Genomic DNA, 72,089 nt, shown 5'->3' on the forward strand with positions numbered 1-72,089 from the left:
CACTTGGAATGTAATTTCTTCGGACCTGTAATTCTCTGGAGTGCCGAATACCACATCAAGTGTGATTTTCCCAGCGCAACGTGCCTCCCGACTAGGGATGATTCCTCGGAAGGTCGTACTGCTTTGTTCAATATGGTTGCTGTCTATGTCCATTTTTTGGAGAGTTTCCTCATAGATGAGGTTTAATCCGCTGCCGCCATCCTTAAGCACCTTAGTGAGCCGAAAGTCGTCCACAATTGGGCTAAGGACCAAAGCAGCTGGTGCTCAGGCTGTTCGGAATTTAGGTGCGTCACTGGCGTTGATGGTGATAGCCGTGTCGCTCCATGGATTTATTGCTGCCACGTGGCAGACTTCGGCAAGGCCGCAGAGTGCTCGCTTACGCCTATTATTTGAGGCAAAGGTCTCGAAGACCGTTAATACTGTGTTGTTATCCTTGGGGAGGTGCTCTAAGGTATTTTGGGTGAGAAGATCCTCACCGCTTTTGGCCACCTGCCGGAGTACCCAACATGCTCTAAGGATGTGTGTTGATATGGTATCCGTTGTACTATGGATTTTGCAGGGCCCGTTGAGACATCCCTCCAATACGGTTCCATGCCCTGTAGTGGGCTTTTGCTTCTTTGTAATTGAGTCGGGCGACTTATAAGAGTGCGCCCTTTTAGTTCGGACTGGGGGTTTTGTCAGAGCCGGATTGTCCCAAAATTGCGTTTGGGTTTTCAGGCACTTTCCATCGCACAGTATTTCCGTACTATGTCCGCCAAGTCAGAGAAGTGTGCTACTCACGGCGACTTATGGCGTTGAGGACTCCCTTGTCCGTGCAATTATTGCAAAAGAACAAAATTGCATCTTCCTCGCGACAGTCCTTGACCTTGTTATTACAAGGAGGAATCTGGCCCAATAGTGATGTACTGTCTCTTGGGGCGCTTTCCTAATGTGGGAAAGATAGTTCGTATCTAGGTGGGTGGGTGGATTTGATTCCAGACCCAATCTGTGATCCCGGGGCAGGAGAGTTTCCGATCTTGGAAGTTCAGGCTCCGGGATATTGCCCTACGGGTTCGGTATGCGGCCTGATTCTGGATTCAGGGTTAGGGCGGTGTCCTCCTGCGAGCGCGTATCCTGTTCGGAGAGCTCAGGAATCCGGACATAGTTCGTCCCCAGGATAGAGGGAGAATCGCCGCATTGATCCTCCACCACCGCTATTTGATGGGTGACCGGCGGAGTGTTAATCTCCCTTTGGTCGGGTTTAAGCCCGATCCGATCATAGTCCGTAGTGACTCCCAGAGCGGCAATGCGATCCAAGAGCTTGTTCAAAGAGGAGAGCTCCATTCGATCCATCTGCTCGGCAAATTTTGAGCCGATGTGGAGGCTATTTTCGATGACCCGAGAGGTCATCGTCCGCGCAGCGGCCGAGCGGGCGGTCATGACGAAGCCGCCTAGTCGAAGAGTTTGGCCTACAGCCAGGGCTCCCCCAGAGGTGATGTTGTCCTTGACAATGAGACGAGCCATTTTCCTCATGATGACGACACAGTGGAACTCTCAATGAAGGCACCAATGTCGGTGTCAAAACCGGCGGATCTCGGGTAGGGGGTCCCGACCTGTGCGTCTAAGGCGGATGGTAACAGGAGGCAGGGGACACGATGTTTTACCCAGGTTCGGGCCCTCTTGATAGAGGTAAAACCCTACGTCCTGGTTGATTGTTCTTGATGATATGAGTATTACAAGAGTAGATCTACCACGAGATCAGAGAGGCTAAACCCTAGAAGCTAGCCTATGGTATGATTGTATGTCGTCCTACGGACTAAAACCCTCCAGTTTATATAGACACCGCGGGGGGCTAGGGTTACACAAAGTCGGTTACAAAGGAGGAGATATACATATCCGTATTGCCTAGCTTGCCTTTCATGCCAAGTAAAGTCCCATCCGGACACGATATGAAGTCTTCAATCTTGTATCTTCATGGTCCAACAGTCCGGCAAAAGGATATAGTCCGGCTGTCCGGAGACCCCCTAATCCAGGACTCCCTCAATTGCTATTGTTTCTTTCCGCATCCTTGCATATGCTAGTTTTTGCTTGCTATGATAATTTGTTTGCCTATAAGATGCCTATGCATAGGAAGTATGTTAGACTTAGATGTGTTTGTCACGTGTTTCATGATGCTCTCTTTCTGCTTCAATTCTTGTCTTTCATGTGAGCATTTGATGCCTAGCTAGGGGCGTTAAATGATAGCGCTTGTTGGGAGGCAACCCAATTTTATTTTTGTTTATTGCTTTTTGGTTCTGTTTAGTAATAAATAATTCATCTAGCCTCTGTTTAGATGTGGTTTTATGCTTTTAATTAGTGTTTGTGCCAAGTAGAACCTTTGGGAAGACTTGGGGGAAGTTTTTGCGATCTTGCTGTAAAAAAAACAGAAACTTTAGCGCTCACGAGATTTGCTGCCACTTTTTACTGGAGAGTGCGATTAGGTTGATTATTTTTGCATATGATTAATAGACAAGTTACTCACTACCACAAATTTATTTCAGAATTTTTGGGGTTACAGAAGTATTCGAAACCTACAGATCACTACAGATTGTTCTGTTTTTGACAGATTCTGTTTTTCGTGTGTTGTTTGCTTATTTTGATGAATCTATGGCTTGTATCGGAGGGTATGAACCATAAAGAAGTTGGAATACAGTAAGTTTAACACCAATATAAATAAAGAATGAGTTCATTACAGTACCTTAAGTGGTGGTTTGTTTTCTTATACTAATGGAGCTCATGAGATTTTCTGTTGAGTTTTGTGTTGTGAAGTTTTGAAGTTTTGGGTAAAGATTTGATGGATTATGGAATAAGGAGTGGCAAGAGCCTAAGCTTGGGGATGACCAAGGCAACCCAAGGTAAAATTCAAGGAAAACCAAAAACCTAAGCTTGGGGATGCCCCGGAAAGCACCCCCTCTTTCGTCTTTGTCCATCGGTAACTTTACTTGAGGCTATATTTTTATTCACCACATGATATGTGTTTTTCTTGGGGCGTCTTGTATGATTTGAGTATTTGCTTTTTAGTTTACCACAATCATCCTTGCTGTACACACCTTTTGGGTGAGACACACATGAATCGGAATTTATTAGAATACTCTATGTGCTTCACTTATATCTTTTGAGCTAGACAATTTTGCTCTAGTGCTTCACTTATATCTTTTAGAGCACGGTGGTGGTTTTATTTTATAGAAATTATTGATCTCTCATGCTTCACTTATATTTTTTGAGAGTCCTTTAGAACAACATGTTAATTTGCTTTGGCTATAAAATTGGTCCTAATATGATAGGCATCCAAAATTGGTATAATTAAAACTTTCATAAAAAGGTGCATTGAATACTATGAGAAGTTTGATACTTGATAATTGTTTTGAGATATAAAGATGGTGATATTAGAGTTGTGCTAGTTGAGTAGTTGTGAATTTGAGAAATACTTGTGTTGAAGATTGCAAGTCTCGTAGCATGCACGTATGGTAACCGTTGTGTAACAAATTTGAAACATGAGGTGTTCTTTGATTGTCTTCCTTATGAGTGGCGGTCGGGGACGAGTGATGGTCATTTCCTACCAATCTATCCCCCTAGAAGCATGCGCGTAATGCTTGGTTTTTGATGACTTGTAGATTTTTGCAATAAGTATGTGAGTTCTTTATGACTAATGTTGAGTCCATGGACTATACACACTCTCACCTTTCCATCATTGCTAGCCTCTTCGGTACCGTGCATTGCCCTTTCTCACCTTGAGAGTTGGTGCAAACTTCGCCGGTGCATCTAAACCCCGTGATATGATACGCTCTATCACACATAAACCTCCTTATATCTTCCTCAAAACAGCCACCATACCTACCTATTATGGCATTTCCATAGCCATTCCGAGATATATTGCCATGCAACTTTCCACCGTTTCATTTATGACATGCTTCATCATTGTCATATTGCCTTGCATGATCCTGTAGTTGACATCGTATTTGTGGCAAAGCCACCATGCATAATTTATCATACATTTCACTCTTGATTCATTGCCCTTCCCGGTACACCGCCAGAGGCATTCATATAGAGTCATATTTTGTTCTAGTATCGAGTTGTAAATAAATAGAAGTGTGATGATCATAATTAATAGAGCATTGTGCCAAATAACAAAAAGAAAGGGGAAGTCCAAAAAAAGAAAGAAAGGCCCAAAAAAGATAAATAAAAAGGGACAATGCTACTATTCTTTTTTCCACACTTGTGCTTCAAAGTAGCACCATGATCTTTATGATAGAGAGTCTCTTGTTTTGTCACTTGCATATACTAGTGGGAATTTTTCATTATAGAACTTGGCTTGTATATTCCAACAATGGGCTTCCTCAAATGCCCTAGGTCTTCGTGAGGAAGCAAGTTGGATGGACACACACATAGTTTCTTTTGTTGAGCTTTCATACATTTATAGCTCTAGTGCATCCGTTGCATGGCAATCCCTACTCCTTGCATTGACATCAATTGATGGGCATCTCCCTAGCCCGTTGATTAGCCGCGTCGATGTGAGACTTTCTCCCTTTTTGTCTTCTCCACATAACCCCCATCATTATATTCTATTCAACCCATAGTGCTATATCCATGGCTCACGCTCATGTATTGCGTGAAGATTGAAAAAAGTTTGAGATTACTAAAGTATGAAACAATTGCTTGGCTTGTCATCGGGGTTGTGCATGATGAGAGCATTCTTGTGTGTCAAAAATGGAGCATGACCAAAATATATGATTTTGTAGGGATGAACTTTCTTTGGCCATGTTATTTTGAGAAGACATGATTGCTTAGTTAGTATGCTTGAAGTATTTTATTTTTATATCAATATTAAACTTTTGTCTTGAATCTCTCGGATCTGAATATTCATGCCACAATAAAGAAAATTACATTGAGAATTATGCTAGGTAGCATTCCACATCAAAAATTCTGTTTTTATCATTTACCTACTTGAGGACGAGCATGAATTAAGCTTGGGGATGCTTGATATGTCTCCAACGTATCTATAATTTTTGATTGTTCCATGCTATTATATTATCTGTTTTGGATGTTTAATGGGCTTTACTAAACACTTTTATATTATTTTGGGGACTAACCTACTAACCCAAGGGCCAGTGCAAATTGCTGTTTTTTTTTGCCTATTTCAGTGTTTCGCAGAAAAGGAATATCAAACGGAATCCAAATGGAATGAAACCTTCGGGAGAGTTATTTTTGGAACAAACATGATCCAGGGGACTTGGAGTAGATGTCAAGAAAGGAGCGAGGAGGCCACGCGGCAGGGAGGCGCGCCTGCCCCCTGGGCGCGCCCCCCGCCCTCATGGGCCCCTCGTAGCTCCATTGACCTACTTCTTCCTCCTATATATATGTATATCCATACACCCCCAAAACATCCAGGAGCACCACGAAACCCTATTTCCACCGCCACAACCTTCTGTACCCAAGAGATCCCATCTTGGGGCCTTTTCCGAAGCTCCGCCCGAGGGGGAATCAATCACGAATGGCTTCTACATCAACACCATAGCCTCTCCGATGATGTGTGAGTAGTTTACCTCAGACCTTCGGGTCCATAGTTATTAGCTATATGTCTTCTTCTCTCTCTTTGGATCTCAATACAAAGTTCTCGGTCTTCTTGGAGATTTATTCGATGTAATTCTTTTTGCGGTGTGTTTGTCGAGATCCGATGAATTGTGGGTTTATGACCAAGATTATCTATGAACAATATTTGATTCTTCTCTGAAATCTTTTATGTATGATTTGTTATCTTTGCAAGTCTCTTCAAATTATCAGTTTGGTTTGGCCTGCTAGATTGATCTTTCTTGCAATGGGAGAAGTGCTTAGCTTTGGGTTCAATCTTGCGGTGTCCTTTCCCAGTGATAGTAGGGGCAGCAAGGCACGTATTGTATTGTTACCATCGAGGATAAAAATATGGGGTTTATATCATATTGCTTGAGTTTATCCCTCTACATCATGTCATCTTGCCTAATGCGTTACTCTGTTCTTATGAACTTAATACTCTAGATGCATGCTGGATAGCGGTCGATGTGTGGAGTAATAGTAGTAGATGCAGAATCGTTTCGGACTAATTGTCGCGGACGTGATGCCTATATACATGATCATGCCTAGATATTCTCATAATTATGCACTTTTCTATCAATTGCTCGATAGTAATTTGTTTACCCACCGTAATACTTATGCTATCTTGAGAGAAGCCACTAGTGAAACCTATGGCCCCCGGGTCTATTTTCCATCATATAAGTTTCCAATCTATTTTATTTTGCAATCTATATAATAAAAATACCAAAAAAATTATCTTATTATCTCTATCAGATCTCACTCTCGTAAGTGACCGTGAAGGGATTGACAACCCCTTTATTGCGTTGGTTGCGAGGTAGTTATTTGTTTGTGTAGGTGCGAGGTGACTTGCATGTAGTCTCCTACTGGATTGATACCTTGGTTCTCAAAAACTGAGGGAAGTACTTACGCTACTTTGCTGCATCACCATTTCCTCTTCAAGGGAAAACCAACACAGTGCTCAAGAGGTAGCAGGACTCCTCGCCCTTCCCTGACATCTTTGTTGTACTTCCCCTTTGATAGATCCTCAAAGTTTATGGGTTCTTCAAGAATATCCTCATTGTATGTCGGCGAGCATATCTCAACTCGAGTATTTTCAAGAAGCCATCATATGTAGTTATCAAAAGCAAGTGAGTCATGCTCACGAAGCTGGGCACGTGCACTGTTACGAGCTTGCTCCACACAAAGATGGAAGCGGGTAACATACGAAGCATGATGCTTGTCCCAGTCCTTTATCTTCCGTTGCTTTCTCCTGTCCAACCTGCATGGTATAAAACCAAACATTAGCACAATCAAGAAGGAGTGGCGATGCTTAGTCAATACGGTTCATGCTCTCTTACCTATGAAGTGCTTTGTCCGTGTCCACCCAAACCGGCAGGTGAGGCTGGAACAGACCAAACTGACGATATACGCGATGTGGCAAGTGAAGCTCAACCGCCCAGTTGCATATCAGTGGGCACTGCATGAGCCAAAGATCCTTGTACCGCAAGCACATCGGATTGATGGCAAACTCTGGAGTGTACCCTACTGTGTCATTGGCGCCATATGGCTGCCATTCCACCTATGAAATAGGACAACAATGCAACATTGATGACAATTATTCAGGCAAACATGGGAAATAACTGAAATAATGTCCTCGTTACCTGCTCAGGCGTAATCGTGTCCAACTCGGCAATGTACTTTTGGTACATGAGATTGACATTGTTCGTCATCTCGGAAACCACATCCCACTTGTAAGCCCAAGTAGGGTGCCCTAATTCGTCATCTTCATCTTCATCCCAAGGATTAAACCTGACGCTCTTCGAGCGTCCAATAGGCAGACGCTCCCAGCTCCATACATAAAGTAGAAGCAGATTACCACCAATGCCTACCCTATCTGTGATCCTGCAACACGCATCGTCCAACTACATATGAAAGAAAACAATGTTAACTTGACAGCAAGGTTCCATTGCTAATGAAGAAATGAGTTGATAACAAAACAAACCAACTACCTGTCGGTACTGGTAGGCAAGAGTCGCTGAACCCCAGCTCCATTTGCTATCGAAGACGGTCAACACCTTCAGCCACATCCATGGAGCGTTCTTGCCCGTGGAGTCAGGAAACAAAGTCCTCGAGACAACGTACCACATATAGACACGAGCATGTGTCTGGATCACATCATCAGTGGCATCCGCAGGGCAATTGCAAAGTGTTCCTGAATCCACATGAAAGCAGCTCCGGCTACTTTCCTTTCCTTCTTCTTATTCTCTTCTCCCTCCTCTACATCAGCCTCAACCTCGGTAGGAGCCATACCAATAAGAGCAGTCATCTGTTGGCGCCACCCATCAGATTCGGTGATCATACAAAGAGGCCTCCCTAAAATTGCAACTATCCCCGGGTGGTTTTGGTAATTCCTAACAACATATAGCTCATTGAGCTAATGATATCTCAAGATAAATATTTTAGGAAAGCTCAATGATTGGCATGGCATGGATTAGAAATGTGGACCCCTCAGAATGCTAAGGACAAAAGATTGGCTCAAGCTCTAAAGCTCAAGACTCTACATTTTACTTTTAGTGATCCAAGATCACATTGAGTCCATAGGAAAAGCCAATACTCATATCCACATATGTCCCAAACCAAAAGTCAAACTCGGCCCCACCGAAATTTTCTATCCGGCGCCACCGAGTTCTGACATAGCCATTGCCACAAACCCTAGTCACTTCGGTCTTATCGATAGGGATCTCGGTCTCACCGAGATGGGATTCAAACTCTTTGTTTCCCTTCGTAACATTTCGGTCCAACCGAGATGAGCGATCGGTCCCACCGAGTTCGCAATGCAAACTCTCTGTTTCCCTTTTGTAACGTTTCGGTCTCACCGAGATGAGCGAATTGGTCCCGCCAAGTTTGCCTGACCAACTCTCTGGTTAGCTTATTACCAAAATCGGTCCCACCGAGTTTGTGTAATCGGTCTCACCGAGATTACATTATGCCCTAACCCTAATGAAATCGGTCACACCGAGTTGACATGTCGGTCCCACCGAAAAGCCTAACATTCACATTTTGAACTAAATTGGTCTGACCGAGTTTCATTATTCGGTCCCACCGAGTTCAGTGATTTGTGTGTAACGGTTAGATTTTGTGTGGAGGCTATATATACCCCTCCACCCACTCTTCATTCATGGAGAGAGCCATCAAAACATGCCTACACTTACAACATTCAGTTTCTGAGAGAGAACCACCTACTCATGTGTTGAGACCAAGATATTTCATTCCAACCATATGAATCTTGATCTCTAGCCTTCTCCAAGTTGCTTTCCACTCAAATCTACATTCCACCAAATCCAAATCAGTGAGAGAGAGTTGAGTGTTGTGGAGACTATCATTTGAAGCACAAGTGCAAGGAGTTCATCATCAACACACCATCTATTACCTTTTGGAGAGTGGTGTCTCCTAGATTGGTTAGGTGTCACTTGGGAGCCTCCGACAAGATTGTGGAGTTGAACCAAGGAGTTTGTACTGGCAAGGAGATCGCCTACTTCGTGAAGATCTACCCTAGTGAGGCAAGTCCTTCGTGGGCGATGGCCATGGTGGGATAGACAAGGTTGCTTCTTCATGGACCCTTCGTGGGTGGAGCCCTCCATGGACTCGCGCAACCGTTACCCTTCGTGGGTTGAAGTCTCCATCAACGTGGATGTACGATAGCACCACCTATCAGAACCACGCCAAAAATCTCCGTGTCTACATTGCGTTTGCTCCCTCCAAACTCCTCTCTTTACCTTCATGTGCAATGTTTATATTCCGCTGCTATACTCTTAGACTTGCATGTGTAGGTTGATTGCTTGACTAGTGCTAAGTTGTTAAAATCTGCCAAGACTTAAAATTGGGAAAAGGCTAGATTTTTATTTGGTCAAGTAGTCTAATCACCCCCCCTATAGACATACTTTCGATCCTACAAGTGGTATTAGAGCTTTGGTCTCCATTTGCCTTGATTTCCGTAGCTTTTGGTGATCACAGCCTTGGTTTCACAACCTAGGAGAGTATGGCGTCTAGTGAGGGAAATTACCACCATAGAGGTCCTTAATTTGATGGTACTAATTTTGCTAGATGGAAGCATAAGATGAAAATGCATATTCTTGGACATAACCCCGCTATTTGGGCTATTGTGTATTGGCTTGCAAGGTGAATTCTTTGATCGGAGAGAACCAAACCATGAAGCTACCGTGGAAGAGTTGAAGATGTTGCAATACAATGCTCAAGCTTGTGATATCCTCTTCAACGGATTATGCCCCGAAGAATTCAACAAAATCATCCATCTTGAGAATGCAAAGGAAATTTGGGATACTTTGATTGATATGCACGAAGGTACCAACTCCGTCAAGGAATCCAAATTGGATGTGCTTCAAAGTCAACTTGGCAAGTTCAAAATGAAGGATGGTGAAGGTGTCGCTGAAATGTACTCTAGGCTCGCTCTCATCACAAATGAGATTGCCGGCTTAGGAAGTGAAGAGATGACCGATAGATTCATCATCAAGAAGATCCTAAGAGCCTTGGATGGAAAATATGATACCGTGTGTACATTGATTCAAATGATGCCCAATTACAAAGATCTCAAGCCAATGGAAGTCATTGGAAGAATTGTTGCTCATGATATGTTACTCAAGGATAAGGAAGAGCTTAACAACAAGTCAAGTGGTGCTTACAAAGCCTCATGTGACGCTCCTACATCATCAAGTGAGAAACAAGCCTTCAATGAAGAATTGAGCCTAATGGTGAAGAACTTCAACAAGTTCTACAAGAGTAGAAGCAAGGAAAGAAGTTCCAAGTCAAGGTCCTACAATGACAAAAGATCTTCTAGTCGTGAACGTAATTGCTATAATTGTGGAAGACCCAGACACTACTCCAATGAGTGTACGGCTCCCTGCAAAAGAAGAGAAGATTCACCCAAAAGGAGAAGTAGAAAAGAAGAATCACCACCAAGAGAGAGAGAGAAGGAGTAGAGATGGCCGTTATGAACGAAGAACATCACGGAGAAGCAAGGATTCGGTAAGGAAGGACAAATCATCAAGGAGCTACACAAAACGAAGACATCAAGCTCATGTTTGTGAATGGGTATCCGGCTCCGACTCCGACAATCACTCCGAGAGAAGTTATCACTCCGACTCTGAATATACTCAAGATGAAGGTGTTGTCGGTCTAGCACTTGTGTCAACCAACTCCTACGACATATTTGACTCACCAAATGAAAGAATTGGAAGATGCTTCATGGCTAAAGGCCCAAAGGTATCACACGCCGAATATGTTGATTTCAGTAGTGATGAAGATGATTTGCTAGGAGATGATGATTTACTTGTTGACAACTCTAGTTATGAAAACTATGATATTAATCATGCTAATCAATATAAAACGAATGACGATGATAAGAAGGAGATTGAGCGTCTAACTAAAGAACTAAACACTCTTAAGTTAGCTCATGAAACTACCTTAGAAGATCATCGAGAACTTTTAAAGACTCATGAGAAATTACGCTTTGAAAAGCTCAACCTTGAGCAAGAGCATGAGTTCTTAAAGGCAATCAATGGTGATCTTCGCAAGAAAAGTTCTTCTTACATTGCCAAGCGTTTACTCTTGTCTACTTACATGCCACAAGTTAAAACTAGCAATAAGAATAAGAAAGATTCTTCTTCTAGTAGTAACAATAATCATGTTAAATCCAATGTTGTTGCTTCTAGTAGTTCTCTTGATTCCACTAATGATTCTCTTAACCAATTTACACTTGAGCAAGAAAATAGCTTATTGAAGGGAATTATAGAGAAAGGTGTTTACAAGAGCCTTGCCGGAAGTAAGCAATTTGAGGAAATTGTACGCAAGCAAGGAAGGCACCTGAAGAATCAAGGTGTTTGTTTTGAACGAAAGTTCAATGCCAATGGAGTTGAGTGGGAAGAAGATCAATATCCCAAGACGAAGTTTGTTCCTCAACAAGAGAAGTATGATCCTACTTATTTCCAAGGGACACAAGCTCAAGATGATCTTCCACCACAAGACCACAAGCTAAAAGGTAAGGACAAGCTTCAAGAGGAGATTGATGCATTTGAAGAAGCTCCCAAGGCCTTGGTCAAGTGGGTTCCCAAGACTACATCAAGTTCTACTACATCAAGTACGACTACAACTCCAAGGATTCCCATCAAGATGGTGTGGATCCCGAAGAAGAAGAACTAGAGAGTTCTTGAGGGTGACTCCGCCAACATACTTCACTCATATCTTTTGGGAAGGACATGTGCAAACAACTTCCACATATTGCACTAGTTCTAGGAGTCACAAACCCTCTTGTTGGTAAGACAGGGGATAATGTAACTGAAAGTGCAACTATCCCTGGGTGGTTTTGGTAATCCCTAACAACATATAGCTCATTGAGCTAACATTATTCCAAGATTAATATTTCAGGAAAAGCTCAATGAATGTCATGGCATGGATGAGGAAAGTGGATCCCTCAAAATTCTAAGGACAAAAATTTTGGCTCAAGCTTGAAGCTCAAGACTCTACATTTTATATTTTAGTGATCCAAGATCACATTGAGTCTATAGGAAAAGCCAATACTATCAAGGAGGGATGAGGTGTTGTTTAATGGCTTGCTTGCTCAAAATGCTTAGTGATATGCTCCAAAACCCTCAACTACCTTCCCACATCCACATATGACCTAAACCAAAAGTCAAACTCGGCCCCACCGATTCTTTCTATCCGGCGCCACCGAGTTTCAAATGTCATAGCCACTGCCACAAACCCTAGGCAAATCGGTCTCACCGATGGGGATCTCGGTCTCACCGAGATGGGATTGTAATCTCTCTGTTTCCCTTCGTAACGTTTCGGTCTTACCGAGATGAGCGATCGGTCCCACCGAGATTGTAATGTAAACTCTCTGTTTCCCTTTTGTAACATTTCGGTCTCACCGAGATGAGCGAATCGGTCCCACCGAGTTTACCTGACCAACTCTCTGGTTAGCTTATCACCAAAATCGGTCCCACCGAGTTTGTGTAATCGGTCACACTGAGATTATGTTATGCCCTAACCCTAACCATATCGGTCCTACCGAGTTGCATCTCAGTCCCACCGAAAATCCTAACGGTCACTAGGTTTGCTGAATCAGTCCGACCGAGTTTAACCATTCGGTCCCACCGAGTTTGGCAAATTGTGTGTAACGGTTAGATTTTGTGTGGAGGCTATATATACCCCTCCACCCACTCTTCATTTGTGGAGAAAGCCATCAGAACATACCTACACTTCCAATACACATTTTCTGAGAGAGAACCACCTACACTTGTGTTGAGGTCAATATATTCCATTCCAACCATATGAATCTTGATCTCTAGCCTTCCCCAAGTTGCTTTCCACTCAAATCTTCTTTCCACCAAATCCAAATCCTGTGAGAGAGAGTTGAGTGTTGGGGAGACTATCATTTGAAGCACAAGAGCAAGGAGTTCATCATCAACACACCATTTGTTACTTCTTGCAGAGTGGTGTCTCCTAGATTGGCTAGGTGTCACTTGGGAGCTTCCGACAAGATTGTGGAGTTGAACCAAGGAGTTTGTAAGGGCAAGTAGATCGCCTACTTCGTGAAGATCTACCGCTAGTGAGGTAAGTCCTTCGTGGGCGACGGTCGTGATGGAATAGACAAGGTTGCTTCTTCATGGACCCTTCGTGGGTGGAGCCCTCCGTGGACTCGCGCAACCGTTACCCTCCGTGGGTTGAAGTCTCCATCAACGTGGATGTACGATAGCACCACCTATCGGAACCACGACAAAAACATATGTGTCTCCAATTGCGTTTGAATCCTCCAAACCCTTCCCTTTACATTCTTGCAAGTTGCATGCTTTACTTTTCGCTGCTCATATACTCTTTTGCATGCTTGCTTGAATTGTGTGGAGATTGCTTGACTTGTGCTAAGATAGCTAAAATCTGCCAAGAACTAAAATTGAGAAAAGGCTAGATTTTTATTTGGTCAAGTAGTCTAATCACCCCCCCCCCTCTAGACATACTTTTGATCCTACAAGTGGTATCAGAGCTTTGGTCTCCATTTGCTTTGATTTCCATAGCTTTTGGCGGTCATAGCCTTGGTTTCACAACCTAGGAGAGTATGGCGTCTAGCGAGGGAAATTATCACCGTAGAGGTCCTTACTTTGATGGTACTAATTTTGCTAGTTGGAAGCATAAGATGAAAATGCATATTCTTGGACATAACCCCGCCGTTTGGGCTATTGTGTGTATTGGCTTGTAAGGTGAATTCTTTGACGGGAAAGAACCGAACCGTGAAGCCACCGCGGAAGAGTTGAAAATGCTGCAATACAACGCTCAAGCTTGTGATATCCTCTTCAACGGATTGTGCCCCGAAGAATTCAACAAAATCAGCCGTCTTGAGAATGCAAAGGAAATTTGGGATACTTTGATTGATATGCACGAAGGTACCGACTCCGTCAAGGAATCCAAATTGGATGTGCTTCAAAGTCAACTTGACAAGTTCAAAATGAAGGATGGTGAAGGTGTTGCTGAAATGTACTCTAGGCTTGCTCTTATCACAAATGAGATTGCCGGCTTAGGGAGTGAAGAGATGACCGATAGATTCATCATCAAGAAGATCCTAAGAGCCTTGGATGGAAAATAGGATACCGTGTGCACATTGATCCAAATGATGCCCAATTACAAAGATCTCAAGCCAACGGAAGTCATCGGAAGAATTGTTGCTCATGAGATGTCACTCAAGGATAAAGAGGAACTTCACAACAAATCAAGTGGTCCTTACAAAGCCTCATGTGAAGCCCCCACATCATCAAGTGAGAAACAAACCTTCAATGAAGAATTGAGCTTAATGGTGAAGAACTTCAACAAGTTCTACAAGAGTAGAAGCAAAGAGAGAAGCTCCAAGTCAAGGTCCTACAATGACAAAAGATCTTCTAGTCGAGAGCGAAACTGCTACAATTGTGGAAGGCCCGGACACTATTCCAATGAGTGTACGGCCCCCTACAAGAGAAGAGAAGATTCTCCCAAGAGAAGAAGTAGAAGAGAAGAACCACCATCTAGAGAAAGAAGGAGTAGAGATGATCGTTATGAACGAAGACCCTCATGGAGAAGCAAGGATTCGGAAAGAAAGGACAAGTCATCAAGGAGCTACACAAAACGAAGACATCAAGCTCATGTTGGTGAATGGGTATCCGGCTCCGACTCCGACAACCACTCCGAGAGAAGCTATCACTCCGACTCCGAATATACTCAAGATGAAGGTGTTGCCGGTCTAGCACTTGTGACAACCAACTCCTACGACATATTTGACTCACCAAATGAAGGAGTTGGAACATGCTTCATGGCTAAAGGCCCAAAGGTATCACACCCAGAGTATGTTGATTTCAATAGTGATGAAGATGACTTGTTAGGTGATGATGATTTACTTGTTGACAACTCTAGTGATGAATACTGTGATGAAACGTCAATTAATCATGCTAATCAAGATAAAACGAATGGCAATTATAAGGAGAATATTGAGTCTCTAACTAAAGAACTAAACACTCTTAAGTTAGCTCATGAAACTATCTTAGGAGATCATCGAGAACTTTTAAGGACTCATGAGAAATTACGCTTTGAAAAGCTCAACCTTGAGCAAGAGCGTGAGTTCTTAAAAGCAATCAATGATGATCTTTGTAAGAGAAGTTCTTCTTACATTGCCAAGCGTTTACTCTTATCCACTTACATGCCTCAAGTCAAGTCTAGTAACAAGAACAAGAAAGATTCTTCCTCTAGTAGTAACAATAATCATGCTAAAACCAATATTGTTGCTTCTAGTAGTTCTCTTGATTCCACTAATGATTCTCTTAGCCAAGTTACACTTGAGCAAGAAAATAGCATATTGAAGGGAATTATAGAGAAAGGTGTTTACAAGAGCCTTGCCGGAAGTAAGCAATTCGAGAAAATTGTACGCAAGCAAGGAAGGCACCAGAAGAATCAAGGTGTTGGTTTTGAACGAAAGTTCAATGCCAATGGAGTTGAGTGGGAAGAAGATCAATACCCCAAGACGAAGTTTGTTCCTCAACAAGAGAAGTATAATCCTACTTCTTTCAAAGGGACACAAGCTCAAGATGATCTTCCACCACAAGACCACAAGCAAAAAGGCAAGGACAAGCTTCAAGAGGAAATTGATGCATTTGAAGAAGCTCCTAAGGCCTTGGTCAAGTGGGTTCCCAAGACTACTTCAAGTTCCACTTCATCAAGTACAACTACAACACTGATGATTCCCATCAAGATGGTGTGGATCCCGAAGAAGAACTAGAGAGTTCTTGAGGGTGACTCCGCCAACATACTTCACTCTTATCATCTTGGCAAGAACAAGTGCAATCAACTTCCACATCTTGCACTAGTTCAAGGAGTCACAAACCCTCTTGTTGGTAAGACAAGGGACAAGGTAATCTAAAAGCTTTCATAGACATCATCTTGTGTGTGCATCACTCTATGTCTATGGATATCCTTGTTTGTTCCTTGTGGGACTAACCCGTGTAGGTATTGAAAGTGCAACTCACTCCAATGGATAGCTCCAAATGATCTACATCAACATTGAGCATCCACATCTTCAACATCTACATGAAGTCATCATCGACAAAACCCAAGGTTAGTTCATCCCTCTTAGGGGGATCTCACATCTAGGGGGAGTTTTACTCTAAGAATTGAGCTAAAGCAACTCTAATGGTGTGAACACAACAATGCTTTATGTAAAAGTGGTAACCCCACTTGTGCTTAAACGATGTGTATGACCTATGATCAAATGTTCTCATTTGACTCCTAAGTCAATATACTCATATATAGATGACCTAGTCATCGCAAATTGTTTGATAGATGCTAGAATTGGTTGTGCATGCTTTGCCACATATTTCAATTGCCATTTTATTGTGTGAGCATGTTGATTGCATATTTTACTCATTCGAGGACATCCACTTGTTGTTTTGATTGATTGGTTTTCTTTTCTTTTGCCAAGTGGATGGACAAGAATGCCTAATAACCCTCTCTAGCTATCTATGCTTTTCTCGTCTCAAACTCTATTCATGCTACACCACAAAATTTGATCAAGTCAGATTCGAACCACTCTGTGTGAGGAGCACTCGGAGTCCCCGATTCGTCATAGACTTAAACTTCCAAAACTTCTTTGTGCGTTTCGGTCTGACCGATTCATCCATTTCGGTCATACCGAGATCACTAAGTCGATCTAGGTTTTCAATCTCGGTGCAACCGATTTGACCCTTTCGGTCACACCGAGTTTCAGTAACTGCTTGCAGTTATGAATCTTGGTGCCACCGAGTTGTTCCACTCGGTCACACCGACAGGGTCGGGCTATATATACTCACGGGCAAAATTTTGGAAATTTCTCCGAAACCCCTTCGCCCGTGCATAGCTCGCTCTACCTCCTGGGTCTCCGGATCGTCTTCCTTGTCGCCAGCCGCCTCCTGCCGCTGGTCTCCGCCGCCGTCAACGGGAATCATCCCCGCTGTTGCCGCCGTAGCAAGTTCATCGCCGAACCAGGGTATGAACTCGATCACTGTGCTATCCCTATCTGATTCCTAGCACATTATGTTCGCCATGTATCTTGCCATGATTGAGATCATTCTTATCCAGTCAAAACACTCTGTAGTTTAGTCGTGAATTGAAAATTTAGGGTTAGGTTTCCGCCGAAACCATCTCGGACCCACCGAGTTGTGGAACTCGGTACCATCGATTTGGCTCAGGCCATTGCACATGTAATTTTTGGTCTGACCGAGAATTGCAAATCGGTGTGACCGAGTTCGGGACTTTGTGAAACCCTAGCAGTCTCGGTGCCACCGAACTGTGACTCGGTCTGACCGAGTTCACTAGTTTAGGTTCCAACAGCTGCTTCGGTATCACCGAGTTTACAAATCGGTTGATCCAAAATGCTTTCTGTGGAAAACTAAAAGTAAGTTTTTGACCCATTCTTTTGCAAAAACCTCTGCATTTTGTGATGCTCATCCACTCTATCTCATCTATATCTATTCACAGGGTCTGCTGTCAGTGTTTGCAATATGTCTGATCAGAGTGACAGCCAGAACAGGTCAGAGGAGCAGGTTCACCTGAGTGAGGGCACTAGTCCCTCTAGCAGTTCAGATGATGGTAGCAGGAGCACTCCCAGCAACTTGCCCAAAGCTGCCACCAGAACAAGGAAGAAGAAAACTTCAGAGTCTGAGGATGAAGACTATGTGGCAGTTGAGGATGATGCCACTTCCAAGAAGAAAGTGGTTAAGAAGGAATATAGCACTGCTGCTGCCACCAAGCCAGGCATGAAGCAAAAGGTTCCTGCAAAGAGAATTCCAATGTCTAAGGCCAGAGCATCTACTCAAGTCCCTTTGGGATCTGAACCCAAAGAGGCTGCTGCAGAAGGGAAGAAGAGGAAGGAGAGGATCAAAAAGACCACTGCTAGAGTGCTTGGGAGATCCTCAATCATCAGAGATTCTGAAGAGGAAGAGGAAGAAGAGGTTGCTGCACCAGCACCTAAGGCCCAGAAGCTTATGGGTGATGCTATCAGGACAGGGGCTGCTTCATCAAAGCCCAAAGAAGCACCCAAAGCAGCCTCCAAGCCCAAGAGTGCACCTAAGAGGAATACCAGGAGTATACCAGCTGCTGAGAAGAACAAGGCCCCAGTGCCTGAAGTTGCTGCTAATGAAGATGATGAAGGACAAGTCCTGAGGAAGCTCAACCCAAGATTCCAGACCATAATGATGCTCATCCTGTGGCTGAGAACATGAAGATCAGGAGAGACTCGGGGTTGAGGCTATGGAGAGAGTTAGATCCATATGCCACCAGGAGAAGGACTGTTGTTGATTACAGGTTCCACACAAAGGAACAACAAGATTTCTATGAGACAGTGCTGCTGGACAAGAAGCCTATAGTGTGTGAAATGAGGTGGGTCGACTGGAAGTATATCAAGGAAAATGAGAAACACTATCCTGGTGTGTTTGACAGCTTCAGTGCTTGTGGAGTTGCAGACTTTGTTGGGTAGAAGCTCACAAAGTGGAATGAGGAGCTCATAATGCAATTCTACTCCACAGCACACTTCTATCTAGATGGCAGGATAGTATGGATATCTGAAGGTACAAGGTACCACTCAACTATTGAGGAATAGGAAAATCTGATCAATGCTCCTAAGGAAGAAGAAGATGACTTGGATGTCTATGCCAAGAAGAAGATGGATCACAACTCTATGGCAAACATGTACAAGGAGATTCCTGAAGATGATCTTGAGACTCACTAGTTTGGGTCAGTAAAACACTTGTTGTCAGGACTGCCTAAAATCAATTGGATCCTCGGGCACACTCTCTTGCCCAAGTCTGGTGATCACAGAATGATCAGAGGCCATGCAATTAACTTGCTACATATATTTGATGTGCCACAGAAGTTCAAGGTCATGAGCCTTATAGTTGAGACTATCAAGAGGACTGCAGCAGACCAGAAAAGAAGTTGTGGATATGCCCCACAAATCCAGGAGTTGATAAACTCAAAGATGGGCACATGCACATACCTGTTGGATAAGGAACACTTGCCTATCTACCCAGACTTCGAGGACAATCAAGTTGTGATGAATGAGAATGAACCATCATCAGTACAAGCTCAAGAGAAGAAGGAGAAAGCAAAGAAAGAGAAGGCTGCCAAGATGCCAACTCAAGAGGAGGCGTCTGAGTACTTTTTGAAAAGCAAGCAAGACCAGCTTGGTTATTTGATAGCATCAACTCTGAGGATTGAGAAGGGGTTGGCCACCCTAACTCAAAACCAGGAGAGCCTGGAAAGAATCATGGAACAAAAATTCTATGATTTAGATGTCAAAGTAACTGAGATTCAATCAATTGTGGAGCAGTTACAGGATGACATGCATGAGAGGAAGGGCAGAACAACCACTGATGCATTTGCCAGAGTGCCTAGAGCTCAGAGGTCAACTGCAGTACCAGTACCAGACACCAGAGCCACTCTGCACCAGCTACAGCTTCAGTGCCACCAGCTCCAGCACCTACCCCAGCAGCTCCATCTACTTCGACTGAAGCCTTCGTTCTTGGAGTTCTCCGGACACCACCACCTGAAGACCAAGCCTGAGAGACGTTTTAGTGCTATGCATTTTCTATGAACTTTTTGGTAACTTGTTGCCAACGGGGGAGAAAAATGTATAGATCATAGGCTGAGAGAGAGAGAGAGTTTGCTTTTGTTCTCTCTTGTCTTCTTGGTTGAACTTTGTTTGTCTTTTGATTGCTTGAGATACTATGCTATTATCTGTGAGACATTGATGATCATGTGGTTGATCATAAGCTACACTTATGCTTGTTAGATGATATTATCTTACTTATCCTTATATGATCGTTCACTTTGCTTGGTGATGAGTGCATGTATTTAATTCTTATCATTTTGAGCGCTCCACCAAGATGTATGTGACATGGAAGAGTAACCCATGATCCTAACTCATTGTGCATTTGCAGTCCAAAGCAAATCTTAAGATATGCACAAATTTAGGGGGAGCTCTTACTTTTCACATACTTCCCAAAGCGACAATATCTTTCACTCTTATTATCATTTGTCGAAGCTTTGATCTATATGTTGTCATCAATTACCAAAAAGGGGGAGATTGAAAGTGCAACTATCCCTGGGTGGTTTTGGTAATCCCTAACAACATATAGCTCATTGAGCTAACATTATTCCAAGATTAATATTTCAGGAAAAGCTCAATGAATGGCATGGCATGGATGAGGAAAGTGGACCCCTCAAAATTCTAAGGACAAAAAGTTTGGCTCAAGCTTGAAGCTCAAGACTCTACATTTTATATTTTAGTGATCCAAGATCACATTGAGTCTATAGGAAAAGCCAATACTATCAAGGAGGGATGAGGTGTTGCTTAATGGCTTGCTTGCTCAAAATGCTTAGTGATATGCTCCAAAACCCTCAACTACCTTCCCACATTCACATATGACCTAAACCAAAAGTCAAACTCGGCCCCACCGATTCTTTCTATCCGGCGCCACCGAGTTTCAAATGTCATAGCCACTGCCACAAACCCTAGGCAAATCGGTCTCACCGATAGCACTACAACAGGACCCCACCTATAGCAACGCATTTTTCCATATCTAAAAGTCCATATATGCGTTGCCAGGGACTTTACCAACGGTTTGGGATGTGTTGCCTTATCCAGTGTTGCTAGCGCATAATGCAACGCTTATACTTCCGTTGGTAAAAGGAACCGTTGCAGGAGTGCAACACATAAAACAGACTTCTACAACACTCATATACGTTGGTAGTTAATGTACAGGAATCAAAATCTCATTGCTTCGCAACAAAGAATTTGCAACGCTTCAGGTGTTTTACGTATAAAATGTGAATAATATTTTATATATTGCCAACAATTAAATTAATGCTTCACATAATGGTACTAAGTATGTATATCAAGTCAGAAGACAAAATATACGCACGAGAGGAAGAAATCATATATTGAGAAAAATTGTGGGATTGCAATAGTTGATATTACAGGAGGAATAACATCCAAATGTGATGCATAATCTAAACATTCTCTTGACAACGAAAGTTAAACTGACAGGATCCATCAACAACCCTACAACTTAACTAAAACCTAACCAAGGAACATCATCCAACAGGAATAGCATCCCTACAACTTAACTAAAACTGAAAACAACCATCATAACTAAAACTGAAAACAGACATCATCTTCATCATCGTGAACCGGAACATCATCATCATCATCATCATCATTGTAGTATACTTGCCACGCACCCATATAATCATCCATGTATATCTACAAAGAAAATAACCAAATGAACCGTTAATACACAATGCATTGACATGATGCAAATAGTGATGGGTTGCCCTACAAATAAGAAACATTACTTCTTACAAAGGGTCATTATTGCCGATACATTGGTTGCCCAGCTAGATTACGACTAATACAAAGAAAAGTTCTGACCTGAAAGTATTCCCTTAGAACTCAATATACTACTTCAGGTCACATAACAAACATAAACAGACTCAGAGAAAAATAAACAGATGTGGTTGTGGCCTAAAAGCAAGCCGCTAATAACATAGTACCTACTTAGTTGACGGGTTAAAAACACAATAGACATTGCTCATATGGAACAGTGCAAGCGACATAATGAGAAATTCAGCAATTTACGGACTGTGACAGCAAGAGTTCATGTGGGTAATTCAGCAATTTATGAATACAAGTAGTGAGAGCTCAGTTGTCAGTTTAGCAATTTACGAATCAAAAGGGCAAGAGCATCTAAGAAGAATATTACTTGCATTTCCGTCTTCACAAATAGTTAAGATATGGAGATCATAGACAGTTACCAGAACCATGACTACGAACACTGCCATATCTTGGACAAATATACTCGCAGCTCCAGCCGTCCATGGTGTTGGCCTCCATCTCGATATTGCCGGAACGGATGAGTGCGGTGCCTCACATTAAATTACATACAACAATAGGTAAATCATTGGCAAGATAGGAGTACATAAATAATTAAATAAGAGCAGAAAAGGAGACTGGCACATTGAAAACAACCGAATGGCATTGAGTATTTATTTCTTTGGAAACCTGCGCACAAACAAACAGTGAGCCTCTACTTAATGAATGACTAACATGATGATTAACAGTGAGCCGCTGCTGGTGTATATGTGTGTGTGCTTGCTGCAAGCTTTAGTATATGCATAGTTTGCACATGAACATGCATAAAGCTCAGGTGTAGGTTGCATTTAAGTGGGGTATTGGGATTCAGTTTTATTTTCACTATGATGTACATCGGTAGTAGACAAGTACCTTTTTTTAGTTTTGTAGATAAGTACTTGATATAGACGAATCCTCTGCATTGACCTGACCCAAGTCCATATATAATAACTGCATGTTATGATAGGACAATCACATAACCAAAATGACAAAGAAAATGTGTACAGTAACATAGAATATTCGGTGTATATGTGGTGTGTTTTAGAGGAACAGGCTAGCAAGACATAGGAATTTAACTGGGGAGTTGCATACTAGCTTTTCAAACCGAAGGAAGAGAAGGACGTCAGTGTATGGAAATACAATTGGAAAGTAACAGTCAGTGGCGGTGCTACAAAGGAAAACCTGGACAGGCAAAATTTAAAGAAACACAAATATTTCAACTCAAGCGATGGATGAAGAGCTACTGCTGATAAATCTTTCTCAACATTATATCTCTTTTTTCTCTTGAAAACCAAATCAATTCCGCGTTGATTAGCCCTGCTGTCCATGACAAATATCTAGTACCAAATTAAGATATTTATTATCAATTGATTGAATTTCAGAGTGTTATAACCTACATTTTATACGAAAATTAGTACTGTCCGAGAGACAGTTTTGGGGCTGCACATGTGCTTGTGCACCAGCGCTCGTCGTCTAGGTTGCTACTCGCCCGGCTGGCCACCGCTGCATGGGTCGCCCTTGGGCCTCCGCACTGCACGGCGCTGCTACTTGCTGCGGCGGTGCGACCGGCGACGCGACGGCGGCTCCGCGCCACGTCTCTCTGGCCCTCCATGCGGCTGTACGCGTTGCTCGTGCCCATACTACTCTGCTGGATAGGAAGAGGAATCGAGCAATAGAGCCCAGAGGCCAAGAAAGAACCATGAAGAGGCGACACTACAGGCAAGCAAGGCAGCTATGAGCTGGGCTACTCCTATATCTGTACTACTACATGTATTTTTACCCCACGGGCTGGGCAGGCCATGGCATGTGTTTGCCCTCACGAAGCACCACCGGTGGTAACAATGTATCACATACTACAAAAAACAGTATCACATTTGACATGTTCATGAAATTTAATGTTTGTTATCCCATAGCAACACACGGGTATTTAGCTAGTAGTCCAAATTTTTTAGAATAATAAGAGCATACAACAATCAGTACATTAACAGGCGTAGAGAGAAGTATTTATCAGTGTTCTGAATCATATCAATAATGTCAAAGAAACATCATATAGAAGAAACAATGTGGATTGTTAATTCACCTGCTCACTAAAACAAAGGAGTACGTGCTTCCCCCAACAGGTCCACGTTCTCTAGTATTTGAGATGGACGTGAAAGCCACCATTAGCAAGCTACACCGCCACCTAAATAGCCTGACCATCAGACTCCAGAAGACTGAAATTTCAACAAAAACTTCGATTAGTAACTCATCAAAACTGTCATACAGAGACCTATTAAGACTGCATCCCTCCTTAAATATTATACTCTTGCAATAGACTATTTAAGATGGGGTCCGCATATATGAAGTAGTTCTTATCTACATAAATAAAATTTGAAAGGATTACCGACTTATGTATCAAGGATTGATGACTAATAAGATTTTTTTAAAATTTGATGCTCCATTGATATCTAATAATTACTAATTTAATAGAATAGCAATCAGTGCATGAATGTAAATAAACGGAGATCGGAACTCAGTCTGCAGGCTTGTCAAGTGTTCATCGCACAAGGGCCAAACTTTTTTGACAGCGATTTGCTCCAATAGAATCGGGGGTGCAAACCTAGACGTCTACAGGAGAAGAGAAGAGAAGAACAGAGGTTAGAGAAAGGGGAAGAGAGAGAGGACAAAGCCAGGGGAGGGGATTCACTCACCGGACGAGAAGGACGTCATGGCCACCGGCGGCGGAGCCGACTCCCGAAACCCTAGCCATCGAGGGAAGGTCGCGGCTGGGCTTTCATAGCCGCGAGCGCCGGATCTAGCCATATGGAAGGGCACCGTGGTGTGAGGGGACCTCGGGTTGTGCTTCGTGATGGCGGGATTCGCCGGACGTCGCCTGAATCAGCCCGCCGCAGGTGGCGCAATGAGGACCTGCATCCAGAGAGAGAGGTGGGATGTCAGAGGGATGGGTGGGTGGGGGATGAGGCGGATCTGGTAGCCTCCATAGCCGCGATGTGGGAGGAGCGGAGGGGAGGGCCGGCGGCGAGGTGGGAGGAAGGTGGCGAGGCGATTGGTGGCGGCGATTTGGGAGAGATGAGGGGCATCGGGGACTCTGTTTCTGGCGCATCCCTCTCTCCTTTTTTGTTTTCTTTTTTTTCTTTTTTTTCATATATGTCCCACGGTAGGATCAAGAGCTATAATTCTGCAACGCATATCTGCAACCTATAATATGCGTATCTATTATGAATTTTACAACGTTTAGCCAAAATGTTGTAGAAGATGTGTTGCTTTATAAGGGGTATCCTTGTAGTGTAGGGATCTCGGTCTCACTGAGATGGGATTGTAATCTCTCTATTTCCCTTCATAATGTTTCGGTCTTACCGAGATGAGCGATCGGTCCCACCGAGATTGCAATGTAAACTCTTTGTTTCCCTTTTGTAACATTTCGGTCTCACCGAGATGAGCGAATCGGTCCCACCGAGTTTACCTGACCAACTCTCTGGTTAGCTTATTACCAAAATCGGTCCCACCGAGTTTGTGTAATCGGTCACACCGAGATTACGTTATGCCCTAACCCTAACCATATCGGTCCTACCGAGTTGCATCTCAGTCCCACCGAAAATCCTAACGGTCACTAGGTTTGCTGAATCGGTCCGACCGAGTTTAACCATTCGGTCCCACCGAGTTTGGCAAATTGTGTGTAACGGTTAGATTTTGTGTGGAGGCTATATATACCCCTCCACCCACTCTTCATTCATGGAGAAAGCCATCAGAACATACCTACACTTCCAATACACATTTTCTGAGAGAGAACCACCTACACTTGTGTTGAGGTCAATATATTCCATTCCAACCATATGAATCTTGATCTCTAGCCTTCCCCAAGTTGCTTTCCACTTAAATCTTCTTTCCACCAAATCCAAATCCTGTGAGAGAGAGTTGAGTGTTGGGGAGACTATCATTTGAAGCACAAGAGCAAGGAGTTCATCATAAACATACCATTTGTTACTTCTTGGAGAGTGGTGTCTCCTAGATTGGCTAGGTGTCACTTGGGAGCCTCCGACAAGATTGTGGAGTTGAACCAAGGAGTTTGTAAGGGCAAGGAGATCGCCTACTTCGTGAAGATCTACCGCTAGTGAGGTAAGTCCTTCGTGGGCGACGGTCGTGATGGAATAGACAAGGTTGCTTCTTCGTGGACCCTTCGTGGGTGGAGCCCTCCGTGGACTCGCGCAACCGTTACCCTCCGTGGGTTGAAGTCTCCATCAACGAGATGTACGATAGCACCACCTATCGGAACCACGACAAAAACATCTGTGTCTCCAATTGTGTTTGAATCCTCCAAACCCTTCCCTTTACATTCTTGCAAGTTGCATGCTTTACTTTCCGCTGCTCATATACTCTTTTGCATGCTTGCTTGAATTGTGTGGAGATTGCTTGACTTGTGCTAAGATAGCTAAAATCTGCCAAGAACTAAAATTGGGAAAAGGCTAGATTTTTATTTGGTCAAGTAGTCTAATCACCCCCCCTCTAGACATACTTTCGACCCTACAGTAACCTAATACTTTCATGGACATCATCTTATGTGAACATCACTCTATGTCTATGGATATCCTTGTTTGTTCCTTGTGGGACTAACCCGTGTAGGTATTGAAAGTGCAACTCACTCCAAAGGATTGCTCCAAAGTATCTACATCAACATTGAGCATCTACATCTTCAACGCCTACATGAAGTCATCATCGACAAAACCCAATGTTAGTTCACCCCTCTTAGGGGGAATATCACATCTAGGGGGGGCTTTACTCTAATCAATTGAGCTAAAGCAACTCCAAAGGTGTGAGCACAACAATGCTTTATGTAAAAGTGGCAACCCCACTTGTGCTTAAACGATGAGTATGACCTACGATCAAATGTTCTCATTTGACTCCTCAGTCAATATACTCATATATAGATGACCTAGTCATCGCCAATTGCTTGATAGATGCTAGAGTGTTTGTGCATGCTTTTCACATATTTCATTTGCCATTTTATTGTGTGAGCATGTTGATTGCATATTTTACTCATTCGAAGACATCCACTTGTTGTTTTGATTGTTTGGCGTTTTCTCTTTTGCCAAGTGGATGGACAAGAATGCCTAAGAACCTCCTCTAGCTATCTATGCTTTTCTCGTCTCAAACCCTATTCATGCTACATCACAAAGTTTGATCAAGTCAGATTCGAACACTCTATGTGAGGAGCACTCGGAGTCCCCGATTCGTCATAGACTTAAACTTCCAAAACCTCTTTGTGCATTTCGGTATGACCGAGTCATCCACTTCGGTCACACCAAGTTCACTAAGTTGATCTAGGTTTTCCATCTTGGTGCAACCAATTTGAACTTTTTGGTCACACCGAGTTGCAGTAACCGCTTGCGATTCTGCATCTCGGTGCCACCAAGTTGTTCTACTCGGTCACACCGACAGGGTCGGGATATATAAACCCATGGGTGAGATTTTGGAAATTTCTTCAAACTCCTCAGCCCGCGCGTGTGTCCTGCTCTGCCTCCTCGGGTCTCCGGATCATCTCCTCGCCGTCAGCGACCTCCCGCCACTGGTTTCCGTCGCCGTCAATGGAATTTTGCTCCGCCGTTGTCGCCATAGTGAACTCCCGTTGAACTAGGGTATGGGTTCGACTATTTGTGCTATTTCCTTACTCCGATTCATAGCACATTGCTTTTCCATGATCTTTACCACGTATGAAAACAATCTATCCACATAAAACATCCTTTAGGTTAGGTTTGATTCGAAAATTTAGGGTTAGGTTTTCGCCGAACTCATCTCGGACCGACCGAGTTGTAGAAATCGGTCTCACCGATTTGGCTTAGGCCATTGCACATGCGTTTTCGGTCTGACCGAAAATTGCAAATCGGTGTGACCGAATTCGATTCTCTGTGAAACCCTAGCAGTCTCGGTGCCACCGAACTGTGATTCGGTCTGACCGAGTTCACTAGTTTAGGTTCCAAAAATTGCTTCGGTATCACTGAGTTTAACAAATCAGTAGCTCCGAAATGATTTTTGTGGAGAACTAAAACTAAGTTTTTGAGTCATCAGTTTTGCAAAAACTCTGCACTTTGTGATGCTCATCCATTCTACCTCATCTATATCTATTCACAGGTTTGCTGTCAGTTTGCTTGCCAGAATGTCAGACCAGAGTGATAGGCAGAACAAGTCAGAAGAGCAAGTGCAAATGAGCGAGGGCACTAGTCCCTCAAGTACCTCAGATGATGGCAGCCGGATCACTCCCAGTAATTTGCCAAAGGCAGCCACCAGGTCAAGGAAGAAGAAAACCTCAGATTCTGAAGATGAGGACTATGTGGCTACCGAGGAGGAAGTCAGCTCCAAGAAGTAGGTGCTAAAGAAATAGTATGGCATAGCTGCAACAACTAAGCCAGGGTTGAACAAGAAGGCACCCGCAAAAAGGATTCCTATGTCTAAGGCCAGAGCCTCCACTCAAGAAACTATGGAGTTCACTCTTGAACCCAAAGAGGCTGGAGATGGCAAGAAGAGAAAGGAGAGGGTCAAGAAGACTACCGCCAGAGTTCTTGGTACATCCTCCATCATGAGAGAGCCAGAAGAAGAGGAAGAGTAAGAGGATGCTGCTCCAGCTCCCAAGTCTCAGAAGCTCATGGGAGATGCTATCAAGTTAGGGGCTACCACATCAAAGCCCAAAAGTGCTCCCAAAGCTGCTGCTTAAACCACCAAGTCTAAGCCCAAGAGAAGCACCAGAAACATTCCTGCAGAAGAAAAGAACAAGGCCCCAGTGCTTGAAGTTGAAGAAGAGGATGATGAAGCCCTTGTGCTAAGAAAACTGAAACCCAAGATTCCAGACCACAATGATGCTCATCCCGTGGCTGAGGACATGAATATCAGGAAGGATTCAGGACTGAGATTGTGGAGACAGTCTGATCCCTATGCTATGAGGAGGAGAACCGCTGTTGACTATAGGTTCCACACAAAAGAACAACAAGACTTCTATGAGACTATTCTGCTTGACAAGAAGCCAATTGTTTGTGACATGAGATGGGTTGACTGGGAATACATCAAAGAAAATGAAGATCACTTCCCAGGTGTACAAGATAGCTTCAAAGCTTGTGGAGTTGATGAGTTTGTGGGTCAGAAGCTCACCAAATGGAATGATGAGCTAATCATGCAATTTTACTCCACTGCTCATTTCTATCCAGATGGAAGGATAGTATGAATGTCTGAAGGTACGAGGTACCAATCAACTATTGAAGAGTGGGCCAAGCTGATTAATGCCCCAGAAGAGCATGAGGATGACTTAGATGTGTATGCCAAGAAGAAGAAAGACCACAACTCTACGGTAAACATGTACAGAGAGATCCCTGATAAAGCTTTGGAGACACACAAGTTTGGATCTGTACACTATTTGTTGTTTGGTCTACCTACTACCAACACCATCTTAAGGCATACTTTGCTACCCAAGTCTGGAGATCACAAGATGATTAGAGGACATTCCATCAACTTGTTGCAAATATTTGATGTGCCTAAAAAATTCAAGGTTATGAGTCTGATTGTAGAGACAATCAAGAGGACAGGTGCTCACCAGAAGAGATCATGTGGGTATGTCCCACATATTCAGGTGCTCATCAACTCCAAGATGGGCACATGCACTTACTTGTTGGACAAGGAGCATCTAACTCTATATCTTGAATTTGAAGACAACACAGTTGTGATGAATGAGGATGAACCTTCATCAGCACAAGCACAAGAGAAGAGAACTAAAGCAAAAACGGAGAAAGCTGCAAGGATGCCAAGTGTAGAGGAAGCATCTCAGGTGTTCCTGGAGAGCAAGCAAGATCAGCTAGCATATCTGATCCAATCTACTTTTAGGATTGAGAAGGGCTTGGCCACCCTGACTCAGAATCAGGAGAGCTTGGAAAGGATTGTTGAGACAAAATTTTATGATCTTGACCTCAAGGTAACTGAGATACAGACTGCAGTTGAGCAGCTCTAGGAGGAAGCTGAGGAGAGGAGAGGGAAGACAACTACAGATGCTTTTCAGTGAGTGCCACGAGGTCATAGGTCTTCTGCAGTGCCAGTACCAGATTCTAGAGCTACATCGTCAGCACCAGCAGCTACAGCTTCAGTGCCACCTCCAGCACCCACTCCACCAGCTCCAACTACATCAACAGATGCCTTCGTCCTTGGAGTTCTCTCTACACCACCTCCCGAAGACCAAGCCTGAGAGACGCATATCACTATGCATTTTCAATCTTTTTGGTAACTTGTTGCCAAAGGAGGAGAAATGTATAGATCATAGGCTTCGAGAGAGAGTGTGTTTTGCTTCTTTGTCTCTCTTGCTTTTGGTTGAACTTTATTGTGTGCTTGGTTCATACTTTATATTTGTGTGAGATACTTGTTTGATCATGTGTTTGATCATATGCTACTTTAATGCTTGCCTAAATGATATTATCTCTTATATCCCATATATGGTCATTCACTTTGCTTGGTGATGAGTGCATGCTTTTAATTTCCATTATTTTGAGCACTCCACCAAGATATATGTGACATGGAAGAGTAACCCATGATCCTAATTGATTGTGCATTTGCATTCAAAAGCAAATTTTTAAGTAATGCACAAATTTAGGGGGAGCTCTTGTTTATCACATACTTCTCAAAGCGATGATGTATTTCAATCTTATGATCATTTGTCTAAGCTTTGATCTATATGTTGTCATCAATTACCAAAAAGGGAAGATTGAAAGTGCAACTATCCCTTGATGGTTTTGGTAATTCCTAACAACATATAGCTCATTGAGCTAATGATATCTCAAGATAAATATTTCAGGAAAGCTCAATGATTGGCATGGCATGGATTAGAAATGTGGACCCCTCAAAATGTTAAGGACAAAAGATTGGCTCAAGCTCTAAAGCTCAAGACTCTACATTTTACTTTTAGTGATCCAAGATCACATTGAGTCCATAGGAAAAGCCAATACTATTAAAAGGGGATGAGGTGTTGCTTAATGGGTTGCTTTCTCAAAATGCTTAGTGATATGCTCCAAAAACCCTCAACTACTTTCTCATATCCACATATGTCCCAAACCAAAAGTCAAACTCGGCCCCACCGAAATTTCTATCCGTCGCCACCGAGTTCATTTGACATAGCCACTGCCACAAACCATAGTCACTTCGGTCTTACCGATAGGGATCTCGGTCTCATCGAGATGGGATTGCAAACTCTCTGTTTCCCTTCGTAACGTTTCGATCCAACCGAGATGAGCGATCGGTCCCACCGAGTTCGCAATGCAAACTCTCGGTTTCCCTTTCGTAACGTTTCGGTCTCACCGAGATGAGCGAATCGGTCCCACCGAGTTTGCCTGACCAACTCTCTGGTTAGCTTATTACCAAAATCGGTCCCACCGCGAGTTTGTGTAATCAGTCTCACCGAGATTACGTTATGCCCTAACCCTAATGAAATCGGTCACACCGAGTTGACGTGTCGGTCCCATCGAAAAGCCTAACGTTCACATTTTGAACTAAATTCGGTCTGGCCGAGTTTCATTATTCGGTCCTACTGAATTTGTTGATTTGTGTGTAACAGTTAGATTTTATGTGGAGGCTATATATACCCCTCCACCCACTCTTCATTCATGGAGAGAGCCATCAGAACATGCCTACACTTCCAACATTCATTTTCTGAGAGAGAACCACCTACTCATGTGTTGAGACCAAGATATTCCATTCCAACCATATGAATTTTGATCTCTAGCCTTCTCCAAGTTGCTTTCCACTCAAATCTACTTTCCACCAAATCCAAATCAATGATGGAGAGTTGAGTGTTGGGGAGACTATCATTTGAAGCACAAGAGCAAGGAGTTCATCATCAACACATCGTCTATTACCTTTTGAAGAGTGGTGTCTCTTAGATTGGTTAGGTGTCACTTGGGAGCCTCTGACAAGATTGTGGAGTTGAACCAAGGAGTTTGTACGGGCAAGGAGATCGCCTCGTGAAGATCTACCCTAGTGAGGCAAGTCCTTCGTGGGCGATGGCCACGGTTGGATAGACAAGGTTGCTTCTTCGTGGACCCTTCGTGGGTGGAGCCCTCCGTGGACTCACGCAACCGTTACCCTTTGTGGGTTGAAGTCTCCATCAACGTGGATGTACGATAGCACCACCTATCGGAACCACGCCAAAAATCTCCGTGTCTACATTGCGTTTGCTCCCTCCAAACTCCTCCCTTTACCTTCATGTGCAATGTTTTACATTCCGCTGCTATACTCTTAGACTTGCATGAGTAGGTTGATTGCTTAACTAGTGCTAAGTTGCTAAAATCTACCAAGACTTAAAATTGGGAAAAGGCTAGATTTTTATTTGGTCAAGTAGTCTAATCACCCCCTCTAGACATACTTTTGATCCTACACTCCCGTCGATAGCAAGACCGATGATCAAGGAGACATCCTCGAGCGTCACGGTCATCTCCCCAGTTCGAAGATGGAAACTGTGCGTCTCCGGCCTCCACCAATCAGCAAGAGCGGACACCAGTGGAGCGTTGGGGTTCGGCGTGGACTGGCTGACCAACCGAATCCACGGGAGTAGTCCTGCCTGCTATATGTACGGTGTGTACCGCTCATCGTACGGCATGGCAGGACCAGAGACCCCGTGATACCGAATCTTCAGAGGTTCAAGCTTCTGGAAAAAACAAGTAATGAAAAATCTTAGGGCATGTCAATTTCAACTAAAGACAAATTTGCTAAATATTTAGATTACTCATTATTACCAGCCCCTTCTCGCGCATCATGTAGGCCCGGTGTTGTGTGTCAATGGCATCGTCGAGAAGCCAAACCATCCTTACAAAGTTCAAACAATAAACATATATGAGTTCATCTCAAATATCGGTATACACTAAACATCTCATATGTGTTCATCTAAACATCTCATATGTATTCATCTACAAGAATCTCAATATCTCCTTCTCACACAATGAATAAATGATTGTAAATTCTCATATATATCTCGTATGTCATATGTGTTAAACTAACTCAACATCTCATATTTCAAATAAACTCAACATCTAATATATATCTAAAAAAACTCAACATCTCATATATAGCTACAAAACTCAACATCTCATAATTATCTACAAAACTAGGCATGTCATATATATCTAAAAAAATAAACAATCTAGGTTTCACTAACAAAAATCATATAGTACCACTATGACTCCACATACTCCATCACAACACCCAATGTTGGACAAATAAAGATCCAAACCAAGCAAATCAAAGGTTCCACCCAATCTTGGACAAATCCCTAAAATTGCAACGAATTTACGGAGGAAAAGAAAGGGAACAGAGGAGTTTAACCTAGTAGGAGGGATTGGAGATCGAATCCAGGGCTAAAATCTTCAAGATCTAAGATGGGTGTGTGGGGGGGGGGAGATCCGAAGGAGGTGCCGCCGCTGCTCTTTATACAGAAAGCAACTTCATGGGAGAGGGGGAAGAACTGCCTGGGATGGGCTGGCCCGATGCGGCTTAAGTCACAGTGCAGCGCCCAAGCGATAGTCGCTGCACATTACACTTTGTGGCGCCTAACACTTAAGCGCTGCACTGTCATCTGTGGGGCCGCGCCTGGCCCCGGGCTGTCACGCTGGCCGGAGGTGCGACGCCTAAGGGATAGGCACTGCACAATAGGGTGCGGCACCTTGCTATCGGGCGCCACTCGAAAGGGTCATCAGCGTGAATTTTTTTCGAAAGCAGTTCAAATTTTGAATTGTTTTTCCACAGGTCAAATATGTGTTTTCTGCCGTTCCTTGCAATTAACTCCGTTTCTTCGGGTGCTCTAGTACTTCGCCGCCAACCGCGAGACGAGACCACGCCGCCCACCCACTCGCCGCGCGCCGCCCGCCGCGGCACTCGCCCCGTCCACCATCGCGTCTGGCTAGCAGCCCAGCACAGACCATTCACAACTCCTTCCTCCGCTGAAGCTCCCCTTCCCCGCCGCGGCGCCCTCCTCGTCGCCCATGGCATCTAGCTAGCAGCCCACCAGAGACCATTCACAACCCCTACGCGGCCGCGTCGCCGCCAAGGCCCCCCACCCCCAAGCTCTTTCAGGGTGCTAGTGGTCTCCCTGAGGCCGGTCACGATTAGCACCGACGGTGTGTCCTTGACTGCTCTCGAGGAGCACGTGGCCGCGCGGACAAGGTGCTCGACGAATTGCCTGCCTGTTCTGGCTTCTGAGCTGAAGAATGCAACGATGCTGCCGGGTCATTGTGTCGCAGCCGGCTGTGCTCCGGCCACATAAAGGCAACCACGCCGCGTCACGGTTCTGCACTGCAGGCTTCGAGCTGCCTGAATGGTTCAGGAACCCAAAGAAGGACGGCGACTCCTTTGATGGTGATGACCATGACAAATTTGTGCTCCCGATCAAGTCTGATCCCGTGGAGGAACGGAGCCATGGAGGCAGCTCCAAGCCTCTGTCGCTCCGCCCCGAGGCTGCCTCCCACGAGGACGCCGAGTTCGAGGCTGATTTCGACGAAGCCAGCAGGATCCTGACCTCTTGCTTTGCGTCCCCGGAGGCCATCGTGATAGCCATGGACTGCTGCCCTGTCAGGGTATCAGACCGCATGGTCGACAAGATCCTAAGGAGGTTTGGCAGTGATTGGGTGGCGGCGTTCGGGTTCTTTATGTGGGCCGGTGCTCAGGAAGGCTACTGCCACTCTGCTGATTCATACAACTCGATGGTTGACATACTAGGAAAGTTCAAACAGTTTGATTTGATGTGGGGCTTGATCACTCAGATGGATGAGATTGGCGGTTTGGTGTCGCTGGCAACGATGACAAAGGTGATGAGGAGGCTCGCTGGGGCCAGCCGGTGGAGCGATGCCATAGACACCTTCAACAAAATGGACCGGTTTGGTGTTGTGAAAGACACCACAGCTATGAATGTGCTCCTAGACACGCTGTGCAAGGAGAGGAGCGTGAAGCGCGCGAGAGGCGCGTTCCAAGAGTTGAGGGGATCGGTACCTCCCGACGAGAGTAGTTTCAACACGTTGGTCCATGGGTGGTGCAAGGCGAGGATGATGAATGAAGCCCGTGATACGATGAAGGAGATGGAGGAACATGGCTTCAAGCCCTCAGTGATAACTTACACCAGCCTGATAGAAGCATACTGTATGGAGAAAGATTTTCAGACGGCTTACGCCATCCTAAACGAGATGCGCTCGAAAGGATGCCCTCCAAATGTTATCACATACACGATTGTGATGCACGCTCTAGGGAAGGATGGAAGAACGCAAGAAGCTTTGGATATATTTGACAAGGTGAGGAGGGATGGCTGTGCCCCAGACGCTTCCTTCTACAACTCTCTCATATACATACTCGGCAGAGCAGGGAGACTGGAGGATGCAAACTCCGTCGTCGATAAGATGTCCAGCACTGGAGTTCCCCCCACTGTTGCTACCTTCAACACCCTAATTTCTGCTGCCTGTGACCACTCCCAGGCAGAGAATGCCCTGAAGATGCTGGTTAGGATGGAGGAGCAGTCATGCAAGCCTGACATCAAGACGTACACCCCATTGCTGAAGCTGTGCTGCAAAAGGCAATGGATAAAGGTACTCCGGTTCCTCATATGCCACATGTTCAGGAAGGATATCACCCCTGATTTCAGCACCTATACCTTGTTGGTAACCTGGCTGTGCCGGAACGGGAAGCCTGCTCAGTCTTGCCTGTTCTTGGAGGAGATGGTCCTGAAGGGTTTTACGCCAAAGAAAGAAACGTTTGATCTTGTGGTGGAGAAGCTTGATAAGGAAAATCTCCATTCAGCGAAGAAAAAGGTTCAACTTCTCACCCTGCGGGCAGCTGCTGTGAAAGTGTGAAGCACACTGGTTCCCCTTACATGAACAAGGATGGTGCTGCTGGACAACATAGTGACATACTATCAAACGCTTGTGGCCATGAACCTTAGAACAAATGCGAAGGTACAAAACCAGTAATACAAGTTTATCACTCGACCTATCCATTCATCGAAACGGAGAATCTTTTTTACACTGTCACTGATCTGTTACAATTATGTTGCTCTGCTACGTTGAACTATATTCGCAACACCTTAAAAAAGAAGAACAGAAGTTCCATAGCAGTAAGGACATTGGTCAAGTCCCCTACCAACTGTCAATTTTAATCCTGTTCATCGACGTCTGCAGTATAAAAAGAATGTGGAAGCGGTTCACCATTTAGCGTTTCAGCATATATAAACAGTTTCCTGCAAGCCCTACAGAGGTTGTTCACGAAAATGCAACTGGACATGCAAAATCAAATATGACAGCATTCAGACTTCACAAAATCAGCAGCCTTATTTACGCTCCCTTATTTCCAACAGTTGAGCAAACACATTAATGCCTTTCCGATACCATAGAGTTACAGGCATGAAAATTATCGTCATTGTATATACTCCCTCCATTCCAAATTATATGAAGTTCTAGCTTTGTCCTAAGTCAAAATTTAATAAATTTTACCATGTCCACAGCAAAATGTGCTAATATTTACAACATCAAATATACATATAGTATGGAAACTTATTTTATGAGGAAACTAATGAAATTAGTCAAACTTAAAGAAGTTCAACTTAGGACAAAGCTAGAACTTCAAATAATTTGGAATGGTGCACTGCAATATGACAAATGGTTCTTCATGCCTGCACCTCATGTTTTACTTATAATGTACAATTCCATTTGCACTAGTTAGTAGTTACAGAAAGTGCTACTGAAAGAACTAGTACAAATCTCATGGATGGAGAATAATATTATGTGCTGCCACATTGACTACGTAAGGTCAACTTCAATGACATTGAAAGGCGAGTCCAAGTAGATCTTCTGCCACACAGGTGTCATTTCATCGCTGCTTGCCAGTGATCACATTTCACATATCCAGTAGGATAGTCAGATGCATTCCCTGGACATTTGCTCAAATATTGACCAAATATGGTGAGGTGTTGTTTCTTGAATCAGCCTCTATTTTGATCTTGCGTCAATTTCTCGAAAATATCCGCGCCTGCTCATTGTTAACCAGAAGATGGTTACATCAAGAAACAGATGTTCTAAAAAGAAGGGAAAACAATGATATTAAAATTAATCATCTTATGTAACAGCACTTTCTTGCGGACGTAAAAGGATTTTTTAGCAATAGTGCCTTTTCAAGTTTTAACAAACAATATTATGTGGTCAAGTGCATTCGAGGCACACATCAAGAGAAATGCATGAAAATATATTGTAATGGCAGCACATAGTGATGGAACAACAATTCTATGTACATGATGCAGTATATCACTACCCCTAATAAACTTTTAAAAAACTCTAGGAAGAATATGAGCCCATAAGCAAGCACACACAACGCAAGTCATAACCACTTGAGAAAATCAACTGGGACGGCCTAGAAAAAAATTATTTAAAGGTAAAATGCAAAAAATGTTGAATACCAACAACGACGAAGTATACGTGGTTGTAGTAGATGCATGATAGATTATTCCATTTGTCACCATCCCTACTTATTTGAAAGGGGGGTAGTTGAGGCGCAGAATTATGAAAGTTACAGAAGGTTGAGAAATCTGGCTTTTAGCTAAACAAATTATAGCATATTGATTAATCTTTTAGAATGCAAATAATATATGGCATCTGAAGAGATGTATCATACAATTGTAACGCATCATATTCTCGGCGCATTTTCCGTGGAGTACGCAAAACCCTTCTTTGTCCTTGTTGCTGCCATCCTGACCTCTCAAGGTATTCTTCAATCAACCTGACATTGCCAATCAGACCTCCAGATTATTTACGAAAAAAGATGAAAAAATAAACTCTCTTTTTCCTTTTTATTCTAACTCGAAAGGGAAGAACAAAGAACTCACATGCTGCATATTGACTTTTGGGAAGCCGCCAATTCACGATCTGGGAAAGAGTCGTCAAATCTGTAGCTTAACCACACATACAACTCTAGGACCTGTAATGATCACAAATGCGATGCTGATTAATCTCACTTTAGAAACAGTTTTGAGACAGCGGCATGCCAAAATGGAATCTAAATAATCACTGTAGAAACTAGGAACTCTCCGGAAGTAACGGTTGCCTGAAATGGCAACAAGTGTCTAGTCCAACATTTTTCCAAAAAAAGCTCATCTTGCATGCACACAGACCCAATGCAGCCCACTGAATTATGTAATGACATGTTAGGCCCTATACAAGTATAAAATTATGGATCAATGAGAAATGAGTGCTAGACCAGTGATTGGGGGGTGGGGAGGGGGATTTCTAGCACAGAAAACCACTTTAGTTTGCGTTTCAGTATTTGAGGTGGTAGTCTATGCTGTGGTATGTTGTACCATCCTTGGAACTCCCAAGTTTGATTTTTAACTTGGAAGTTTATATAATGCAGAAAAGAAACTGCCTTCACAACAGAATAGACAATGCACATGTTTAAGAGCAAAATAATTTGTGATTAGAAAAACATTGACAAGATTTATAGTAGTGCTGGTATTGACTGGCAAATTACAGGTATTTGCGATTAGAAGAACATTGACAAGATTTTTAGGTCACTACTTTAGTGACCTAAAAAGTCTTATATTTCTTTACAGAGGGAGTAATTTGCTAGAGAAATAAAATAGGGAATAACCTTGTGAACCGATTCAAGCTCCTGGAGTTGATTGTGTGTTGTAGGCACCCGCAGTGTTCCAGGTGTAAATATTTCTTTAAGCCGAACTATGCCTTTCTTTGCATAATTTTCTGCAAACTGCATCTTGAAAATTTTAGTGAAACTGTTTCCTAATTCTACAAAAACATACAAATAAACAATAGAGGTAGAAATGTTTGCCTGTGTTAATCCTTGAGTAGATATATCATCCCTCACATCCACTGGACTGCAGTATGAAGTGTCAGAAAGTGATCAGGATGCTAGATAGGTGACAATAGATTAGAACAATAGAATCTAGAAAAGGCATATGTTAATACTGGGATAGATTGTAAATCACCTTTGACAAAAGATGTACTTATCACGCAACGCAAGAGGCAACTCATCAACAATAGCAGCAACTTTCTGTTAACAGTGGGAGGAAGAAATGTGACTAGATAAAATATTGAACCACAATTCAATAGCAGAAATAAATCTAGCTTACAGTTACAAAGTTCACTATTAGTCTATCGATATTAATTTCAATATAATGCTAAGTTATTGCCTTTTTAGAGAAGGCAGTCAACCAGTTTGTGCTTTTCTACCCAGGCAATCTTATTTACATTGTTTAGATGTAGCTTGTAGAAATTGACCAAACAAAGAAAAAATGTGTTTCTTAATGAAATAAAATACCAGCATATCTTCGCAATCGGCAATAAAATAGTCCGGAGACAGTTTAGCCTTGTCCAAGAAACGTTCCTGCAGCAGAATGAAAAAAGGGTAACACATATTTCTGAGTCCTGTCCAGAGGAAATAGCTGTAAATACACACGAAGCATTGAGATTCACTCAATGGGAGAGAAGAAGATGACACATTACTGAAAAAGAAGTACATAGAGAAAAAGTAAACTCCAATTTATAATTGTTGAGACTTGTGAACAAGCAATGTCAAGCTGAAATCCAAACAAATATAAGATACCTCAAAATATAGCTAAATTATTGTAGTGCATAATTGATCGCACCAACCACAATAATTGTTGAGTAACTCCCTGCCCCATACAAACTGGCACAACAAAATTGCTTTCATCATTAACTATTTTTTACTGTAACATTTAGCTTTGGCATTGACAAGTAACATGTTATAGAAGTATGAAGCTGCTCTGTGCTTGAACCAATGCATTTCAATACGAAAACGATGGTACTTATAGCTTACCAATATAGGGTGAAGAAAGTCAGTTCCATGTAATCGTGAATACACGGACAATAAATCAAATGTGGGAAAAAGTCCAGCACGCTGCAGATGAAGCAATGCAGCATCTGTGGTTAGCTTTTACAAATACGAGTCATACATAGCTTTTTGAAGTTTCATCATATAATAGCAGTTGGATTCATTATGTTGCTCAGTAATGGGTGGGCACCTCTATAATGGGAGAAGGTGACTTCAGGGATGAGTGTAGTAACGGGAGATCTTCAGCATCTAGACAGGTCACTTCGCCAACTGGGAATTTAGACCCATATCTCCCAGCTCTGCCTACCAAAAGAATAAGACATGCAGAACAAGCTCAATTCACAGCTCAAGAGGGCTGTGTAATAAGGGAAGAGAAAACTGCCAGGGGTAAAACGACTGAAAAGCAAACATAATACCTGCAATCTGTTTGATCTCAGGCACAGTCAGCTCCCTGGTGCAGATACCATCAAACTTCTTCAGTGTAGAGAAAATAATTCTAGAAATGTTCAGATTAAGACCCATTCCAATAGCATCGCTAGCCACTAGCACATTAAGGTCACTGGCTTCATCATTGAACATTGTCGCCTGGAAGCTTAGGGAACAGATTAACAAATTTATCCATAACAATCATGCCATCATGGAGAATAAATTACGACAAGCAACAGACTGAATTTATTGCCTACAACTATTATTCGCGAACTTTTAATTCTGGCTAAGAGTTGCGGGCATGTTGTATTAATAAATTATATAGAAAGAAACAAGTGGTGTTCATTAAAATTCTCGCAAATAGCAGGTACAAATCAACAATATAATAACTCAAAAATCCATGTTCCAAACATTGAACAGTATGCTCAATTACAAAGCATTTAAAGCAGCATTGATAAAATGGGTTTCGTAATTGTAAAAAAATGCTTTATTATTCAGATTGTTGTAATTTGTAACTCAACCATCACATACCATATTAACTTTGTTAATCAAAATTCAGCTATGACACTATATAATGTATATCAATGACTCAATGAGTAGGTTTAACAAATTAAATGTGCTGATATGCATGTCAACATGTTCAAATGGAAGGTGTGATATTTCACCTTACTCTAATTAGATTAGGAGCTACAGATATATGACAATGATTCAATGAGGTATATGTTCTAATACTAGTATGATGGGGCATACCCAAATAATGTATTACAAATTACCTGTTTCGTTCGAGTTTCTGGTGGTAATGAGCCATAGACTACAGAGCAAAGATGATTTCCCGCCATTTCAATTTTTCTCTGCATGAGTGAAAATTTGCAATATAAGGGTAGCTGAAGCTCTGTATTTTACTTTATCTGGCAGATGTCTAATTTTAATAAAAATATAGAGCCCTCTAGTCCATAAAATAACAGAATGATGCATCAATGTCATGTATTCTTTCTTCAAAGGAAAAACATTGTCATGTATTTGGGCACGCAACCACATACTATGGGTATAAACTAAAAATGGTAAGTACTATGAGCGCCAAATTCTCCTTTAGTTAGGCTAGGAAGCGCAGGATAACTGGACCAAATCTTTGCACTGGAGTACTGGCGGCCCTGGCTTAACTGGTTCTTCTGGAAATAGTCATTGGATTGCATTTTAATTTTCACTGCTTACATTTGTTGGGAATATTCAACCAGCATGTATCATGAAAAGGTGAAAGGAAATAGAGATGCTTGGATGGATGGTTGCTAACTACAAAAACAGGTTTCATCATATTGCATTTACGAAAAACAGCTGCGCTGGTAAACATGTTACCAGTTGATCATGTCACATAACTAACATTGCTACTGCAGCATGACATATCAACTATATTATTTAGTGAGTACCAATCGTGTGACCTCCCCTCCCCCCTCCCCAAATTACTTTGGCACGGATGTACTTTTGTTTCCTTCACTGAGCACAATACCAAGAACCAATATCAGCTGTAATTAACTCCTGGCATGCAGATATACAGTCTCCAGGCATAAAAAAGTTTGACTGCCAAGGTCAAATAATTGTCCCTTCCCTTTCTTTCTGGGTATTAAAAAGTGTGGTGTTCAAAATTTAAAATTGGATAGAGAGCTAAACAGCTCTTGATTCAAGGGTTTTTGTCATACATGAGTATGGAGAGTTTTGATCATTTCCAAATTTACATGTTGACATCCAATTGGGCTGATAGGGTAAATAAAGTTGAAATTCGAGTTTCTGATTTCCCCCCAAACTAGTGAGACTTTCTCAGTTTTCTTTTCTATGACCCTCTAACTTCATGACATGTTCCCAAAATAATGAACAATTGCTGGAATATCACTTGAAGAATACCAACCTTAAGCTTATATATCTCACGCCGTGAGAACGTTACCATGCAATCCCCTGCCTTGATGTTTGAAAAAGGCCCAAGTGTAGACTTCAAAGGAACCAAAGGAGATAGTCTCTCATAATATTGAATCTGTTCAGCAACATAGACCCAACATGTTAGGATATTTTTTGACTATGAGCATGTTAGGATATTTGCTATGTGACATACTGTTCTCGAGATGTTTGCATCAGTACTCAGCAGAATTAGCACTAAAAATAACTACTCCCTCCCATCCATATTAATTGTCACTGCTTTAGTACAACTTCAGATAATTGTCGCTGCTTTAGTACAACTTTGTACTAAAGTTGTACTAAAGCAGCGACAATTAATATCAATCGGAGGGAGTACTACATAGCACGATGGGCAGGATAAGTTAATAAAACTCACTTGGAAACTGTCTGCAATCGTAGAACAACCTCACAACTCTAACAAAAAGAAGATCCACATGACCACACACAGTTTTCATGCAGAGGTCCAAAATTAGTATTACTACTTACTACTTACTACACCGGGTTGCAACCTAAATTTCAGGCGAAGGCTTAAAACTGGTACATGACAGAGCATTACTTGAGTAACAGGTTAGAAAGCATACCTTGGGCGAAAGCCTAAGATAGACTGATTTTGTTATCCCTGACTTTCATGATTCCATCATACAAAATTGTGTGTGGAAGTAAGATATGACCAGCTCAGAAAATCACTGTCTGCTTGAACTGGGAGACAATTTGGAAACATGTGACGTGATATTTACTACTGTTTCATCCTACCTATATTGAGTAGTTACATCGTCTTACTCTTCTTGTACAAAGGATTAAATTCACTGTCCATGTGGGAAAAAAATTAATTTCATAACTAGTGTATTATCCTGGCAGAGGAACATAAGTGTGAACCTTAATACAATTCAATTTGACAACTATCATATGTTTAGAAGACATTACATACTGGGTACATTAACAATCATCAGAAATTACGCGAGTTTTGGTTAAATTACCGTAACCACATCATCAGTAGCTTCAAGCAATCGCTGAATAATAGGGACAACAGCTGGGTCACCACAAACATGAAGCTCATCTGAACAAAGCCCCAGCAGTGCACGTGTAAATGAACAACCCCTTGTTCTACAGCCAACCATCTACTACGTCAAAGCAAATGAAAAAAGAATTATGAGGAACATTCCAAACAATATTTCGTAGACAGTTTAAGGTATGGTTAGTTGGATGGTTTATTGAAAAAATAGCTTGATAGGTCTCAACTTTCTCATATGTAAATATCAATAGACACTAGTTTAAATAATAATAATAATAATATTGTACAAATATACATTTTTCTAGTGAGTGCATAAAATGTGGATCACTACATACCTGAATTTCATCAATAACAGCGCACTGATACTCAGTCGTCACATCAGCCATCTCAACCGTCACTGAGCTATGCTTTGCACCTTCAATTTCTTCCCTTTCTTGTCCAGTAGTCAAGTTACAGGGAACATTAGCTTTGTTTAATCTTTCTGCTACCTCCCGTGCTAACAATCTTAGAGGTCCACAGTACACACCTACATTTTTTTGTTAGAAATAAGAGCAGTAGTCATTTAAACTGTATGCTCTTTCAGTTTGACTGGGTAGATCAAAACAGTACCTGAAGAGCTTGCTTCTAATCGTTTGAGGGCATTATGTGTTTTCCCACTATTTGTAGGACCAACATGCAAAAATACATTGCGCTTCTTTTCTCGGGCATTCGGATACCATAAATGAGGATGCCTGTTACTCAAGATTGCACAGAACTTAATTCAAGTCTTTATGGGACAATGAGGAAAACAGTGTTTACACCATATCTTGGCACATAATTAATCTCGAAAAGTTGGTGTGATGATTACAAACAACAACAAAGCCTTTAGTCCCAAACAAGTTGGGGTAGGCTAGAGGTGAAATCCATAAGATCTCGCGACCAACTCATGGTTCTGCACATGGATAGCAAGCTTCCACACACCCCTGTCCATTGCTAGTTCTTTGGTGATACTACACCTTCATATCTCTAACTTCTTATTGACCCCCGTCCGACTATCGCAACTAGCACCAAATCATCCGCAAAGAGCATAGATATCTCCTTGTATATCCCTTGTGACCTCATCCATCACCAAAGCAAAAAGATAAGGGCTCAAAGCTGACCCCTGATGCAGTCCTATCTTAATCGGGAAGTCATCAGTGTCGACATCACTTGTTCGAACACTTGTCACAACATTATCGTACATGTCCTTGATGAGGGTAATGTACTTTGCTGGGACTTTGTGTTTCTCCAAGGCCCACCACATGACATTCCGTGGTATCTTATCATAGGCCTTCTCCAAGTCAATGAACACCATATGCAGGTTCTTCTTTTGCTCCCTGTATCTCTCCATAAGTTGTCGTACTAGGAAAATGGCTTCCATGGTTGACCTCCCAGGCATGAAACCAAACTGATGATTGCTTAGGCAATTAAACGAACTAAAATAGCATGTGCATCACTGTTGTGTCACATATTTGACACAAGAATAATATTGCCTCCTTTTGTTTTCACTTCATTAATTAGATGAACCATACTGGATACCAGCATCCCACACTGGACGATTGTTTTAAGCAGGCAAGAAACGGATTCCCTTGAAGATATAGTACATTGGTACATAATGCACACATTATACACTGACAAGAATATGTAGAGAAAACTTGGATATTAGGTAGTGAAAGGGGAACGAAATTTATTCTTACGTCATATCAGTGAAATCAAACTTCCCAGAGTTGTGGTTGCCCCTCCAAAATTTTAAATTGGCAGAATTGACCAAGGGATGTAGATCATAATAGGAGAGAACGCAACGGATATAAACATCTGTAGACAAAAGGTGTTACAAAAAAAATCTTAGCACAATAGACCAACCTACCAAAGTTTTGGCACCATAAAGCATACTGCAGAGACTAACAGTCCACTGTGGCGAGGGCCATCTCCTGACTCTGCTTTTTCTATGTAGCATGGCAAGGAGAAGCTGCACGTGCGACTGATAACTCTCGGGGTCCAATGTGCTTACAGAAGTGAATAATATTGTTCAAATCGCAGCAGACTAGGTTTCCATAGATGACATATTCACCCCAAAAAGAACTGCTTCCATTGTGTTAAGCAGTAATATCATAACCCCATAAAGGTTATAGTCCCTCCATTCAAGATGAAAGTTTCCAAGATGCAACTCTGTCCATTATTTTCAATATGAATATGTTGGTAAGATAAATTAAGATAACCTAATTGTAAGGTATCGAGTTAGCTTGGCTCGGCTCGGCTCTTTAACATAACGAGTTGAGACATGAACTGAGGTCCGCTCTCTTATCTCATGAGCTAACTCTGTACTTGTTAAGCTCATTACACAGGTTAACAGCAGAATATGCATACATTAAATCTGCCCATCTCAGTGCAAAAAACATGTATCTATCTATACACAAGATGCATGGATGCTTATGTATGCCACCATAAACATGAAGTACAAGAGAACAATTTTCCCCAATGTAACAAACAGAAAAATCAGAGGGGGGGAAATGAGTTCAAACTAATGGGCAAATTAAAAGAAGTTCGATTAGACGCTTTCTTGGACGTCTTTTTGCAACCGACAAGTACTCTACATAAAGATAAATCCATAGCTATACTCTATCCATCAGAACAATACCCAGCCACAATCCCCCCTTCCAAAAGTGAAAACAAATTTTTACTAGGTATATTCCCCTTGCGTAAAGCCTTGGCGCAGTGGTAAAGCTGCTGCCTTGTGACCATGAGGTCATGGGTTCAAATCCTGGAAACAGCCTCTTACAGAAATGTAGGGAAAGGCTGCGTACAATAGACCCAAAGTGGTCGGACCTTCCCTGGACTCTGCGCAAGCGGGAGCTACATGCACCGGGTTGCCCTTTTATAGTCCCCTTGCGTAGGTTCAGCCCATCATCAGATAGAGCGATTCAGAAAGAAAAGTCGCCTCGTCCATGGAGTTTGTCCGTCTCCACCGCCAGTGTTGGGCGTCGGCCGTCGGTGACCTGATAGCTTATCCTAAGTTCTGAACTACAGACCTCCTCCCCCGAGACCTCGATCCCCTTCTGACCTCCATCTCCGCTCTCGGCCGGCGGTTGGAGTGGATGCATGCGGCATGCCCACGGCTCACCGACCAAGTCCGCCCACACCGGCAAGCCACGCGCCGGCGCCCGCGGCTTCTCCACATTTGAAGCCACACCGCCCGCCCGCGGCTCGCCCATGCCAGCAGTGCACGCCGAACCCGAGGTCATAGCCCACTCGCCCTGGACCCTGGTGTTGGTTAAGCATGTTCAGTACCCCTAAGTTGATTGACTGAAATTTTGATGTCCACTCCCAGTAGTGTTCACCCCATCTATTACGGCTGTGGTATGTGCTTGAAACAGCAGAGGATGCAGTCATTTTTAAAAGAAAGGGGATGAGGAAATTGTTGAATCTCCATCAGCTCCTCATGATCTAGCATTGCTTGTCATTAGGGGTGGTCTTTTCTGTTGGAGCACCAAAATTAACTTACCACAGTGCCCAGGTTTATGTGAACTTGTCATATCTGATTTATTTGTGCCATCGTGTGAACAATGATATACTATATCCCTTATATTGTGTGCATGACATGGTCAATTGGTCATCTCTAATTACCCCATTCTATTCTATGATTCAGCACCTTTTCTTCCATTTCCCCAGACAATTGACGCATTGGCTGACCCAACTGCTCCTCCAATTAAACATGCAGCACGAAGCTGACCTCCAAATGGACACCGATCGGCGACACCATGACGCCGCATATCGCGCGCCCGGCCTCTGGCATTCCGCCGAACACACACCGTGCGCGTGCGCCGGCGGACATCGACAGCAGCTCAAGAAACATCATGGACGGAGCACGCACGGGAGCACAGACAGGACGCCCAGGAACCCAACAAGCCATTCAAGAAAGCGGGCACTGACCATGGCGGCACGACGACGAGAGCGCCCCCCGGCGCAGGAGCGCGGCAACCGCCATTTCGCCGTATGCTCCCCTCGATGGCACAATTCAGATGGCGGGGCACCAGAACCGGCTCCGCGACGAGGGGGGCGAGGGGAATGTGCACTTACGTGCGGAGCACGACACGTGGGGTGGGGTGGAAGACGGAGACGGCCGTGGCTTTCGCCGGGAAGCGAGGCGGCGTGGGAGGCGGAGATGCCGCCCGCGGTCGCTGGTCAAGACGGTTCTTCGCGTGGTCGCCAAGGCCGGAATATTCCGCCCCACCCGCATCTCGCTCGGCCCAGTTTGCTCCCGAAGCGGGCTTCAGCTCCAACTCCTCGAGCCCGTATCCGACTCGGGCCCATCCTCGTCCAGTCCATATCGAGCCGGGCTCGCTTCGCGGCCCGGACACGCCAGCCCCATCGGCTTCGTTCCTCTTTCGCTTTCGTCTTCCTCTCCACCCAAGTCAGTCGCCCTCGCCGCGACGCCCCGCACCGCCGGACACGCCACCTCCGCCGCCGACGCCGCCGACGGGATCGCCGCGAGCATGTGAGCTTTCCTCGAACTAAGCAGCAAATCTCGCGATTCCTCCGTTGTTTGCTTAAGGGTTGGTGGTGCAGGACGCAGGCGGAGGCAGATGCCGGCAAGGCGGCCATCCAGCGCGCGCTGCGGGCGCTGCGGCAGCGGCATCTCGTCGAGGAGGGGGCCCACCGCCCCGCCATCGAGGCTCTCAACCGGCCCTTCGCCGCCCACGTAAGTACCAATCTCTAGCCCCTTGTTACTGATCTTGCTAGCTTGGATCGAATCGGGCCAATTTGACTTCACCAGTGAACACGCATTCGAGCCACATAAAGTCTCAAAAAGAATGTGCTGATGGGGTCGGCTGTGTGAAGTTGATTGTTCCTCTCTGGTGGTGAAACAGTGACTGCTGCTTAAGTAGGATTAGCACGATCACAATGTCGAATAGTTTTACTAAGTAATCCACGAAAATAAGTATTAATCCTTGCACTTGGAGCTTCTGTGGCGCCTTCTGCATGTAGTGACTGGTTTGCTGACCCTCTTTGTAGGCTTTGGAGTGGAAAGAGAAGGCCGAGAAGAACGAGTTGGAGCTGCAGCAGTGCTACAAGGCTCAATCCCGGTTGTCTGAGCAGCTCGTTTCCGAGATAAACGAGGCGAAAACGTCCAAAGCGCTGCTCAAAGAGAAGGAGGCGCTGATTATGACTTTGCAGAGTGAACTTCAGCAGACTAGGTATTGAATGTGATGGATAGTTTTGCTGCTGTGTTTAATTCAGTATGAACATTGCCGTTGATGTCCGGATGAAACTCTTGCAGCGAAGAGAACGTACAGCTAAAACAGTCACTTGAAGAGAAGACAAACGCTTTAGATCTTCTCGTTCAGGAGCACCAGGCGGCTAAAGCCGAACTTGAACGGGTGCTAACAAAACTGAAAGCTGTGGAGCATGAGAACACGCAGCTGGTCGAGCGATTGATGCAAGCGAAGATGGTGGAGGCAGAGAAGCTTAATGAGGTACCCTGTTGTCTCTTTTTACTATTGCTAAGACTTCACCGTTCCTGTACAAGCTATCGCATATTCAAGATTGTTCAAGGATTGCGCTTGCCTATTAAGCGCCTGTTAGGCCCACTAAGATGACACAGAAAAAAATCTTTTCCCCTATTAACAATGCATATTTCCCTACCATAGTCCCCGGTGGATCCAGGATGAGATACCTCAAGTACCAGCATGCTTAGTTGTGTACCATGACATATCACAAGAGACTTGCTGTACTATATTTGGTGATCTTTCGCTTCAGTCTCGCTTTTTATTGTTAAAATACTTCGGCTCTTTAAGTTTACACGATAACAGTAGTGCTCCTTTTATCCATGAAACTTTGACTCTTTTCGGAATTGTATGTAATGTTGAAACTCTTTTGCTCAGTGGCGGAGCTAGGTAGGATCCTTTGGGGGGGCCAAACAAAATATGGGTATTTAGGAGGCCAAAAGACTCTATTTTTCCTAATCTATCTCTCCCCCCAAAAAAATTCTTTCACGAATTTGACCAAGGCTGGGGGGACCATGGCCTCTGCAGCCTTCAATGTAGCTCCGCCACTGCTTTTGCTTCCGTAGCAAGAGTGGAAATAGGAGAACTAAGAGCTTAATGATTTATGGTTGTTTTAGCTGTCAGAGATGTTTTATTTAGCAGTATGTCTTGCATAGATAACTGTGTCCATAGAATTTGTATATACCAAGAAACTGCTGCTTTAACTGGTGAGAAAATTGTTCAGGCCAATGCGATGTACGAGGAGATGGTCCTAAAGCTAAAGGCAGCTGGGCTTGGCGCTGGCGGAATACAACACCATGCACAACAAGAAGCTGACGGCGTCATTCGTCGATCCGAAGCTGGGTATGTCGACATCATGGAAACACCAATCCCATCTACATGCAGGATCACCATCCGTGCTCATGATGGTGGGTGTGGATCTATAATATTCCAGAATAACACAGATAAGCTAATCAGTGGTGGCCAGGATCAAACTGTCAAGATATGGTCTGCACATACCGGTGCTTTAACCTCCACTCTGCAGGGTTGCTTGGGGACTGTCAACGATCTTGCTGTGACCAATGATAACAAGTTTGTGATTGCGGCCTGTAGCTCTAACAAGTTGTTTGTATGGGAAATTAATGGGGGGCGTCCTCGTCACACTCTGACTGGCCACACAAAAAATGTCTGTTCTGTAGACGCAAGCTGGGTGAAAAGTTTGGTCATTGCTAGTTCATCCAATGACCGCACTATCAAGATCTGGGACCTCCAGACTGGCTTCTGTAAAAGCACCATAATGTCAGCAAGCAACCCCAATACACTAGCTTTCATCCATGGTGATGCCATTTGCTCAGGTCATAGGGATGGAAGCCTAAAGTTCCACGATATCCGCAGTGGAAAATGCTTTGCCACGGTAGCAGCTCATGCTGATGTCAGCTCGATCTGTGTAACCCGGGGCAAAAACCATGTTCTTTCAAGTGGGAGAGAGGGTCTGCACAAGCTTTTTGATGTTAGAATGCCGACGGAGGTAGTGGAGATTTGTGGAACATTCAGGGCCCCGAGTAACAGATTGGTTGGCACCTGGGGCAGAGCTTGTATAAGCCCGGATGAGAACTGCATAGCGTCTGGCTCCTCTGATGGGTCTGTTTGCATATGGTCGAGATCGAAGAATGAGGGGCCGACCATCCTAGAGGGCCATTCACTGCCCGTTGTTACAAGTGCATGGTCTGAGTTTGGACCTCTTGCCACCGCTGACAAGAATCATATTCATATATGGGCTTGAGACCTGTGTTTTCCTTTTGGTCGTTCAAACCAGGATGTGGTGAGTTTCACCTGAAGGTGTTATTGCTTGTCCACCGCCATTCTTGAGGACACTCGTTTGCATGTAAATGACTTAGTTAGTGTCTAATTCAATTGTAATTATCAAAACTGACAGCACGGTACGGTCATCTGCTTTCCTCTCGGCATGTTTTTAGGGGATTTCTCTGTCATCTGTTGCTGGTAAATTGAAGGGTTTGTGGGAGTTCTTGGACACAATTCAAGTTTCTGCAGTGTTTAACATGAGCATTTGCTGATACATCCCTGGGTTCTTATCTCTTATGGCAAATTAGTGGATGTGACCCTTTCGTGACAGCAGCTTGCCCAGCCAACATGGAGGAAGATGGCACTGGCTTTTTCTGGTTACATGCTTCCTCCAAACTAAGTGAGTACTGTAGATCGCAGCATATGAGTACACTATTTTTAACTCAGTTGTTGTCTTCGTATGGAGCTTCATGTAGTCTTGTCAGGTTCAGCTTGATTGAGATTTGGCAGGCTAAGGTGGGATGGTCTTGGATGCAATGTTTCATTTTGTCAGATGCATGATGATGAACCAGAGCAAGCTCTGAATACTGAACAGTTGTGTTTTTGTTTTTGTGAGCAGTGCTAGATCAGGCGTCGGTTGGGCTCAAGATCTGGTTCTGTTCATTCCTCTAAGATCAGAGTATAATATCTATCAGAGGGTTGCGTTGTGGATGATGTAGGAGGCCGTATGTCTGTCTTTTTTTTTTGCGGGGTCGTATGTCTGAGAAACAACAACTGCAACTTTAGTTCTGCTACATATGACCTCCAAATTCACAGCAAGTAAAAAAAATTCCCATGAACAAATCACCATCCAATCAACAAATACGTATACTCGCTTCGTCTCAAAATAAGTGAGGAAGTACTACTTAACCATCCTAGAATAATTTTACAGCACAATCCGAAGCTAAAATCCTCTAAAATCCCTCCATTTATCTGCCCTGACTCTCGCTGTCACCACCGATCATCACATACTGTACAAATTTGTTCTCCACAGCCCACTTGATCTATCCATCCATCTATCTGCCCTGCGAGAAAGTGGGCTAAGAAGAACTCATTAGATGCCCACCACGGTCCACATCAGCCGATTCATAGCAAGAGTGCATTGATCAACGAACCAACTCGTGGTTGGATGGTTAGAGGGAGTGTGGTATCCCCAGCCCACCAGGGTTCAAATTCATTCTGGTGCTCGCATTTATTCCTGAATTTATTTTAGAATTTCCGGCGATGTGCATTCAGTGGGAGGAGACGTTCCCGTCGACAACGAGGCACCTACGGTGACTTTGTAAATCTTAAGATGATATGCCGCCTTAGTCTTTCGAAGGTGCTTATAGGATAGGGTGTGCGTGTATGCATTCATAGGGATGAGTGTATGCGCGTGCGCCTGTGTCTGTACTGATGTTCAAAAAAAATGCATTGATCACCAGAAAGAAAAGAAAATCAAGAAAGAGAAATCGGTGATGGGGAGGCGGAGTGGGCATCAATTCCATCGGCGTCACGAAAAAGAAACTGAAGCACAAGTCGAGATGGGAGCGGGAGGCGATCGGATCGGATCAGATGAGACGAGAGGGGGCGGGGCCCGCCGCCGCAGTGGTTCGCTGCAACCGTATGCCAAATCCGGGCCCCTGACTAGGACAAGGCACCACCGTGCTCTCAAGTCTCTCGAGTGGCCAGGGCCCGGCGCGGGGGACATCAATCATTGCCATGGCCCACGGCCCATGGCCCTGGCCCTGTTTTCTGCTACTGCTGCTGCAAGAAACCGCCAATTATTGGAGATGCAGTGAGCATCTTGCAGCAAGGCTAGCTGAGGTAGAGTAGAGTAGGGGAGTGGCCTGGCTTGATTGATTGATTGCAACTAGTAGGAGTAGCTTCATGGGAAATGGTTCCAAGATTCTGATCACTGGCTCTGCCCAGGGCTCGAGAAATTCAGTGCATTTTTAACGTTCATGTCATTCAGAAGGTACTACCTGATCACAAGCGCTGGCAAGTGGCAACCAAGAAATCCAGTGCATTTTCAACGATCAATTCATTCATAAGCTACTAATTTTACATGTTCGGATGTGATCTTGCTCTTGTACAAACATGTTGTTGCAGCAAAGAGATATAGAATTCCTATATATTACAGTACAGACAAAACCCAATCTGTTTGATCATCTGATCCAAGAGGCATCTGCCTGATCATCTCATCGAGATCGATCGATCCAAGAACAAAATACTGACAGCATCAACAGGACTTACTACTTTACCGGAGCACGCACGCACGCATCATGGAGGGATTGCTACTATCGGTGGCATGGGCATGGCGTCACAGGCTGAGGAAGCCTCTGCCCTGGCGCGCCGGCGCCGGCGGCGGGCTCTCCAGCGCGCGGTCGCCCTCCACGACGCGGTCGCCGAAGATGTGCACCGTCCTCGGGTTGGGCCCGCGGGAGATGACGCAGGTGTAGTCCTCGGACGACGGCCCGTCCTCCTCCGCCTCCGTCGCCGCGCGGGCGGCGCGCAGCGGCAGCCACGAGCTCTTGTTCTTGACGCCGAACTCCACGCGCCGGTCCAGGGAGGACGACCGCACCAGGGCCGGCGCCTGCGCCCTCACGGCGCCCCGGAGGACGTTCTTCCTCCGCTGGGCCTCGTGGGCGCAGTCCAGCACGTCGGCGAGCCCGTGCGGCCCCGCGCAACCGTCGCACCACGGACGGCGCTTGGCCCCTCCGGAGTCCACGGCTGGGCCGGGCGACCCGAAGGCCGCCGACGCGTCCAGCACGGAGGTGGGGCTCATGGCGTAGGCGAACATCGCCTCGGGGTCCCGCGCGGGGCTCCCGATGACGACCGCGGCGCGGCCGCCGGCCGGCAGCGACGACGAGTGCAGCAGCCTCGGCGCCGCGAACGACGGCGCACGAGCAGCAGCACCCTTGCCGCCTCCACCGTCGCACGAAGCCGTGGGCGAGCTGCCGGCGTGCTGCGCGGCGCCGTTCATGGACCTGGACCTCCTCCTGAGGATCATCTCCTGGACCTTCGATCTGAACATGTCAAGAGCCAGCCTGACAGAACAGCCAACTCCCGGCGCTTCCCTCCCGGAAAGATCAAAGAACCGATCAGCAGCTTGCAGCAGAGAAGAGCAAGCTAGCTCAAGCTAGCTGGTGAATGGGGATGACGAGAGAGAGAGAGAGAGAGAGAGAGAGAGAGGTGTGGGAGAGGGCAATGGGGGCGGGTGGTGATCTTAAAGAAGGGCCGGGCCGGGCTCCCCCCCCTCACACTCCACTGATGTCATCGTTGGTTTGGTTTGTGTGTGCTCTGCTTGCTTCCAAAACTGCATGTCCTTATCTTCAGTTTTACTACTGCCAATAGTATTTTCTTTTCTTTTATTTTCCTGATTGAAGAGAGTTTGCGATCGTTTTCAGTTTTCACTGGCATGTTTGTGTCTTGTTGTGTGAGTTTGTGTATATGTGTGTGGCGACGAACCGTACCCAATTAGCGCTATGCACACAAGGACGGATTCCATGATGAATGGCAGGTGGATCTGCTGTCGACCAACGGGAGGTGCAGCAGAATGCGCCAATTCGCCGGTGCTGGGTCACACAAGATGCAATCATTGTTCCCGTTCCAATAGAAAGATTCAGCGTCCCAAGATTAAAAAGAAAAACAGGATCCTATCTCACCACCAATCGACGCGTTATCCCTCCTCCCCTCCTGACCCCGCGTCCCTCATCGTCGAGGGTCACTGTTGGGTGAAGCCTGGTCAGTGCCGGTGGCGGCGGGGCCTCTCATGGGTGCCACTCGCCTTCTCCATCGCATCGGAGTTGTTCTCTTCCGATGAAGCTATTGGCGGCAAGGTTATCAGAATCGCGATTTTGAATCGGATCGGAGCTCTGATGGTAGGATCGCAAATCGTAGAATCTTCACTATCAGGATCGTAAAAACGTAGATTCTATGAACTAAAATCGTAGAATCAGAGGGGTTAGTTTGGATCGTAAAGTCGTAGAATCGTATAACAGAATCGCGATTCTGACAACCTTGATTGGCGGTGAGGCGGCGAAGTTACGGTGACTCCTCTGCTTGTTGGCGGCGAAGGTGGTGTGGGCACCATCTGGTGGTGCTGCATTGGCGGCAATGACAGCATTGGGGTTTGGGGTCTATCCGCTCCTGAACTTGATCTGCCCGGCATGGCTTGGTCTGTGGCTGCTGGCAAGCATGGAGACGTCGAGCCTCCATAGTTGCTGGGCACCGGGGTGGTGCAGGGCGCCGCGGTGGTGATGGCCATTTCTAACGTTGGTGTTGGTGGAGCGCAGTGACCAAGCTTCATCGGTAAGGTGTTGCGACGGCGGTAGGGTGAACAAACATGAGCGGTGTGATCCATTCCAGTGGGAAAGGATGTAGGAGTGCAACAATTTAGATGAAAGTTGTGCTCGTCTTCGGTTGGTGCCAACGACGACGGCGCACATGAGTGTTGTTTCCTCTCCTAGGAGGTGTCAATGTGATGTGTCGGCACATCGCTCTCTCTCACTTGGTTGGTTGTCTGAGGGCAAAAGCCTAGGTTCAGATCCGGATTTGTGTTTCTTTGGTGCTCGTCGATGTCCTGAATTGTTCGTTAGGGGCGCGATGTACACCGTTGCGGGTGAGGTCCAAGAGGATGACTTTCTCGGGGTTGTCCGAGTGCCGCCACCCAACTGCCATCTCTTTTAGGTAGTCAAGGATAGTTGGTGCATCAACAAGTATACTATCTTCGTCCTAGTTTATTGGTCCTTTTCGTATTTTGTGTTAAAATTTGATCATAGATTTAACTGACAAAATGTTAATGCATGTCATAAAAAATTACATCGTTGGATTCGCATTTGAACATAGTTTCGAATGATACTATTTTCTGTGACATATATTAACATTTTGTTAATTAAATTCATGGTCACAATTTGGCAGAAAGTACTAAGGGGACCAATAAAATATGACGGATGTAGTAATTTGTTTGGAGTTGTTGCTCTTTAGAGATGTCTGGTGTTGGTCGAGGCTTTGTGTGTCAGTTCAGTACATGTCATTTTGCGTTGGGGTTGTTTTGTGTCTGTAGAGCAGATGTGGTGTTTGCTACTCACCGGACTCTGGTGGAAGCTTGCCTGAATTTCTTGAATTTTAAAGCTAAAGGCATCTTCAACGCCGACCTTTAAATCATCTGCATCCATTTGGACCGTGCGGTCCGGTCGTGTTGTGTCATTCAACGAGGTCGCGTATCAATCCGCACGGCAGTCCGGACATATTTTCTCTTGTAAACCGAAGAAAAACATGGGGCTTTGCGGGCGTTCAAACAGGACCCATGCCTGCTTCTGACCACCCTAGCCCACCCAAACCCCCTCCTCCCTCGCCCGCGTGCGTTCTCGCTCGGCACCAGCTGCCCACACTCATCTTGATGTAGAGATACCACTCCACATTGAAGCGGGCACATAGCAGACACGAGCTTTCACTGCCTCTGCCATTGAAGCAGCGCGCAGGCTGAAGGCGCCGCCCACGACGCGTCCCTGATACATCTCCAATGTATCTATAATTTTTTATTATTTCATGCTATTATATTATCCATCTTGGATGTTTTATATGCATTATTATGCTATTTTATATCATTTTGGGGACTAACTTATTAACCTAGTGTCCAGTGGCAGTTGCTGTTTTTTCCTTGTTTTTGTCTTTTACAGAAAATCAATACCAAACGGAGTCTAAACGAAATGAAACTTTTTGACGATTTTTCTTGAACAAGAAGACACCTAGGAAGCTTCGGGGGAAGACCCGAAGGCCCACGGGTGAGCCACAAGCTCACCAGGCGTGCCCTAGGGGGCGCCCTATGAGCTTGTAACCCCCGTTGGCTCTTCTAACCTTAATCTCAGCTCTATAAATACTCAAATATTCCCCGTATACCAAAGGGCACACCAAAAAAACTTTTTCACCGCCGCAAGTTTCTGTCCTCGTGAGATCCCATCTCGGGGCCTTTTTTGGTACTCTGCCAGAGGGGGGTTCGATCACGGCGGGCCTCTACATCAACCTTGCTGCCATTCCGATGATGTGTGAGTAGTTTAACACAGACCTACAGGTCCATAGCTAGTAGCTAGATGGCTTCTTCTCTCTCTTTGATCTTCAATACAATGTTCTCCTCGATGTTCATGGAGACTTGTGTGTTCCTCCTACTGGATTGATACCTTGATTCTTAACTGAGGGAAAATACTTATCTTTACTTTGCTGCATCACCCTTTACTCTTCAAGGAAAAACCAACGCAAGCTCAAGAAGTACCAGGAAAAATTTCTGGCGCCGTTGCCGGAGAAGTTCTCCATCAAGCCTACTAAGTACCTATCATAAACTCTCATCTCTTGCATTTACATTATTCGTCATTTGCCTCTCGTTTTCCTCTCCCCCACTTCTAAAATGTTTTAAAAAACAAAACATTTGCCTTTTTATTCGCCCTCTTTCCATTCATCTATTTGTTTGCTTGTGTGCTATATTGCTTGTTTTGCCATCATGTCTGAATCTGGGGAGGTTATCATTGAAAAAACTAGTAATAATCTTGAGAAAAAAATTGATGATTTTGCTAATGATGATCCTCATAAAGAAGAACCTACTATCATGCACACTAAAAACTCAGTGTGGGTAGCGGTAATATTATTGGAAAAGTGTTATCCAAGATTTCTTTTCTTGTGTCGGTAGGGGGATCGATTCTTAACAAAACTTTTAGTCTTGCAGATGCAATATCTTACTTATATATAGTTGAACTTCAAAGACAATTTGTTCACATGCATTCATGCATACAAAGTATGTTCTTAGAATTTTCTAATATTCACGATCCTTCCGTTATGCGTGTTACCACTATATTTCTAGCTTATGAATTTGGACATATTATGAAAGAAGCTAGTGAAATTTTTGTTCATTGTAATATTAATGGTGGTTGCCCTCCTATACAGGAGATCCTCTTTAATCAAGAAGAGATAAGGATATTACAATCTCTAGATTATGCCGCTTATAATGAAAATCTAAGGAAAAAGGTCCTCCCAGATGAATTGATTGATAAGATTTCTGAACTCAATGATAATTTTTCTATATAAAATAATGGGCTAGGGCATGCCCTTAAAGAAAGACTTAGAGATTTCAATCAAAGGAATGTTTATAAGGAAGAAATAGTTATCACATATAAGGGACCAAAGGAGGAACCTCCTCCTCCCAAACTTGATCTCATATATCTGTATCCTATTAAATTTATCCCTTTTGATTATTTTTTCTTGCCACAAAGAAAGCGTGCTGCTGATAGGAGGGAATATGAGATGAGCATGGACAATCTCCCTCACTTTTACTACAATACCAATATCTATGCATTATGCCTAGCTAGGGGCATAAAACAATAGCACTTGTTGGGAGGCTATCCAATTTTTATTTTTATGTTTTCCTACTATTTTTAAATAAATACACAATTAAACTTATGTTATGATTGTGTTTTAATTAGTGGTTGTGCCAAGTAAGACCTTTGGGATGATTTGGGTGATAGTTGATTTGATTTTGCTGAAAAACAGAAAAATTTCCGCCCAATAACAGAATTGATCTGGTCTACCAGAACATGATAACTTCTTAAATTTTTTACACAAGATTGATATAGAAATTTCCAACATTGTCCTAATTTTTCAGAATTTTTGGAGTTACATAAGTTTGGCCAAAGTCCAGCTTACTACAGATTGTTCTATTTTGGATAGATTCTGCATTGTGTTGTTTGCTTATTTTGATGAATCTATGGATAGTATCGGGATGTATGAACCATGGAGAAGTTAGAATACGGTAGGTATAACACCAATATAAAATTGGGATGAGTTTACAATAGTACCTAAAAGTGGTTATTTGCTTTGTTTCACTAACGGATCTCACGAGTTTTCTGTTAAGTTTTGTGTTGTGAAGTTTTCAAGTTTTGGTGAAGTTTCGATGGACTATGGAATAAGGAGTGGCAAGAGCCTAAGCTTGGGATGTCCAAGGAACCCCAAGGTAATATTTAAGGACAACCAAGCCTCTAAGATTGGGGATGCCCCGGATGGAATCCCCTCTTTTGTCTTCAATCCATCGGTAAAATTACTTGAGGCTATATTTTTATTCACCACATGATATGTGTTTTTCTTGGAGCGTCTTGTATTATATGAGTCTTTTGTTTTTTAGTTTTCCACAATCATACTTGATGTACAAACCATTTGAGAGGGACACACATTAATCGTGAATTTATTAGAATACTCTATGTGCATCACTTATATCTTTTGAGCTAGGTAGTTACTCTAGTGCTTCACTTATATCTTTTTAGAGCACGGCGGTAGTTTTATTTTGAAGAAATTGATTAACTCTCATGCTTAACTTATATTATTTTGAGAGTCTTATAAATAGTATTGCAAGTTGCTTAGGTTATTAATTTAGTCCTAATATGATGGGTATTCAAGAGGGATATAATAAAAACTTTCATGAAGATCATTGCACATATGAGAAGTTTGTTTCCTTGCATGTGTTTTGAGATATAAAGATGGTGATATTAGAGTCATGATAGTGAGTAATTGTGGATTAGTAAGAATATTTGTGTTAAGGTTTGTGATTCCGGAAGCATGCATGTATGGTCTCTAGTTATGCGATGAAGTTGGGGCATGATTTATTTTTTATTGTCTTCCTTATGAGTGGCGGTCGGGGACGAGCGATGGTCTTTTCTTACCAATCTATCCCCCTAGGAGCATGCGTATTACTACTTTGTTTCGAGGGATAATAAACGTTTGCAATAAGTATGTGAGTTCTTTATGACTAATGTTGAGTCCATGGATTATAAACACTCAAACCCTTCCACCATTGCTAGCCTCTTCGGTACCGTGCATTGCCCTTTCTAACCTTGAGAGTTGGTGCAAACTTCGCCGGTGCATCCAAACCCCGTGATATGATACGCTCTTTCACGCATAAGCCACCTTATATCTTCCTCAAAACAACGACCATACCTACCTATTATGGCATTTCCATAGCCACTCCGAGATATATTGTCATGCAACTTCCATCGTTCCGTTTTGTTATGGCACATACCATCATTGTCCTATTGTTATCATATGCATGAGGCATTCATATAGAGTCATATCTTTGTTCTAGTATCGAGTTGTAATTCTTGAGTTGTAAGTAAATAAAAGTGTGATGATCATCATTATTAGAGCATTGTCCCATGTGAGGAAGGGATGATGGAGGCTATGACTCTCCCACAAGTCGGGACAAGACTCCTGACTTAAATAAATAAAAAGAGGCCATATAGCCCATAATAAAAAATAAAAAAAGAGGCCAAAAGAGCCAAAAAGAAAAAAATGAGAGAAAAACAGAGAAGGGACAATGTTACTATCCTTTTCCACGCTTGTGCTTCAAAGTAGCACCATGTTCTTCATAATAGAGAGTCTCCTATTTTATCACTTTCTTATACTAGTGAGAATTTTTCATTATAGAACTTGTTTTGTATATTCCAATGATGGGCTTCCTCAAATTGCCCTAGATCTTCATGAGCAAGCGAGTTGGATGCACACTCACTTAGTTTTCCTTTGAGATTTCATACACTTATAGCTCTAGTGCATCCGTTGCATGGCAATCCCTACTCCTTGCATTGACATCGATTGATGGGCATCTCCATAGCCCATTGATTAGCCTCGTCAATGTGAGACTTTCTCCTTTTTTGTTTTCTCCTCACAACCTCCACCATCATATTCTATTCCACCTATAGTGCTATATCCATGGCTCACGCTCATGTATTGCGTGAGAGTTAAAAAAGCTTAAGAACGTCAAAAGTATGTAACAATTGCTTGGCTTGTCACTGGGGTTGTGCATGATAAATACTTTCTGTGATGAAGATAGAGCATGGCAAGATTATATGATTTTGTAGGGATAACTTTCTTTAGCCATGATATTTTGAGAAGACATGATTGTTTTATTACTATGCTTGAAGTATTATTGTTTTTATGTCAATATTAAACTTTTGTTTTGAATTTTATGGATCTGCATATTCATGCCAAATTAAGAAAGATTACATTGATAAACAAGTTAGGTAGCATTCGACATCAAAAATTCTGTTTTTATCATTTACCTACTCGAGGTCGAGCATGAATTAAGCTTGGGGATGCTTGATACGTCTCCAACGTATCTATAATTTTTTATTGTTCCATGCTATCATATTATCCATCTTGGATGTTTTATATGCATTATTATGCTATTTTATATCATTTTTTGGGACCAACTTATTAACCTAGTGACTAGTGCCACTTGTTGTTTTTCCTTGTTTTTGTCTTTTACAAAAAATTAATACCTGATGTCTACTACGCAACTTTATTCTTGTAGACACGTGTTGGGCCTCTAAGCGCAGAGTTTTGTAGGACAGTAGCAGTTTTCCCTCAAGTGGATGACCTAAGGTGTATCAATCCGTGGGAGGCGTAGGATGAAGATGGTCTCTCTCAAACAACTCTGCAACCAAATAATAAAAAGTCTCTTATGTCCCCAACACACCAAATACAATGGTAATTTGTATAGGTGCACTAGTTCGGCGAAGAGATGGTGATACAAGTGTAATATGGATAGTAGATATTGATTTTTGTAATAAGAACAATAAAAAACAGCAAGGTAGCAATTGATAAAATGGAGCACAAATGGTATTGCAATGCTTGAAAATGATGCCTAGGGTTCGTACTTTCACTAGTGCAATCTCTCAACAATGCTAATCTAATTGGATCATATAACCATCCCTCAAAGTGCGATGAAGAATCACCCCAAAGTTCTTATCTAGCGGAGAACATAAGAAGAAATTGTTTGTAGCTATTCTTTCCGATCGATCTATCCAAGAGTTCGTACTAAAATACCACCAAGTTATTCTTTCTGATCGATCTACCAAGAGTTTGCACTAAAATAACACTAAGTTATTCTTTCCGATCGATCTATCAAGAGTTCGTACTAAAATAACACCAAAGCAAATTCAAATCCATAATACTCAATCCAACACAAAGAACCTCAAAGAGTGCCCCAAGATTTCTACCGGAGAAATAAAAGACGAGAACGTGCATCAACCCCTATGCATAGATTACCCCAATGTCACCTTAGGAATTTGTGAGTTGAGTGCCAAAACATATCTCAAGTGAATCAACATAATACCCCATTGTCACCACGGGTATTCATATGCAAGAAATATATCAAGTGCTCTTAAATCCATAAAAGTAATCAATCCGATAAAACAAAATCTCAAAGGGAAAGCTCAATTCATCACAACAAGATAGAGAGGGGAAAACACCATATGTTCCAACTATATTAACAAAGCCCACAATACATCAAGATCGTGCCATCTCAAGAACACGAGAGAGAGAGAGAGAGATTAAACACATAGCTACTGGTACAAACCCTCAGCCCCGAGGGTGGACTACTCCCTCCTCATCATGGGGGCTGCCGGAATGATGAAGATGGCCACCGGTGATGTTTTCCCCCTCCGGCAGGGTGCCAAAACGGGGTCTAGATTGGTTTTTCATGGCTACAGAGGCTTGCGGCGGTGGAACTTCTGATTTAGGGTTATTTCTGGTGGTTTCTCTATCTATAGGTTTTTGTGGCGTTGGTTTCACGTGAAAATGGGCCTCGAGGTGAGCACAACCCACCGGGACGCGCCTGGGCCCCCTGGCATGCCCCGGTGTCTTGTGCCCTTTTCCTTCAGCTTCTGGTCCTTTCACGAAGCTTCGGGGGTCTCTTCTGTTCCAAAAAAATCGTCAAAAAAGTTTCAGCTCATTTGGAGAACTTTCATTTCTGCGCAAAAAACAACACCACGGTAGTTCTGTTGAAAACAACGTCAGTCCGGGTTAGTTCCATGCAAATCATTCCAAAACCATATAAAATTGTTGTAAACATGGCATGAATACTTCATAAATTATAGATACGTTGGAGACGTATCAACATCCCCAAGCTTAATTCCTACTCATGCTCGAGTAGGTAAATGATAAAAGAAATAATTTATGAAGTGTGAATGCTAGTAAAGTGCACAAGTTTGATCAATGATAATTTCAATCACTTTTCCTAGCATCATAACAACAACTCTTTCTCATAAAACCTATCATAATAAAGTAGCAATTGAAAATGGAATATTTGTTGTGGGTAGATACCTATCATATTCATCACATATTCTTTTCTTTTGTAGTATGGACATTCAGACTTTTATCTGGTTCAAAGCAATAGTCTAGTTCTGACATGAAGATTTCAATACTCAAGCATATCAATAAGCAACCATGTCTTTCAAAATATCAACACTAAAGAAAGTTATCCCTAGCCCATCATGCTCAATCATTGATCCATTCATGAAACACACTCACATATTAGCTACATCCAATGCTCAAGTACGATCATAGTGCCCCTTAGTTGGTGCTTTATAAGAGAAGATGAAGACTCAAATGAAAATAAAAATTGCATAAAGTAAATAGATAGACCCTTTGCAGAGGGAAGTAGGGATTTGTAGAGGTGCCAGAGCTCAAAGCGGAAAAGAGAGATAAAAACATTTTGGGTGGCATGCATTTCCTGTCAATGAAAATGATCGAGTAGTTCCCAATACTTTCCATGCTAGATATATCATAGGCGGTTCCCAAACAGAAAATAAAGTTTATTCCTTTTCCACCATTCTTTCACATTCCACGGCTAGCCGTATTCATGGGTACTGTCCATACCAACACTTCCCAAGGAATTTATTATTTGACAACATAAAGTTAATTCATTTTTTATTTCGGGACTGGGCATCCCTATTACCTTTGTCGTACTCTCGTGGAATGACAAGTGAATAAACACTCATCTTGAGAATAACACATCTAGCATGGAAAAATATCAGCCACCCCCTACCGTTTCATGAGCGGGACGAGCACACAAAAAGTAAACTATTTGAAAATTAGAGATGCACATACAGATTTGCTTAGAACGACAAGAGAATACCACATATAGGTAGGTATGGTGGACTCATATGGCAAAACTGGTTTAAAGGGTTTTGGATGCACAAGTAGTATTCCTACTTAGTACAAGTGAAGGCTAGCAAAATATTGAGAAGCAACCAACCAAGAAACGAAAAATATCATAAGTGAGCATTAAGCATAACTAACACCGAATAATGCACCACAAGAAGGATGTAATTTCATTGCATAACTATTGACTTTCGTGCTTGCATAGGGAATCACAAACCTTAACACCAATATTCTTACTAAGGCATAATTACTCACCAACATGACTCACATATCACTGTCATCATACTGTAAAACTATTACAAAGAATCAAGTTTATTTTGTCCAATGATCTTCATGAAAGTTTTTATATGTTGCTTTTGATAAGCTCAAACAAATTTAAGTGAAGAACATGAGCATAAATGTTTTCATCTCTCAAAAACATATAAGTGAATCATGAGAGAATTTTTTTCAAAAATATTAAAGCACATCGTGCTCAAAAAGATATAAGTGAAGCACTAGAGCAAAAGACAAACTACTCCAAAAAGATATAAGTGAAGATCAAGTGGGTAGTTAAGTAAATAGGTAGCTATGTGAGGACTCTCTCTTATTTAAAAACATTCAGATCTAAGTATTTTATTAAAACAGCAATAAAAAACAAAATGATATTCCAAGCATAGCACATCTCATGTAAAGAAGCAAAAACTTAGGCTCAACCGATACTAACCGATAATTATTGATGAAGAAAGGTGGGATGCCTATCGGGGCATCCCCAAGCTTAGATGCTTGAGAATTATTGAAATATTATCTTGGTATGACTTGGGCATCCCCAAGCTTGACATTTTCTGTCTCCGTAATTCCTTTTATATCACGATTTCCTAAATCTTAAAAACTCCATCCACACAAAACTCAACAAGAACTCATAAGATACGTTAGTACAAATCAATGCAACACCTTATCATTCTCTACTGTAGAAAATCACTAAAATTATAATTTAACATTGCATACTAAATGCCTCTACATATTTAATACTTCTATCCTCAAATAGAATCATTAAACACTCAAACATGTGCAAACAATGCAACCATAACAACAATCTGCCAAAACAGTACAGTCTGTAAAGAATGCAAGAACATTCATACTTATGTAATTCCAAAAATTCTAAAACTTTACCACACTGTAGAAAATTTATCATATATTATTGTGCAAAAACTTTCCACATTTTATCACATTCTGGTTTTTCTAGAGAATTTTTGCAACAGCGGCAAACTTTCTGTTGTGAAACAACAACTCATATACTTGCAAAATAAGCATGGCAAAGGCTATACTTGACCTTTTTATTGAAGTAAAAGATGAAAAACATTATTATAGATACCATCAAGCAAATAAAAATAAAATAAAATGACGCTCCAAGCAAAACTCATATCATGTGACGAATGAAAATATAGCTCCAAGTAAGGTTACCGATATTGTTGGAGACGATAGAGGGGATGCCTTTCGGGGCATCCCCAAGCTTAGTTGCTTGGATCTTCCTTGAATATCACCTTGGGGTGCCATGGAAATCCCCAAGCTTACGGTATTTTCACTCCTTATTCTCCTCACATCGATATCTCACCCAAAACTTGAAAACTTCAATCACACAAAACTTAACGGAACTTTGTGAGATAGGTTAGTATGATAAAGACGAATCATTCACATAGGTACTGTCAAATACAAGTTTCATAATTGTTCTCACAAAATTCCTACAGTACCTTATCATTTACACAATTTATATTGAGCAATATAAGCCATAGAAACTAGGAAACAAGCAAACTATGCATTGAAAACAGAATTTGTCAAAAACAGAACAGTTTGTAATGATCTGAACAATAACCATACTTCTGCTACTCCAAAAATTATGAAAAATTAGTACAAGCTGGGAAATTTGTATATCAATCTTGTGCAAAAAGAATCAGTATTTTACCACGCTTCTGTAAAAACTGAAAAATATTTTACTGGGCACAAAAGTTTCTATTTTTCAGCAAGATCAAATCAACTATCACCATAGACCATCCCAAAGGTCTTACTTGGTACTTTATTGAAACAAAAGCTAAAAACATGATTACTAAAGTAGCCTAATCGTGTGAACGCACAAAAGCAGTAGGGGTAAATGTTGGGTTGTCTCCCAACAAGCGTTTTTCTTTAATGCCTTTTAGCTAGGCATGATGATTTCAATGATGCTCACATAAAAGATAAGAATTGAAATATAACAAGAGCATAATGAATCACATGGCAAGCACATTTAAGTCTAACCCACTTCCTATGCATAGGGATTTTGTGAGCAAACAATTTATGGGAACAAGAATCAACTAGCATAGAAGGCAAAACAAGCAAAACTTCAAGATTTTCAACACATAGAGAGGAGGCTTGATATTTTTGCAATATGTAAAAGCATATGTTCCTTTCTCATAGTAATTTTTTGTAACACCCTGGATGTAACTTTCCATATTTGTTACTCCGACTCTTGCCATTTTCGGCTATGTGATATGATATTCCCTTCGTGGTTGGGTTTTGTCTTTGTTTTGCATTTTGTTCATGTCATGCATTTCATCTCATGTCATCATGTGCATCACATTTCCATTCATGTTTGTCTCATGCATCCGAGCATTTTCCCCGTTGTCCGTTTCGCAATCCGTCACTCCCACACGCACCCAACGCACCCCTCTTGTCTTGTTTCATGAGCGGGAGAAAAACGTTCTCGAAATGGGCCGGGATTTGTCGAGTGGCCTTGGTGCATCACCGGTAGACCGCCTGTCAAATTTCGTTCCATTTGAAGGTCGGTTGATGACCCAACGGTTAACCGGGTAACCGTAAAAGCCTCTTGTGTGTTGCAGCCCAACACCCCTCTAAAACAGCCCAATAACCCATCTAAACCCCCTCCATGCTCTCCTTCGTTGGATCACGATCGTGTGGGCAAAAACCACACCTAATTTGGACTCTCCTAGCTCCCTCTACATATATAAACACCCCCTCCATTTTTCATGGACGAAACCCTAGTCTACCACCTCCTCCGCGCCGCCGGACACATCCGCGCCGCGCCGGACATGTCCGTCGCTCCCTCCACGTCGCGCGGACCAATAGCAGGTTGCCACGTCAGCTAGCCGCCGCCCTCGTCCAACCGGGTGCCGCCACGCATCCCAGCGCCCCGCTCCCGTGCCGTCGTCCCGCTCGAGCCCTTGCGGGGCCCCCGAAGCCCATCGGTGCCCGGCTCGGCCCGAGCCGCCGCCGCCCGTCGCCGAGCTCCTCCGCCGCTGCTCGCCGAACCTCGTTGTCCGTGCCCGCGCCTCCCCGGCTCCCGCGCTCGCCTCTGCACCTCTGGTAGCTACACCGGCGAGCCACCGCCAGAGCTCCTCCCATGGCGTCGCCCCGCGCCGACGCGCCGCACCTTGCCACCCGCGCACGCCGCACTCCGGCCGCCTCGCAGGCCTTCCCTGCCGCCTCCTCATGCCGCACGCTACTACCGCCATGCGCGGCATCGCCGCTATCGAGCTTCACTGGCCGCTGCCCTTCACTGCCCGGGCCGGAGCTCTCCTCATCGCCCGTCGCCTCCCGGTCACGCTCCGGCCATGGATCCGGCCGGGATCCCTCCTCCGGCGCCTCCCCGTCCTCTCCGGCCGCCTCCTCGCGTCTTCCGTCCATCCTCCGGGGAGTTCTCCAGTGATCCTCGTTTTCCGCGCCGAAACCCTAGATCTGAGGAGGTAGTTTTCTTCTAAGTCTTTTCCCCTGTGACATTTTATGCCTTGTCCATCATGCCACATCTCACTGCTCATACTTCCGATTCATGCATATGATATGTCGAAATGTTCGTCTCGTTAAGCTCTTCATGTTTGTAGCAATTGCATGCATGTTACTGTCCATATTGATGCCATTATCATCGTTGCAAGAGTGCTATAAAATGTTAAGTGCTAGTTCTTAACAGAACATGGTGATTTGTCATTTTTGTTGCATTTGGTGTGTGCATCTTATGAGCATGAGGTCTACATGTGTTTTGTACTACAACATGCCATCTTTACAGGGGTGAAAGTCTAGTATTTTTGTGATCTATGTGGTGACTAGAACAAACATGCAAAGTAGGCTCCGTGATGTTGCTGTTTTCAGGCACTTAGGATCTTGCTAAGTCCTTTTCCTGATGTTATTTTCATGCCATGTGAACTTGTTGCTACCATGAGATCCATGCTTATTTTGAGATACTTCAGTAAGGATGTTTTGAACAAGTGGTTATGCTCTATCCATCCATGCCTCTTGTTGAAATTATGGAGTCCTGTAGCATGCCTTTTTCTTGCTCTACTTTTGCTATATATTGTTCCTGGCAGATTGGTAACATGTTAATCAATATTGCCATGTGTTTTGCTAGAGATCCATGCATCCTATGAACTTTATCTTGCCATGATTAGCATATTGAACATGTGTATTTACTATTGGTAGGCTTGTGTTGTCATGTAATGCTTTGTGGTGAGTGACATGAGCTTGCAAAGTTGCTATCATGTATCTGTTTCTGCCATGTCCTTAAATTTCACTAAGTCTGAATCTATTTATAAAACTTGCTATGTTTTCATGTGTGCCATCATATTTGCTGTGCCTTTTTGGCTCATGATCAGTAAGGGATTTTTGTTCTATGCATCTAGTAGAATCATTCCATGCCTTTGTTTTCTATGAGATGTTCCTGTAGAATGTTGTTTGCTTGCTCTAAACATTGCTTCTAATGCTGTTTATGCCATGTTAGTATTTTCACTAAGTCTGTGAAGCTGAAATCTTTCGCACTTTTGTCAAGCTTGTTTGAACCTGTTCTAGTGTGATTTAGCCGTAGCTTAGTGTTCATGTTTTGTCAAGAATCTCTTGTACATCACCCCCATATGCTTTGTTTCTATGTTAGAGTGCAGTAGCTTAGTTTCTTGTTGCATTCTAAGTGCCATCATGTTGTTAATCGCAGATTTGCATCATTCTTGTTTTGCTTGCCATTTGCAAACCGTGCATCCGTTTTCGGTGATCTTTATATCGATTTCAACCGAAATCATCTCATCTTTCCAGTGGCATACTTGTTTTGCCAAGTTGATGCTTTGTTCTTTTACTTCCGGAGCACGCATAAGCATTGCATATCATATCTTGCATATCATGCCATGTATAGCATCATGTTGCTTGTGCACTGCACCGTGATTGATTGTTATTCCATTGCTTGTGTTCTTGCCTTGGGTAGAGCCGGGAGACGAGTACGTGGACGAGGAACCTGTTAAGTACGCTAACGAGGATCAAGCTTTCGACAACTTTGAGAACATTGCAGGCAAGATGACTATACCCTCGATATCACTTCTATCTTTGCTTGCTAGTTGTTCATTCTATCGCTATGTCGCGCTACCTACCACTTGTTATATCATGCCTCCCATATTTCCATGTCAAGCCTCTAACCCACCTTCCTAGCAAACCGTTGTTTGGCTATGTTACCGCTTTTGCTCAACCCCTCTTATAGCGTTGCTAGTTGCAGGTGAAGTTGAAGTTTGTTCCATGTTGGAACATGGATATGTTGGGATATCACAATATCTCTTATTTAATTTAATGCATCTATATACTTGGTAAAGGGTGGAAGGCTCGGCCTTTTTCCTGGTGTTTTGTTCCACTCTTGCCGCCCTAGTTTCTGTCATACCGGTGTTATGTTCCTTGATTTTGCGTTCCTTACGTGGTTGGGGTTATGGGACCCCCTTGACAATTCGCTTTGAATAAAACTCCTCCAGCAAGGCCCAACCTTGGTTTTACATTTGCCTACCTAAGCCTTTTCCCTTGGGTTTTGCAGACACAAGGGTCATCTTTATTTTAACCCCCCCGGGCCAGTGCTCCTCTTAGTGTTGGTCCAAACTAGAGCCCTTTGCAGCACCAACTCGGGGAAACTTGAGGGCTGGTTTTAGTTGTACGGATTTCTCATCTGGTGTGCCCTGAGAACGAGATATGTGCAGCTCCTATCGGGATTTGTCGGCACAGTCGGGTGATCTTGCTGGTCTTGTTTTACCATTGTCGAAATGTCTTGTAACCGGGATTCCGAGACTGATCGGGTCTTTCCGGGAGAAGGAATATCCTTCGTTGACCGTGAGAGCTTGTGATGGCCTAAGTTTGGGACACCCCTGCAGGGTATAAACTTTCGAGAGCCGTGCCCGCGGTTATGTGGCAGATGCGAATTTGTTAATATTCGGTTGTAGAGAACTTGACACTTGACTTAATTAAAATGAATCAACCGCGTGTGTAGCCGTGATGGTCTCTTTTCGATGGAGTCCGGGAAAGTGAACAAGGTCTTGTGTTATGCTTGAACGTAAGTAGTTACAGGATTGCTTCTTGATCATTTCTAGCTGCACGACCGTTGCGTAGCTTCTCATCTTACTCTTACTTGAGAATTTTAGCCACCATATTTGCTTATGGATTGCTGCAGCTCCACCTCATTACCTTACCCTACCCATAAGCTTAAATAGTCTTGACCTTGCGGGTGTGAGATTGCTGAGTCTTCGTGACTCACGGATACTTCCAAAACTATTGCAGGTGCCGATGATACCCGTGCAGGTGATGATACCGAACTCAAGTGGGAGTTCGACGAGGACCTTGGTCGTTACTATGTTTTGTTTCCTGATGATCAGTAGTGGAGCCCAGTTGGGACGATCGGAGATCTAGCATTTGGGATTGTCTTCTTTTATTTTGGTTCCATAGTCGGACCTTGATTGTACTCTGGATGATGTATGTTTAACTTTCTATTTGTGTGAAGTGGCAATTGTAAGCCAACTCTTTATCCCTTTCTTATTCAGTATATGGGATTGTGTGAAGATTACCCCTTGATACGTCTCCAACGTATCTATAATTTTTGATTGTTCCATGCTATTATATTATCTGTTTTGGATGTTAATGGGCTTTATTTTACACTTTTATATTATTTTTGGGACTAACCTACTAACCCAAGGCCCAGTGCAAATTGCTGTTTTTTGCCTATTTCAGTGTTTCGCAGAAAAGGAATATCAAACAGAATCCAAACGGAATGAAACCCTCGGGAGATTTATTTTTGGAACAAACGTGATCCAGAGGACTTGGAGTAGACATCAAGAAACAAACGAGGTGGCCACGAGGCAGGGGGTGCGCCCTCCCCCCTCGTGGGCCCCTCGTGGCTCCACCGACCTACTTCTTCCTCCTATATATGTTCATATACCCCGAAAACATCCAGGAGCACCACGAAACCCTATTTCCACCGCTGCAACCTTCTGTACCCAAGAGATCCCATCTTTGGGCCTTTTTCGGAGCTCCGCCAGAGGGGGCATCGATCATGGAGGGCCTCTATCACTAGTGCAGAACCGGGCAATAACACCGGTTCGTAAGGCCCTTTAGTGCTGGTTCCATAACCGGCACTAAAGTGTGGGCACTAAAGGCCCCCCCTTTAGTACCGGTTCAGCACAAACCAGTGCTAAAGGGCAACCACGTGGCACGAGCCAGCTCCAGGGGCCGGAGCCCTTTAGTACCGGTTGGTAACACCAACCGGTACTAAAATGTTTGGGGGGTTTTTGGTTTTATGATTTCTTTTTCATTTAATTTTGTGTTTTCCATTTTAATTCTTTTTCGTTTGCTGGTATTTTACGATACTACACATTGTACACGTTATGCATATATATATAAATAGAATTTCTAGTAGAACCAATCATATATATCATCAATGTCTCACAAACCACCATATTAATTCACACATACACACGTGTATAGCTATATACAATTTCTCCTACATATGCATGTTGCCTTTGGAGCCAGTGGCATTAGCCTAATTGGTGCCTTCGGAGCATGATGACAATTGGAAGTGGTTCATGACCTGGTCGATGGGGGCGGTAGCGGGTAATAGTATTCTCCCTTCGTATTTATGACCTGGTCGAGCAAAAATCCCGCTATTTCCTCTTCAAGTGCTTCTACGCGCTCCGTTTCTAGGAGCTTGTCCCGCACCTCTATGAACTGTTAAGAAGGAGATCAATATGCATGTGTATTAGTTGTGTGACTAGATATCGATAATGGTGTAAAAATTGTGAATAGTGTTCTGACAAGCATCCCCATTCCTGTCTTTGAGATCTGCTCCTTTCGGACACCATCATGCGAATGTTCTCGCAAACGCAGAATGCACACAGATCAGTCCCCTGCACCTGCTTCAGGGCCTTTATTACGAGAATGGAATTTAATTTGATCAGATAATAATTAATCAAGCATGATAATTAAAGAGATGGCAGCTAGCTAGTACTACTTAATTACTTACCTTGGGTCGAAACCATTTCAGCTGTCGTTTCCATTCGCCTTCCGTGACGCCGATGAACCTTGCCCAAGCCCTGCCCGCCGACAAAGAAAATGAATAAAGGGGTTATTAAATAGTTCATATCATGAAATGACGAACTAAATAGGCCGACATATATAGTTAATAAATGATTGAAATTACCTGTTGACTATCCGAAACAAGATGTTATAGTCACTATTTGCTTTGAGTAGTGAGTCCAGTATTTCAACTGTTCCGGCATCAACTTTAATGATACACAAGATCCAGTGAAATCTGCATGCACACACGTTTGCATGTATTAATTAAGCGGGCATATGTAAGCAAAAACATGTAGCTAGCTAGTAGGCAAAAACAGAGAATTTGTAGTACAAGAAAGTGTGACTCACTGGAAGTTGTAAGGAAGTAGTATATCTTCATTGTATTTGAGGCGCTTCAAGAACTCTAGCATGCTGTCCTCTACCTACTTTTCATGATGCTTGTTTATTTTCCATGTGTATTCATTAACGGTGTTTGGGTCAATGAACCCAATGCCATAGCGTCCACCTTTTCTCATTTCATACATCTTCATCCTGCATAATACCACAGAAAATAATATAGTGAGGATAATTACAGGTAATGATTGATCAAAAGGATCACTACAGCTAGCTTGAGACTTAAATTATAGAAAGAAATCACTTACAGACAATAGCAACTGACGATAGATTTCTCGAGTGCGTCTTGATTGTATAA

The 72,089-nt window shown here is 43.3% G+C and overlaps 4 protein-coding genes across 5 annotated transcripts; 2 read left to right on the top strand and 2 right to left on the bottom strand.

Moving 5' to 3' along the window:
• Window positions 1–33,343: 33,343 nt before the first annotated feature.
• On the top strand, window positions 33,344–46,715 carry LOC125510583 (pentatricopeptide repeat-containing protein At3g22670, mitochondrial-like). 2 transcript variants are annotated; one of them, XR_007284672.1, is made up of 2 exons: window positions 33,344–35,490; window positions 46,510–46,715. XR_007284672.1 is itself a non-coding variant. In XM_048675803.1 (1 exon), exon 1 carries the CDS (start codon window positions 33,760–33,762, stop codon window positions 35,386–35,388), a length of 1,629 nt encoding a protein of 542 aa, XP_048531760.1. In that variant the 5' UTR covers window positions 33,344–33,759; the 3' UTR covers window positions 35,389–35,531. The 2 variants fall into 2 exon arrangements, 1 of the variants encoding a protein (XP_048531760.1); XM_048675803.1 differs by lacking the exon at window positions 46,510–46,715 and having other exon boundaries at window positions 33,344–35,531.
• Window positions 36,194–46,859, bottom strand: LOC125510582 (ATP-dependent RNA helicase SUV3, mitochondrial). Its single transcript, XM_048675802.1, has 17 exons — window positions 46,722–46,859; window positions 44,489–44,606; window positions 43,383–43,504; window positions 43,109–43,299; window positions 42,739–42,879; window positions 41,718–41,840; window positions 40,591–40,668; window positions 39,808–39,976; window positions 39,582–39,694; window positions 39,377–39,457; window positions 38,858–38,923; window positions 38,526–38,590; window positions 38,369–38,414; window positions 38,171–38,287; window positions 37,410–37,501; window positions 37,199–37,303; window positions 36,194–36,559 (listed from the first exon to the last, which is right to left on the bottom strand). Exons 1-17 carry the CDS (start codon window positions 46,774–46,776, stop codon window positions 36,520–36,522), a joined length of 1,722 nt encoding a protein of 573 aa, XP_048531759.1. The 5' UTR covers window positions 46,777–46,859; the 3' UTR covers window positions 36,194–36,519.
• On the top strand, window positions 46,796–50,351 carry LOC125510581 (autophagy-related protein 16). Its single transcript, XM_048675801.1, has 5 exons — window positions 46,796–47,286; window positions 47,358–47,490; window positions 47,805–47,986; window positions 48,070–48,265; window positions 49,020–50,351. Exons 1-5 carry the CDS (start codon window positions 46,811–46,813, stop codon window positions 50,055–50,057), a joined length of 2,025 nt encoding a protein of 674 aa, XP_048531758.1. The 5' UTR covers window positions 46,796–46,810; the 3' UTR covers window positions 50,058–50,351.
• A 1,769-nt stretch (window positions 50,352–52,120) lies between these two features.
• On the bottom strand, window positions 52,121–53,321 carry LOC125510584 (protein MARD1-like). The gene has a single exon (XM_048675804.1). It carries the CDS (start codon window positions 53,130–53,132, stop codon window positions 52,419–52,421), a length of 714 nt encoding a protein of 237 aa, XP_048531761.1. The 5' UTR covers window positions 53,133–53,321; the 3' UTR covers window positions 52,121–52,418.
• Window positions 53,322–72,089: the final 18,768 nt, after the last annotated feature.

The sequence above is a fragment of the Triticum urartu genome, chromosome 5 (assembly GCF_003073215.2).
Source record: "Triticum urartu cultivar G1812 chromosome 5, Tu2.1, whole genome shotgun sequence".
NCBI lineage: Eukaryota > Viridiplantae > Streptophyta > Magnoliopsida > Poales > Poaceae > Triticum > Triticum urartu.

Coding starts and splice junctions, on each gene's coding strand:
- LOC125510583 (XM_048675803.1), top strand. CDS start 33,760: ATGCAACGATGCTGCCGGGTCATTGTGTCGCAGCCGGCTGTGCTCCGG.
- LOC125510582 (XM_048675802.1), bottom strand. CDS start 46,776: ATGGCGGTTGCCGCGCTCCTGCGCCGGGGGGCGCTCTCGTCGTCGTGC. Junction 43,505..44,488: donor TTTGATTTCACTGATATGAC/GTAAGAATAAAT, acceptor CTTGAGTAACAG/GCATCCTCATTTATGGTATC. Junction 38,591..38,857: donor CCGATTGCGAAGATATGCTG/GTATTTTATTTC, acceptor CACTGTTAACAG/AAAGTTGCTGCTATTGTTGA.
- LOC125510581 (XM_048675801.1), top strand. CDS start 46,811: ATGGCGGGGCACCAGAACCGGCTCCGCGACGAGGGGGGCGAGGGGAAT. Junction 47,491..47,804: donor ACCGGCCCTTCGCCGCCCAC/GTAAGTACCAAT, acceptor CCCTCTTTGTAG/GCTTTGGAGTGGAAAGAGAA. Junction 47,987..48,069: donor AGTGAACTTCAGCAGACTAG/GTATTGAATGTG, acceptor AAACTCTTGCAG/CGAAGAGAACGTACAGCTAA.
- LOC125510584 (XM_048675804.1), bottom strand. CDS start 53,132: ATGTTCAGATCGAAGGTCCAGGAGATGATCCTCAGGAGGAGGTCCAGG.